The sequence below is a fragment of the Falco cherrug genome, chromosome 13 (assembly GCF_023634085.1).
Source record: "Falco cherrug isolate bFalChe1 chromosome 13, bFalChe1.pri, whole genome shotgun sequence".
Taxonomy (NCBI): domain Eukaryota; kingdom Metazoa; phylum Chordata; class Aves; order Falconiformes; family Falconidae; genus Falco; species Falco cherrug.
The window spans coordinates 712,347-784,054 of NC_073709.1; the positions used below are offsets into that span (position 1 = coordinate 712,347).

At 46.6% G+C, this 71,708-nt stretch overlaps 1 protein-coding gene and 1 non-coding gene across 2 annotated transcripts; one reads left to right on the top strand and one right to left on the bottom strand.

The window, feature by feature from the left end:
* Positions 1-5,781: 5,781 nt before the first annotated feature.
* On the bottom strand, positions 5,782-33,879 carry LOC129737279 (heat shock factor protein 5-like). Its single transcript, XM_055725976.1, has 8 exons — positions 33,672-33,879; positions 32,489-33,166; positions 29,378-29,752; positions 26,038-26,135; positions 20,521-21,038; positions 15,655-15,814; positions 9,571-11,393; positions 5,782-8,817 (listed from the first exon to the last, which is right to left on the bottom strand). Exons 1-5 carry the CDS (start codon positions 33,877-33,879, stop codon positions 20,763-20,765), a joined length of 1,635 nt encoding a protein of 544 aa, XP_055581951.1. The 3' UTR covers positions 5,782-8,817; positions 9,571-11,393; positions 15,655-15,814; positions 20,521-20,762.
* Positions 33,880-65,729: 31,850 nt separating this feature from the next.
* LOC129737323 (small nucleolar RNA SNORD45) lies at positions 65,730-65,814 on the top strand. Its single transcript, XR_008735049.1, has one exon. It is a non-coding gene; the product is annotated as a small nucleolar RNA SNORD45 (small nucleolar RNA).
* The last annotated feature ends 5,894 nt before the right edge of the window (positions 65,815-71,708 follow it).

Sequence of the window (71,708 nt, forward strand, 5' to 3'; positions counted from 1 at the left end):
AATTACCAGGCTTGCTAAAAATGGAGAATTACCAGGCTTGCTAATAAGGGAAGAGAGATAAGGTTATGCTGACCTTGTAAATAACTTTGAGGAATTCACATAGATAAGAGAGAAAAAAAAATATATGTAGTTAGCTATCCGCAGAAACCGCAAATAGGAGGATGTATGAAAATGTAATCCTTTAGAGCTTAGCCAATCAGCAGATGATTTGGAGGCATAATTAACTGGAACTGTATATAAGACATAATCGCGCCATAATAAATTGAAGCTTGCTCTATCACTCACATTGAGTCGGCCACATGCTTCCCCTCGCTCGTCGCACTCTTTGCCAAGTGTGGACTAATTCTACTAACGGTGCTAAACCAGAGGAAGCTGTAAATTCCACCGACAGCGCGACTCTTCTCAAGACACTGTCAGCGATGGCGATTCCGTCCACACCTCCTCTGCCCCCAAAGCTTCTGTCACTGATTGCAGCGACCCTCACAACACAGGACCAAGCACGGGAACAGGACAACTCGGACAATGATTTTATTGACCCTGAGAAACCTTTTGATCCAGGTCCTGTAGATATGGAAAAGGAGCTAGACCTTTCCCCCACCCCCTTGTCTCTCCTGATGCATTGATTGTATTTTTGGGGAGGGTGAAAGGGAGTCTGAGGGATTGGTGGCAGGAATGCAAGTGGGAAACACTTCAGTGATGGGTTTTGGGAGTCGCTAGGGCATGTTCAGTATTTTGTCAGACAAATCAACCTGCAGAGTGGCAGCCTGTGCAATACGAGGCTGTTAAAGAGTTAAGCAAAGCAGTGCGGGAAGGGAGGATTCATAATACATTTGCTATGTCCCTTCTTGAAGCGATGGCAGAGCCTTATACACTCACACTGCATGATTGGAAGTCATTGCTTTGTATGGTACTAACTGATACAGTATATGATGTGGTTATCTGATTTTTGTGAGCTATGTGTAGTGGCCTTGACTGAAAACCTTAATCGGGGAATTGCTGTTAACTATGAGCAGTTGGCTGGAGCAATTAACTGTGCTGATTCTGTGAGTCAGGCAAGGTATCCCAGGGACAGCTGTTTGCAAATGAAGGAATGGCTATTAAGGCAGTCAGGATGCGGGAGTCTTGCCACAGTCTTGCAGGGTCCTAGAGAGTCACTAACTTTAATACTAACTTGATTGATTGGCTTCAGAATATTTTGCAACAAGTCGAACATCAGGAAGCTCAAGGGTTGCTTTTAAAACAGCTAGCTGTGATAATGTCAATGAAAATTGTAAACGGGCAACTTTCACAATCGCAACCCCAACATGTGTCAAATGATTGTAACGCAGAACTCACAGCGGACTGTAATTCTCAGGCTGAGTTCTGGAACGCAGCATAACACATTTTTGCTTCTCTAATCTCTTCTGTAAGAATAGTACACGCTCTTAACTTGCTTAGTAAATTAGGCTGCTAGCTTGCTAAACAAAGTAATACTACAAATACTATTTTTTTTCCTGGCTTATTAACAGATGTTGATTCTGTCCATCATATGTTGCTACAGAACCGAGTTGCTATTGATTTTTATTATTAGCACAGGGACACAAGTGTGAAGACTTTGATAGGATGTGTTACCTGAATCTGAGTGACCACTGTGAATTAATTCACAAAAGTATACAAAACTCAAAAGCCTTAAAACAAAGATCTGCAGCAGAGCCAGGGGCTGGAGGCCTTTGGTCTCTTCTCACGGCTGGGAAACTTTGGGCCCTGACTCAAAAGTATTACAGGATTAATTATAATTATCTTTAACCACCTTATTGATGTTTGCCTTATGTCTCCCATGCTTTTTTCTTCTGTATTCAGTGTTTAGTTGATTGTAACTTAAAGCAGGTCGTGGTCACCCAGCTACACACACCCTTTGCCTTGTCACAATTAACAAGCAAAAAAGAGGAGGATAGAGAATGTCTGAAGAGAGATGTAGGAGAGGAAGCTGGAGAATATTTGACCTAACAAGAGATGAGAGAACAGCTGGGTATTGTGAAGGAGACTAGGAAAGATAAACATGGTTATCTAGTGTCTAATAGGTGTCTGCATACTTGTAGAGATACATAGCTATGTAACTACATGAACGATTTCTGCCCGGAGCCTGGTGGAGCATACAGCTGCGGTTTGTGTCCGGGCTCAGAGATGTAAATAGGGGCTTCTCTATTATGGTAAAAGTGTCTCTCTTTGCATAAAAAAAGAGAAGGAATGAAGGGAATGACCCCGAGGTATGTTCAGAGAAGGCATGCGATGTTTCGAACTTTTTGACTGAACCAGTTCTTGTTTGGTGTGCCCTTCCACCTATGTATAATGTTAATCCAAAAGAAGCTGATATTGTTTACACTTTGAATGTCGATAATTGTCTTTCTGTAGATGCTAATGTAGTAGGAGGCTATGATGGGAACGTGTCGCAGCGGTTCTTCTCTTATCCAGAGTAACAGCAGGGAAAGCATTAAAGAGTTAAATCACCTTGTTTGGTAGGCAGTTAAGAATGTGAGTCAAAATTGCCACTGCTTTTTGTTGTTGGTTCAAGGACATGGCTGTGAGGATTTTGATGGTATGTGCTGCGTGGATTTTAGGCGCCCCATTGCAGCAACATTTTATCAAAATCTGAGAAAATTTCAGCCTTTTTTGGCATCCATTCACTCAATTGGCAGTATTGTTTGTTTGCTATTACCTTGGTTGCTGTCATGTTTGCAAGGGCCCTGCAGAACATGGCAAACCTGGTACTAGCTGTTCAAAAACAAAAAGGGGAAATTGTAAAATTGTACGGAACAAAGACAGTGGGTTATTTTGACATTGATAATATGTCTTAGTTGTTTTTTTATTTGTTCTACTACTTGTGCCTTGTTTTTGTTCGATTTCAGGGGTTCTTTTTGTGCAACAGGAAGGGGGAGATGTAGGACAAGGCCTCAAGGACAAGAGTCCAAGTACTGATAGCCTGATGAACAGAGACTTGTTAGAACTTGTAGGGCACAAGCCCTGGGAGCAAAGGAACAAGCTAACTGCAGACCCCTGAGCCGCTACAGTTGAGGAGGCAACCAGACGGACAGAGAAACGAGTAGCCAGATAAGGGAACGGATGGCGCCAATATGTAATCAAGAAAGCCGCGTAGAAAGAAACTCCCCAACTTTGGAATAGAAATTATTGCTATGTCAAGATAAACTAGTAAGTACCTATTGTTCTAACGGTGTGAAGTGCGGAATTAGACTCTATAACTCGAAAGTTATAAAGTAGGTATGTTTATTGCGCGCAGATGCACGGGGGATCGCTCCTCCACAAGCGTGCATACCCGAAGTGACGAACCATCTCACATTTATACAATGAACAAATGAATATTCAATTAACGCCTATACATATTTGTTACCTAAACCCCGCTTCGTATGTTAATTAGCTTATCAGTCCATTTCCTGGAATGTGGTGGTCCTGCAGGTTTGTAGGTGATTCATGTTCTTGTGACCATCCGATCTTCTTCAGGTGATTCATGTTCTTGTGACCATCCGATCTTCTTCAGGTGATTCATGTCCTTGTGACCACCCAATCTTCTTCAGGTGATTGTGACCACCCAATCTTTTCCAGCAAGGAGACTTAGCACTCCCTCCCTCTAGATAGCATTTGAATGTCTCTCATCTTTTCTTATTCTCTTTTAAATAGCCCCTTTGTTAGAGGAAGAAGGGCAGGCGTCTCCCCTTTGTTAGAGGAAGAAGGGCAGGCGTCTCCCCTTTGTTAGAGGAAGAGGGGCAGGCGTCTCCCCGTCTCCCCTTTGTTAGAGGAAGAGGGGCAGGCGTCTCCTCAAAACTGTGGTTGTCACCGCACCCATGACTAGTCACCATACCCACATTCCTTAAGCAGACACATACAATCACAATCCATGTCCATTATCCCCATTTCGCACTATTTCTCCATATCAGGTGTGCCTTAAATATTAACCAATCAGTGTTTTTTACGCTTAAGATTGGTTAAATCAGTGTGTAATATGTAGAAGGTAGAAACATATATAATTGTAAGAAAATCACTAATAAATGGACACTTGCTTGCATCAAGCGGCGTCCCGTCTCTTCATTCGCCACACCCGGGACCAAGACCCTTGCGGCTCGGGACCGGGACAGGGACAGTTATCCCCGCGGCTCAGACCGGGACTGGGGCCAAGACCCCGGGACCGGGACCCCCGCAGCTGGGGACCGAGACCGGGACCCGGACCCCCGGGACTGGGACCCCCACGGTTCGGACAGGGACCGGGACCGGGACTGGGACCGGGATTCTCGCAGCTCAGGACTGGGACTTGGACAACTGGGACCCGTGACCCTGGCGGCTGAGGACTGAACCGGGTCCCGGACCCCCGTGGCTCGGGACCGGGACCCCGGGGACACGGACCCTAGCGGTTCAAGACTGGGACCGGCACCCCCGGGACCTTGACCCCCGCGGCTAGAGACCGGCACCGGGACCCTCGGGACCGGGACCCCCGCAGCTCGGACCGGGACCAGGTCTAAGATCTCCGGGGCCAGGACCCCCGCAGCTTGGGACCAGGACCGGGATCCCTGGGCCAGGACCCCCACGGCTTGGATCAGGGACCAGGACTGGGACCCCCGCGGCTCGAACGGGGACCAGGACTGGGACGGCCGGAACAGGGACCCCCGCGGCTTGGATCAGGGACCAGGACTGGGACCCCCTGCGGCTCAGGACCCTCTGCGTCTCGCAGCGAGACCAAGACCTGGAGCCCTGGGACCGTGACCCCTGCGGCTGACGGCTCGAACCGGGACCGAAACCCCCGTGGCCGGGACCCCTGTGGCTTGTGACCTGGACCGGGACCCCCGGAACCGTGACCCATGCGGCTCGGGACCGGGTCCGGGACCGGCACCCCCGCGGCTCAGGCTGGTTCCGAAACCAGGACCACCGGGACCCCTGCGGCTCGGATCGGGACGGGGACCGGGACAGCCGGGTCTGGCGCCCCCGCGGCTCGGGACCTGGACCGAGATGTCTGGGCCCGGGACCCCCGCGGCTCGGACCGGGACAGGGACCGGGACAGCCAGGACAGGTGCCCCCGTAGCTCAGGCCGGGCCTGAAACCAGGACCGCCGGGACCGGGATGACCGGGACCAGGACCCCCGCAGCTTGGGACAGGGACTGGAACCCCCGCGGCTGGGGACCGGGACAGGGACCGGGATCGCCGGGACCGGCGCCCCCACGGCTCGGGACCGCGACCGGGACGAGGCTCTGAGGTCGGGACCAGGACCGGGACCCCCGCAGCTTGGGACTGGAACTGGGACTGGGACACCCATGGCTCGGGATTTGGACGACCGGGACCGGGACCCCCGCGGCTTGGACCAGGACCGCGACCCCCAGGACCGGGACCCCTGTGGCTCGGGACCGGGAGCGGGGCAAGGACCCCCGGGCTCGGACCGGGACTCACCGGACTAGGGCTCGAGACCTAGACTGGGACCGGGAACCCCGGGATGGTGACCCTTGCGGCTCGGACCGGGCCGGGAACCACGGGGCTCGGACCGGGACCGGGACCCCCGCGGCTTTGATAAATGAATTGTAAAGGCAAACCAGCTCGTTTTGTCATGACTTGTGGAAATGCATCTGTATCCTGTGCTGACGTGCTGTTTTGTTTTGCTGCAAACCACACAAGTCTGCATCTAGAGAGGACAACGTATTAGTCATCACCAGTGCCCTTACACAGCCTCTTTACAGCCTCACTGCCTGGACTGCAGGCGTGCTCTTGCCTTTTCCAGGCATCCGAGTGATGGGTTTTGCCTCAATATTGCCTCCACAATATTTTATTTTTCCTCAGTATTTTCAGATGACTCCTAATACAGTTTCACATATGAAGCACTTTACTCACTTGCGTAGATCATTCGAAACAAAAAAACCCCACCCACCCACCATGAATAGTGTATCTACGTATTTTGCCACAATGCAGGTATGGTTTTCAATTATAATTTCCAATTCAGTACCAGGGTTAGTTTAAATAATTTAATTCTTCTTCTAAATGCTTTACCAAAACACGTAACAAATTCTCCCTCTATGAATGCTCTGCCAGCGCATGCTATAAGCTTGGCAACTTGATCGCTTGCTCAAAGTGATGATATATTGAGCTGCTTTTGCTTCACAAAAGTATTTTGCTGAGTTGTCAACCCATGTTTCAGTCTTAATATTTTAACTTTTCTCACTTGTCCGACCAAAGAATCATATTTATCTTTATGTTGAGTTTCGTAGTGTTGACGCAAATTGTATTCCTTGAACGCAGACACTGAATTCTGGCATATCAGACAAACAGCTCGCTCTTTGTACTCCCTGAAAAAATAATCAGAAGTCCACTTTTCTTGGAACACCCCGCACTCGGAGTCCATTTTTCTTTTTTTTTGACATGATGGTGCGCGCGCTTCCCACTGGTGCTGGCTTGCTCGTCCTGCCCGGGAGCTGGAGGGAGGGAGAGATGGGGGAGCCGCCCCCCTCCTCAGCCCGGCCGCGCAGTCCGGACAGGGTGGCCAGAAGGGACTGAAGGGACTTTGCCGCGCCGGGGCTCTGGCGACTCGCCCGAGTTGGCTGGGCCTCGCAGTGCAGAGGCTGCCGGCTGAGCTTGCCCGGCAGAGGAGATGCCCGCGCCTCTCGCCCGCCGCGCACCGCAGAGGAGGAGGAGGGGGAGGAGGAGGAGGAGGGGGAAAGGAAAAAGCTCCTTTCTTGAAAGTGGAATGGCAGAAGGTGCCATCGTGTTTTAACATATGTGGACAAAATTATTCTTTAGAGAGCCTCAGTTTACTTTTAAGTAAAGAACTTACTCAAGAACCCAAAGCCAGAGTATGCGGTGCATTTGTAGTTTATCAGTTGAGTTTTTACTCCCAGATTCGTTTGGAGCACAAGGCTAAAGTGCATCTGATACCATCAGTACATGCCATTTAGCCCACAGCAATCATCCAGAAAGCATCAAGTAACCTCTCTGTTATTTTCTGGCTGTAAAAGTGCTCATCCACAACGCAAAGCCAAACAGCTTAGCTTGAAACAAGAAAAAGCCGAGAGAGGGTTTACACAGCTGTCACCTAAAGGTTCCCAGCTGAGAGGCACGTCTACAGGTGCTTTCGTTTCTCAAGTCTCAACTAAACTCCTGGCTCACTCTGGCGTGATCTGAAGAGCCCGAGACTGAGCGCTCAGCCATGGTGCTGGAGCAACGCCCGCTGGTTTCCCGCTGCTGCCCCGACAGCCACTGCAGCATGAACAAGGCAAGGTGATGCTGAGCGTCTGTGAGGAGCTCTCTCGCTAACATAGTCCCAAGGTCTTCTCAAGGTGGCTGTGCAGACAGAGAGTAATAACGAGGAGCGGCTGGCATACAGTGCCCGTCTGCCTCTGCAGTCAGCTGAATAGTTAATTGCATCCTTGGCGTTGTTTTACACAATTCACTGTTGTGCCTGGAGGCTCCTGCATCTCTGCTGTACATCTCCACTGAGGACCCAGAGATGGAGACCTGAACTTCTGCTTTGCCTAACAGCTAAATTACACTTTGTATAGAAAACTGATCACGTGGTACCTTTGGTGGCAAGTTGTATAGATCTGTGACCCAATGAATTCAGAGTTGCTCTCCCAAAGCTCTGAAGTCTACCAGCCTTACGGTTACAGAGTCCCTACAGGGATGCACACACTCCAGCTGGGTTCTGCGCTCTCTCCTGAACTATGAGCAAGGAGGAGGAGGAACTGAGCGTAGGGCTTCTCATCTCTTCCCCTTTCATGCAGCACAAGGCACTCCAGAAGCAGCCACGGCCTCACCGAGCCTCCTGGCCAAAAGACTTCGATCTTGAGGGCAAAGGCTGAAGAGTGCATGAAAGTGAGACACACACAGGGGCAAGCACTCGTCCCACCTTGCAACATCACTTGTTGGCATCTTCTCATCTGATCCCAGGCTGCAAAGGGTCGCAGCTCCACTTGTGAATTACTGGGTACCCTTACAGCGGTATTATCAAGTAAGGAACAACGTTAGAGTAGCAAAAAGACACGGCTCTGCCCTCGGCTGGGGAGGCACACTGGGACAGCCTCCAGCGCCAGACCATTTTTAGCAAAAGCAATCACAAATACAGTTAACTTCTTAGCTGACTTGTCTACAAAGAGGGAAAGGCTCCATACGATAAGCAGCACCCATTATTACTCTGCTGCAGAATTTAGTTCTTCCAGAAGTAATACACTCTGTTTTGCCAGCATCTAACAGCAAACCATATAACACGAAGATGCAGAGTTAAGGTACCTGTAAATGCACTGGTTTTGTTTCCCGGCTTTTGTGCTTCCCAGGGCTGTCCTTTGTTGTGCAGCTCTGATATTTTCCAATTTTTTTATATTTGGATATAGTAATTGCTAACACAGAGTCTAAGGCTAGCAATCATAACATCTATTTACAACACGCACACTGGCTGTGTGCACCTATTCCACCAGCCTCCCGTTTGCTTCAAACATGTCAGTCTCCCTGAGGACACGTTCAATGAGAAACCACCCCCCACCCTGCAAAGCCCTGCTTTACTTGCTGCCGAGCCTCCTGCATCCCCCTGGGCAGATTACTTTTGGAAGGCTGACCAGGGAATATTTACCAGCTATGGAATCAACAAAGTTCAGCCACATGCCAACATTTCATGCTGTTACCTAAACGGTGTCAGAACTCTCAGAACTCCATCAAAACAGAACTGGTTTGCACTTTGGTATTAAAAGTTATGTCCAGGCCTGAACACCTCGTTGAGGGCTGGGCCACACAGCAGGCTCCTCTGGGCAAAGATTTCTTTTCTAAGCAGCCATTACGCAAGTACCAATCTGTGAAAAAAATCTGAAACTCAAAGAGAAAGAACCTTGATTTGACATAGTGCTCTTGCTGCATGTCCCGTAGAAGGGAGGTCACCCACATCTTTAGATCTAATGGAAAGTAGGAAAGAAGCACCAAGTGCAAGGTTCTGCATGTGGGCTGGGGCAACACCAGGCTGGGCAGAGAACGGATGGAGAGCAGCCCTGAGGAGAAGGACTGTGGGGTGTTGGTGGATGAGAAGCTCAACTTGGCCCAGCAACGTGTGCTTGCAGCCCGGGAAGCCCAGGGCCGGGGCGGGTGGAAACTGGGCTGTAAATCCTGGGCCAGAGTTATTTCCTGCAGCTTAAGAAAACTGCGTGGGTCTGGTGATGTCTGGTCGCTGTTTTTAAACCCACACCCCCCCCCAGTCGGTATTTCTAATAACAAAGGGTTAAAAGCCAGCAGGCAGTCCCCGCGGTGGCGCGCAGGCAGCAGGCAGGCAGGTGCCAGCGGAGCCCAGAGCCCCCAGCAGCATCAAGGGCAGCACCCACCGCCGCAGGCAGCGCGGCCGAGCAGAGCGGAGTGTCCGCAGCAGCGCGAGCCCCGCGCACCGCCCCCCCGCGGGGCGCCCCCCCTCGCTGCCGCAGCCGCCCCGCAGGAACTGGGACGGGGTGCAAAGGAAGAGCGGCCGCCGGCCTGGGAACTGCTCCGCCGGGCAGCGGCCGCTGGGTGATACACGTGTCAGCGAGAACCGCTGGAACAGGAAGCAGCTGTTTCTTCCAGCTGTGACACACTCACCCCTGGTCATCGAGAACACGGAGAGAACACCGATGCGACACCCGTTGCCGTGCCAAAGCTCCATTTCTTGCAACATCGCTACACGTCTGACAAGGGAAGCCAGCTGGCAGCTGCTGCACATCTGTCACCGCCAGAAAGCACCCCCGCTTCCAAGGGGCGTCCACCAGCAGACGGAGATCTAGGAAGAAAAGGGAACGCTGAGTACACAGCAGGGCTCGGGTATGTTTCCCTCGGCAGCGTACAGAGCAACCGCATTTCTGTCGGGCACTACAAAATACGCTTCCAACGGCAGACTAGAACCTGATCACCTGAGGCCGACCCTGCCTGGGCAGGGGTACAACAGGGCACACACGGGAAACCACATCCCACCCTGCTCCCGGTAACAAGACTATCGGTAAAAACATCTTTATTACAGAAGGTGCTACTTATTTAAAATACCTTATTACAAAACATCTTATTACAAAAGTTATTTTTAAAAAAGTAGTATCTTGTTACAAACCATCTTATTACAGAAGTTACTACTGGTTAAGAAAGATCTTATTACAGAAGCTGTAAGGAAAGGTTTCGCCTCAGTTCATCTTACTGCCCGGTGCTCCCTTAGCACATCCCGGCCACAGCTGGGAGCTACACAAGCCGAGGCGGTCCTGACAGCTTCTCTGCTCCCTTCTCGTGCGTTTTGCTCAGGGCTGGCTTGTATGAACACGCATGAAGCCATTACATGGATGGTTTAGGTGCTCTTCCACATGGATCTCCTGAACACCACAAGTAGAGGATGTGCCCCCTTTATCCTTCAAACAGTATTTTAACATGAACACAAATGTATAGCTATTAAAAACTTAAGATCTGCTATCAACATAAGTACAATCTTCCTCTAAAAGTTTAAAAAATATTTTCAAGACATAATTAGAACAGAGTACTAGAATAATAAATAACTTATCATTACAGATACCATTAGCATCAAAAGGAAATTATTAAACCAGAAGAATTCCCCAGGAACGTAAAAGATCAGCAGCTGTGACATACATACACTTGCTGGTGAAACAGAGAGCTGGTTCAGGAAGGAAGAAGGTTTCCTGGTTAATCACTTAGAAAATTAGCTCATCTTTCCTTTAGCTGCTCTCCTGAAATCTCAGACCCATTCAGACCCAGAATCTTGCGACTTTCCAATGCTTTTGTTTCATACACGATCCCCAGTAAAGGGCCACGGTACGACTGCAAGCAAAGACAGCGAGAGCACCAACCACCACCTATGCCGAGCATACTGTAGCTCCCAACAACGTTAAATAGATAAATAAATAAGTGAAACAGATTCCTAACAGAGCACTAAAACCCATCTGCTTCCCAGTAAGGATGTCTCAAGAAAGTGTTTAAGGGTTCCTGTAAAGTTCAGACTTTCCAAATCTAAAGAATACAAACAGCTAAGGAATTACTTCATATTAATTACTCTGACCACTCGGTGCTTTATAACTTGACAGGTAGAAAATGTAATGAAAGAGGCCTACTGAACAATACCCTACCAAGTTAAAAAGAAAGCAAAAAATAGAGTGGTGTGGGGCTGGTTTTTTTGCTGGTTTTTTGTTGTTTTGTTTGGGGCTTTTTTGTGTGTGGTCTTTGGTGTTTTGTTGGGGTTTGTTGTTTTTTTTTTTAAACACAGCTGAAATGATCCAAAGTGGCTGTTGTGGGCAAAGCTCCACGGCTGCTGGAGTCTGACAGGGGAATCCAGCTGGCAGCTGCTGCACATTTGTCACCCACTTCTCACTCTCTTATTTCATCCTCCAGAAAGCACCCCCGCTTCCGAGGTACATCCACCGGTAGACGGAGATCTAGGAAGAAAAGGGAACACTGAGTACGTATCAGTGCTTGGATATGTTTCCCTTGGCAGCATACAGAGCAATTGCATTTCTATCAGGTACTATAAAATATGCTTTCAATGTCAGACTATAACCTGATCACCTGAGGCCTACTGTTTAAAGAAACAGGAATTCTTCCAATTTTTCAAAAATTTAAATATAAAACCCCAAAGCAGATTATAAGAAAAGTGCTCCCCTTCTTCAGTATGTATTATTTAGAAATGCCTTTGCCACCATGGATACCAAAAGCCAAACATTAATTACTATAAGCCCCTGGCAGTATCTACAGAAAGGCCTGACCTGCTTGTGCCATATCCCTTTGTTTACCCAGAAAAGGCACAACTGCCTCAAAGCACACCACAGCCAGCACCAGGATCCCAGAAAAAAACTCGTGGCGTCACAGAGAGGACAGACAAGAGGCTCCTTTTTTGACAGTTACCTCGATCCACAGCAACACAGAGATACTTCCCACGTATGGCCAGATCTTGCAGGTCAAGAAAGTGAACAAGTACCCCGATAAAGTCACAACAGCGCTACCACTGCAAACATCACCCACAAGAAATTTAACCTCTAAACAAACACATTCACATCTTCCAGCCTCTGTTCGTTCTCTGTACTACAAAGTTCCTGCCCAATAGGCACCACTTTTGCACTTTCTGACACCTGTCTCCTGCCAAAGCAGACTCTGTTGGGAACACATCTTGAAAACGCATAGGGATGGAGAAATGAGGGGGCTTGTAACAATGCACCTCTAAATTATGGCAAGTTAAGACACAGGGTATGACACCCACTCATCCCAAAGAGCAGACTGCCAGGACAGGCAATTTGAAATGCCTTCAATGAATATATAATGACGTCAAGGTAATGGCAACTGAGCTGGAGCAAGCAGCTGCCGCTCGGACTCCCGAGAGCAACTTCGCTTTGGGCTTCACACAGATGTTCAAGAGCTCAGGGCCAGGCCTGTCCCCACATTAACTCTTAACACCTTTGTAGGAAGAGATCTCACTGTGACCGGATAGGAAAACTAAATGAACATTAACAGTATTTTTGGCTGGAAGGTGCAGGAAACAGTTCAAGGGAACAGATGACAGCATGGGAGACCTTGCCTGAATGAAGATTTGCCCTTAGCAATTGCACCTAGAAATCTATTTACCTTGGAGGGAATGAGAGAGAACACACAGTGACACAACTGCAGCGGCATGGGAGTGGGTGGTAAATGTCTAGGGCACCTTGCAGCATAAAAAAGAAAAAAAGTCAGAGAAAGTCATCAGATTATTTGCAGGACTAGACGACTCACAGAAAATATATGGTCAGCCATCGAGAAAGAAAGATTTTTTCTTAATGTCTCAGCATCAGCTTAAATGCTTCAATCCACAAGTAACAAATGCCCCCTGCTCCATTCTGAGATGCCTATTTCCAGAAAGACGGGCTGCAAACAAAAATTCCTCCCATCAGAATCTGGTCCTTCTCCCGTGCTCTTTTAGAAGAGGAAGCACAAGCCACAGATATTAGGTCCAGTATAGCTGTGCTCACTAGCTGAGTGTGCCTGTGGAGCACAATGCAGAGGAGATGGGGAAGGAGACTCAAAGTATTTACAGAGTTCCTCTTAATCCTTTGTGAAGTCCAAAAGGACTCCTGTTACAAGTGTGTATGCTGCCAACAAAAGCGGACAGATTTATTTCAAAACTCCCATTTTAACAGACAAGCTCAGCTAGAAAGTAGTGGGAAAAGCAGACGCATCATCAGCACCTTCAAATCTATGTCCTAAGAGTGAGCTTGGGGCTGAAAAAAAGCAGTCCCTGAAAGGTGACCTATTCCTTGCACCTCCGTGTGATAAACACGGCAGGAGCTAGAGCACCATACCCATCGCCTCTCAAGAAAAAGAGTGGGAAGGGAACAGATGACACAGCCCGTAATCATTTGCAATGATGTATCTTAGCGCCGAGTTAAGTTCTGCACCCTTTGTAGCAGACTCTGGCTCCCGGGAGGACTCAGAAGTAGTTGAAGAGGAGGGTTCTTCACCCGCTGTGTAGTTAATCTGCATTAATGACATTAACTTACAAAAACCACAGTGGATGCTAAATGTTTGCACAGCTTCAAAAAGGGACTCTAAAAATCAACTGAAGGTTACTGAGGCCTTTTCTGCTTAATGGTACAGAAATGCCGAAGACACTGTTGGAGACAGGACAATGAACTAGAGACACCTTTCATCTAGATTCTGCTGGGCAGAATGTTCTTAAAACTGGTAAACTAGAATTTAGCTGAGAAGGCTGGTTAAATACATTGGTTTTCCATTTGAAGGAAGCAGATAACCCATCTCAGTGATTTATGGTGCTGCAGAGATGGGCTGGCAGCTACGGAGGGAAACCCTGGGGACGGTGTTTTAGGGAAAGGACGCTTGTCTTTTCTTGCTGCAGAACAGCTGTGAAATGCAAAGAAGTCCAGTCCACTCTTTGGAGGGAAGCAATGCCTTCTCCACAAAGGCGGGTTTGATTCTTGGTGCGTTTTTACAGATTAACAGCTCGGGTTGGGCTCAGAGCTGCTCCCAGTCACTGAAATGTACCACATTATATTGGCTCTCGCTGTGTGGTATCTAGAACTTGGTGTCACCACGTAACAAAGAAAAGTGATGTTAAAGAAAAGTGACATTAACATAGAAAAAAACAGCCTACTGAAATAGATGGAAGAAGAGCCTTTTTCACAGCAGGGTGCATGTATCAAACTGCAGGCTCAGAAAACTTGCAAAGGAGTGCCCAAAGGAAAACAGGAAAACAGAGAGGACTCCATCACACTCAGAGGGCAAGTTGCCAAGAAACACCTGGAAATCATCGTGATGCATTTTAGCACAGAGAGATTAAAAAAGAAGTTGTTTCCAGAGTCTCACAGAGGACAGGAGGTGCTGACAGACAAAGGTGTAGTCAGAGCAGCAGAAGTCAGCTTGCACTTGAGCCTGCCTGCTTCAGGCTTACAGCTGACATGCAGCCGACAGGCTATGCCAGCTTGGAGGCTTCTATCATGCACCCAACTGACTTTGGGCTAGCTTGAGCCTGATCACGTTTGGCTCAGGTGTGCTGTCTATCTCTACCCTTAACACGCACACCAAGCCCCAAAGGTACAACAGTGGAAATGCAGACCTGGATGACCGTCACATTTCCCAGAGAGTAGACTATGCCAATCGTTGCTAATAAGCGTTAGCATAACAGTGTTTCATCCCTGTGGAACAATCCCATGGGAATGCTTTCCAACATGTTCCTGTACATAACTTTACAACTGGCACGTTAAGCAAATGTTTTGCTTCAGATATGAAAGCTGAGAAGTTTGCTAGTTATCTGTGATACCAGGAAGTAATTGAACAAGAACTCTTGATTATGTGTTTTAAACAAAAGCTTGTCTTTTTTCAAGGTGGCATCCCACCTTTTTTCTCAGCTTCCTGACAGAAAGACTTTATTCCTTACTTAAATGTTTGAAACTGATGGGCATTATGAGCTGAACTATTAACTAGCATCATGATCTGGAATCTAGAAACCACCCTTTGAAGTGAGCAACAGCTCTTCAAACCCCACCATCGGCTCTTTGATGAACAGCTGTGAGGGAAACAGCTTCTTAGAGACTTGCAGGCTGAACCAAATTCCCCTCTAGAATGGATCCCAAGTACTTTTTGTGTCCTCTTACGTCTCTCTAATCTGTGGACATTTAGGTTTTCCCTTCAGTTACTAGATTTGTGAAGTTTTTAGCCTCAGATACTCTGGGGCTTGTTTTTCTCATGTGCTTCAGGACACTACCAGACTGGTACAATGTGTTCAGTGATCTGAGACAAAGAGTTCAGACTTCTACACTAGCTTCATCAGTTTGGTGGGTTTTGCCCCTGGAACTTCCATAGTTACCTCATTACTCAGTGTTTCCTTCACAGCACTGTCGCCCTCCAGCAAACACGTCTATGGACTTAATCTCAATATTGTGACATCCAGGTTTCTGGCACAACTCCCAGAACTTCAAGTTTTATTTACTTACATAATTTATACCCTTTCCCACATCAGAGTAATTAGCATACATGTCTCTATTGAAGTGTGTTGATAAGTACACTAAGAGGTTGTACAAGTTTAGTATTTTAACTGAAGGAACAATGAGGTATTTACACGGCAGACAACAATTCTTCTACTCTCCCCTTTCTGTAATAGTTAGTTTCAGAGTAGCTGTCACCGTAATCTCTGAGAAAACGTAGAATCTTTCTTACCGAGAGAGTTGCCTGTGTCTGAACTGCGTCTTTTCCAGGAGAAAGATTTTACAGATGAATCTGTCTGTTCTACAGATTCGTTCACAGGCTCAGCTCCTGAAGTGAATTGTCTCTCTTCTGTCTCCGATGTCCTGGATTCACTTTTAACACTAGTATTCTCCTTAAAAAAACACAACACAACACCAAAAGAAATAAAACCAAAGATCACTCAATGTTATCTTATAATAAAACTAATATAAAACCAATAAAACAAAATAAAAGCTATTCTTCTCCACTCCAAAAGGGCATCTAACAGGTGGTGAACACTGCCTAGACAGTTGACATAGTAAGTGTTTTTAACTCAGAATTAAGGTTGCTAAATTGAAACAACCTCTTACAAAACATCGTATTAAGCAAAATATGAGATCAGAAAACTAGAATACACAAAGTTAGGGTACATGTCCCCACAGTCTGAACTTTTCCCTCAGTTATTAAAATAGCTAGAAGAAATAAGCTAGAAGAAATATAGGTGCACTCATTCTTACCAGCACGTGTAATAATAACGACAGATCTAGCTCAACTTGACAGAGCTGTGTGATGCAGAACCACACGTGAACCACACATTTCTGGTTGGGAATCTCACCCCACCCCATCCAGTCGTTAAGACGTTAAGTTACAACGTGTTGCTTGCTTTTTAGAGCCCTCTGCTGCTGCTCTACATGTATTTTGCAGGCAACCATTTGGCAAACTGGTACATTTCCATGATCATGTGGCAAAAACCTGTAGCTTAAAAAAAAAAAAAAAAAAAAGACCCGGACAACCAAGTTCTGTTTCATTTTCACTGAGGCAGTACAGGCCCAAAGTTAAGCACCTGGAATCTACCTTTAGACAGAAAAATTTTCACCGTATCACCTGTTCTAGAATAGTCATCTCTTCTGCAAATATCTTATACATCAATAACCTAAAGATGAATGACTGCTCAGAGCCTGCAATGTTTCCTTCTATTAAGGGGAAAAAAAGCTTTTGAAAACCATTATGTGTGAGTTTACAGAAGACAAGAGGTCACACCTGGTAATAAGATAGTCTTTCCAAAAATCATGCTCACCACCTTGAGTCTGTCATTACTCAATGTTGAGTATATAACAGGCTATGTGTATACGTATCAATAGAAACACACATACATTGCTTGACAAAGTTGTATAATAACATTCAAAAAGGCCTGTGCAAATACAGTAATGGAGTACTCCAGGGAGAACTAGTTCCCTCCCACACACCTCCTGCACTTGCTGGATACCCATTTGACTCGGTTTTTCCTCTTTGAAATGTGCTGTCTGGATGTATTGCTTTAGTACTGTTAACAAGGCCACGTGAAAAACACGTGGCTAGCAGTGCCTTTTGTCTGATGTCTGAACCACAACTCCTTCCCAGGCACAAAAACAAAGAAGGCAGGCAGGCTGTAGGTCACTACCTTCACCAGCTAGAATCCAAGTCTCACGAGTGATGATGACTTCTCTATTCCTGGTGACATTTCCATAATAGCAAGTTCTAGAAAAATCAGTGAGCAGCCTTCATCAAGTAGTGAGAGAAGGGAAGATTTCTCAGGTAAGCATTCTAAACCGGATATTCCACCGGACAACTGCTCTAGAAACAATTCTGCAAACTGCATTATTTAAAAAGAAGAGACTAATGAAAAGCAATACCAGGCAGGGGATGTAGATACCAAATTGCAGTGTTTGATAAAGAAAAAACAAGTAACATGCATATTGGGATAACCATTATCAAGAAACTGTTACTAGCATACGTGGTGAAAGTAGTCTAGACACTCTAACTAGCAGTTCTGCAAAGGACCTGGGGATGCTGCAGTGCCCAGTAAGGCTAACGACACCTTGGGCTACACCGGGACGAGCGTGGCCAGCAAACTGAGGAAATTTCATTCCCCCTCACTGGTGAACCTGTACTTCCAATGCTGTGTCCAATTTTAACCCTTACAGCTGCGTGTGTGGAAACTGAAGAGCAGTCATACTGCACAGCACCCCTTTCAGATTTCTTTTTATCACTGTGTTTATAGAATCTTACACACCAACTCTTCAGTAATCTAATGTAATAGGTAATAATACCATTTTCATCCTAACAGCATCAGCCTAGCCCACACAAGTCTGGTTCCCAAGCTATCCCTTTTTTTTATTGTTCGGTCTTTTAAGCGAACATGTTTCTGACCATGGATTCACCGCACCTGTGGACAGACCCTCCACTCAGGTCTAATACTTCTGCAACTTCAGAGTCCAAAACATTGTTTGGCAGAGAATCAAGCAAAGCTACCAAAGCTGACAGACGTGAAAGTTTTGCCTTTTCACTTCAGTTACTGAAAAACGCCAAAACTGCTGCATCTCACTACTTACACGACTTACGAGACACTGACTGGACTATACCTATACCCAGCTGGAACCATGATGGGAAGCTGAGGTACTAAAATTAGCAACTCGCATGAACGGGGTTTGCTGGATTCACCTTCCCCAAAGAAAGCAAGCGTTTCAGCCTTCACATAGGTATGCTGCCAAGGAGACTGAACGAAATCAGAGGCAAATTCCTCTTGATCAAGCATTACAGAAATGTTCTATTTCCACTTTAAGAAGAAAATAAAACATTTCTTAGGAGTAGGAGTGGAATAAGAGGTGCCCATTGAAGGCCAAAGCCTCTAAAAGTCTAGGACAGAAATTCACTGAGGCTGAGAGGACAACGCTGGATCTGAACTGTTGAATGTACTAACTCTTTTCATGTAAAGAGCTGCTCTTTAATTTGCTGTCTTTTAGGAAATCGGGAAAACAGAATAAAGCAGGTTTCTACTAAACTGTTACTTCTACAAGGAAGACAGTTCAAGGCTCAGTGCTGGTCACAAGAGTAATTAAATGCTGGGAAATACTGTGAACGAAACAGAAAACAAAACAGTACCAGCTTGGTCAAAAGGTCCCGTATGCTAAAACCGACAGTTTCAAGGGCTGACTTCAGTCCACAGAGCAGAAACCCAAGATGAAGTACACAGTATCATCGCAAGTCTTCCGGCTGAAAGTAGCTGGAATGTGTAAGCAGGAATGCCCTGCTCTGTTTGCGCTCCTTGTTCTTGCTCTTCCCTACACATCAGGTTACAGTTGTTGTTTTGAGACTTGACGCTGGACAAGACAAACCTTTGATCTGACCCAGCAGAGCTGTTCTGATGCTCTTGTATGAACAGTGGAGGAATTTGCTCCCCCTCTGCTTGTGTAGAGAGGAATAGAGCGGTCTTCTGTGCACGCCCACTATTCTGTCATAAGCTTGCTCTAAAACACATGGTACCAACAGCCACTGAAAGCCTGAGTGCTTCCAGATTCAGGGATGAGGAAGAAAACTGTGCTGGAGCCTGATGTGAGGAGTACAGGCACCGAAGCCTCCTCTGGAGAGTTCTGCACCTGCCATGACCCCAGGCTCTGGACAAGTAGGGTGTTAAAGTTAACCTTCCCTCTCCCGACTTTGGGAGGAGGAGACTAGTTGAAGAGTAGTTCTAACAGAAAGAGGGAATCTGTCAAACAAAACGCTGAACAGTCCCTGAATTGCTTTTCAATTGCTCAAAAAATGAGGCCAGTTATTTAACCCGTTACAGTCCAGGACCAACATCAGGATTCTCACAAATATACAAAACCTCCCTCCCAAACAACTACGTGGTTCGTGTGCTTAATTCCCCCAGTTCTTGACAAGGAAGTTCGGGTCACGGACTCCAAAGGCCTTCAACAAGGGACAACCTATCATTCTAAAAATGCAGTTCCAAAATTCTAAAACTGACAACATTTAAAGTGCGGTCAACACTTAATATAATGAGTGGGCACCAATTAAGGAGTGCTGCCAACTCTATGCACTAGCACAGGGATGTGCTCTTCCCTACACGGTACTGAGCAGAACGGTCTAGTCTAGGCTTGAGCTATGCAGAGGCTTGATCAGGATACACACCCCTTTCTAGAAAGATACCCAAGAGGAAGATACTAATCATTATAACGCTGAAAGCAACAACGGGAGGTTTGCGCCAGCTGATGATTTCCGATCTAGAAACTTCAGTGAAGGCGTCAAGCTACCGACAGAACAATAAGACAGTAGCTTCAATGCACACACAAAAATGAGATTGAGTGCCTACATGCAAAGTAGGTCTCATGCAGCAGAAACAGATGCAGTCAATCTCCTGAGCTTACCTTGTTTTCAAAACAAAACAAAACAAAAAGCAGAGCACGCATTTGCTGCCTTAACAGAGTAACATCTAGAATGCCCCTCACCCCTCATGAGACTTACAATTTTACATACCGGGAAGACCAGGTACAGGTAGACCGAAGTACAATTACAACTTGTTGTACACCACAAAGTATAAACCAATGAAGATGCTTTATACCAGTCAAATGTCAATAAACTATACTTTCCACAGAAAACAGAACTTACAACTATTTATCAGAAACAATCTAACCGTTTATCTAAATTTAAGCAAAAATCTGCCTCCAGCAGCAATTCTCAAAATACTCTTCTTTGTTGGAGATTAAAGATGGTATGTTACAACCTAAAAAAGCATCCACTTCATCACCACGAACACACCTGCACTACGCATGTTTCCCATGCAAATGAGCACCCTAACTTGGCCAACAGGCTGACACATGTCATGCTCATTAACATGGGAAACATGGGATACTTTTTCATTCCGTCTTCTTTTTTATATCTTGTTTTACCAAGCAAACCCTTCACTGTACATTAAAAGCTTAATTAAAGAAGCCTTCAGTTCTTAAGCAGGCAAGAATATTGAAAAGCTACCGGTCCAGACCCTAGCATTACTATCAAATATAGTTAGCTCAAGAAAGATGTTGGTTTACCTCCCCTTACCTGCTCTGGACTGAACAATTCTTCCTGAAAAAACATGAGGGAGAACTCAGCTGGGCGGTGATCTGGTTCTTTGCTCCGTTTTTCATCTGCTTCCTGTGTGGTCAGAAGTTCTTGTAGTATTTTAGCAGCAGCAGCAGTTTCTATAGACAGAGTGGGATCGGCAGCACAAAGAATGTCAGAAGGCTGTAATGGAGACAAATTCAGTGCTCCATCTGCTTCCACCAGAAATGATGTGTCTGAAGTTACAGAGTGAGACATTCCAGCTGGCCTTCCTCAGTTGAAGGTGGTGCGTAACTATTAACAGGCGGTGCCTGATTTCCATTAAACTCCAGGATCGAATACTGGCTCTCTACAGGTGCCACTCCCACCTTTTCAGCTTTGCATGATGAATGCACCTCAGCGGCAACCTGAAACGTGGCTTCAAGACTGACTTCTGCCTTCTTGTTTTCTTCAGATATATTACATAGCCAGTCAGACGGCATCAGTTCAGCTTCATAAGATGACTGTATTGGAGGATTCTGGAAAAAACAAAATACAGTGAACTTGTGTATCAAAAAATTACCATGACAGGATGTGTATTGATTCTGTTTATCCATTTATCCAAAAGCTTGAAAGATTGTCCGTTATTCTCAGTTTAATAGCAAGTTTAACCAGAAGAAAAAAGAAAAAAGCTACTGCTTTGTCTTGGTTTTCATTAACCACCTTACTCTTGGCACGCTTCCTTTCTTCTATTCATGGTCTATCCTGGAGAGAAGGTTACTTACTAGGAGCTGGTGTATGCCTGCAGATGCATTGTCTGCACACCCTTTGCACCGCAGGTGTTAAATATACCCAAGCATTCAAATCAGAGACTTCTGGTCTTAGTAGGACCTGTGGGGGTACACTAGAACCACCCTCTTCACGTGCCACATACGTAATAGAAAATGAGAGAGAAAATCCACCCGCCTTCAGTTCCTTCTAAAACTCAAGCATTCTTGTTGTTGTAGTATAAAAAAATCAGTATAAACCACATCATTTTTAAGCAAAAGAAAAAGGTCCACATGCTGTAAATGTGCATATGGACAACACAACTTGAGGAACTCACCGCTTCTTAACCAATAATACCATTTTCCTCCTCAAGTGATTGTCCATAGGCACATCTACACAAGGGGTGCCCCCCAGGAACGCCCCAGTCCCAGGATGAGTGGGAGTTCAAATACCGGTGAAAGCAAATACTGCAAAACTGCCCTGCCTGTCACAGCCTCACATCTGGACTCTCCGGTCATGACAATGTCCCACAGAGGCACAACCCAAAGTCTGCATCGATCTGCATAAAAACCCGACAGAATTTCAGGTCAGAAACACTTCTTGTAGAACCTACAGAGACTGCCTTTGCCATCACAGATCACGTCTGAACACTACTAAAATTTTTCACTGTAATGACATCACAGGACGACAGGACACAATCAGCAATCCAGTGATGATTTTTTTAGTAGCATTCCTATATATCGAATAACCTTTAAAACAGAATGAAGACAATGAAAGAGTTTTTCCAAAGCAGCAAGTCCTACCCAAGTGAAATGATAGATGACATTTTAACAGCCAGTGTCTGTACTGCTACTTCTTCTGGAGGTGACTCAGTCAAAGGACACTAGAAGGGTCATTTCTTCTGACAAATACAAGTCATACAATGATGTTGAACAGAAACTCAGGTCTATTTAAAATACAGCCTTCTTTTGGAAGAGATCCAGTATGAAGGAGTAGTCCTTAGTGCCTGACTATCCTTAGACCTTTTAGCTGAGGTCATGGTTAATGAAAAGCTACTTCCAGAGACGAGTAAATTAGAGAACAGGAAGCTACAGGATCACCTACTAGGAAAGCCGTATCAGATCAAATGCCAGTGAAGGACTTGGTCTCTCCCTGATGGAGATACCACAAAGAGATGAGATCCTGTCTCCTGGGTGTGTGAAGGCAAGTCCTAGTGTGGATTCGTGTTCATGTGCCAGTTTGCAGATAGCCACAAACTGTGGAGGGTGGGGGGAAACGGAGGGGGAAATAAAACCTGGAATTTGAGAAATTTAGGTTTAGTTAAACAAAATCTTTTCATTAAAGGCTAAGCCACCTTTATGTTTTTATGAGATAGGTTCAAACATTATTCCTCTCATTTGATTTTTTTTTCAGTTCTATTTTTTTAAAATGTTAATAAGGTGTTTCATTTCTGTTGCATTGCTTGTTTAGTGTCATAAGTAGTCAGGATTCTAAGTAAGATCTGGATTACCAAACCATCCAGGAATAAGATCATCCCTGCCAAAAACCAACCAACCAACCCACCCATACTGAAGCTTTTTCTGCCTCTTCTTAGGGGACCTCAGCTTGAAGCTGTTATAGCACATATTGTCCTCTTGGATGCACTACAGGATCTCGTGTGTATTTCCAACAGGAGAAAGGGGCCACACAAAGCTACAATTTAAATCCTTTTAGTTCACCTGGAGAAGGATGGGGGGAGGCAGCAATGAAACAAGGAAAACCGATAAAAGATTGAGAAGTCAGGGCCTGAAAGACTAATAGCTTGCTGGTCATTCAAGCTCAAGAGGAAAAATGGTCTAACTTAGCAGAAGTGGTGAAAGAGAAGACGGGCATTTCACTTACAAGATTAGCGTAGCGTGTGCAGGAATTAAAGCACAACCACACCTTTTCAGGGACCGCTAGGACTACACAAATCTGGCTTGAGTGCTTGGGCAATCGGAATTAGTTCAGACTTGATTTCTTTTTGAAATAACATGGCTGATTATCATTCCTTATTACAAATAAAAGCAAACTACTTAGGACTGCTTTTAAGGTCAGAAAGTTGTTCTTTTTTCTTGCACGTTTATTTCTTCCATTTCCCGTTACCTCTTGCTTCAGTTCCACAAGGAAATACCGACAGCTTAATAACCATGGTAATAGCAATAATCAAACGGCAGGGCTGCTATTAAAAAAAAAACAAAACGAGGTGGGGGCAGGGGGAAAAAAAAAAAAAAAAAAAATCGCTGAAATCCCGTATGTAGCCTCAGTTCACATCTATGATAAAGCAGCGGGGAAGTATTGAGCTAATGGTTGTGAGCTGCCAGCACTGCTGTTGCAGAAGATAGCAGGAGGTCTCTCAAAAGACTCATTCCTACCCAAGGATACTGATTCATCACACTAATCCAAACCCCACTTAAGAGAACCCAAATGAAAAAATGGGTAAGAAGTTGTACCTGAGCTCCCTGTTTTGTAACCAACCGTGATGAGAGTGTAATACAAACCTCTGAAACCCCGATTTCAGAAACCTGGTGAGATACACCATCATCAGCCACCATGTCTGGGTACAACCACCTATGTCCCCTTGCCATTCCATGCAGTAATTCTCTGTAGCTTTTCCTGGAGAGCAAACTGCAGCCAACCAACCAGTTAGTTACCGGCCTGGTCTGCCCATGTTCCAGTCAGGGTCACCTAACACTTTCAGCAGCTCAGGTGCGTACTGTACAAGCCCAGCAGCTGGCCCCCAAGACCCAGAAACTCCACCTGTCTTAAATCTCTCCTAAACTTAAAAGTGATGCTCTCTGCAAGACCCAGTAAGAACAGCACAAGGTTAGGCTTCCTTGTCCAAGAGTGCCCGCTTTTCCTTCTGAGACCACAAAGCACCGTCTGGATCCAACAGAAACGGGGCTGGTAACCAGCTTGCTGACTACTAGTGTGCCGATACGGTTCGCTGTCTTCGGGACTGGTCCAGCAGTTTCGTATAGGCTTTGCCACTCCTACCTAGCAGCACACAGCGTGACCAAACAGCCTAAAACGCCCCGCAAACCACACTTCAACAGCATCGCACTGAATTCCTGCAACTGGTAGAAGGTATCGAGTGGAACGATAGGAAATATACCATGCAATAGTTCTATTTTTTGTGAAGAACAATAAAAATGCTTAGTCAGCCAGGGCTGATAAATTTTACCGCTTTTGAGGATTTGTGCAAGTGGTTACTGATGGATGATCAGTACACCAGCCGGGCAGGATGCTCAGTACTGCAGCTTGCCACGTCCCCCAGCAGAAGTTTGGGGAAGTATATGCCCCAGAACACACAAAAGGCAAACTGATTATTCCCCACAGCTCAGCAAGAACCGCAGGCAAACTGCTGTCTTCTGTACCACCTGCACAGCCTGTCACCACGTTCCAGGAGAAATGACCTAGGCTATGCTAAGACTCGGAAATCTCAAGAAGTCCCGTTGATCCACGCGGTACGATAGCTGTGTTACCCTGCTCAGAGACAGCCGGTTACTGACCTGGTGGAACTGATACAGGGCACTGCTTGCCTTTGGCCTTCTGTCTGCCCAGATGCTCGGCAGCTTTTTGCTGGGGGTTTCCAGGAAACAAAGCAACCACTAGCAAGTGGCCGAAAGCTCTTCTGACTCCACATGCCGCCCATGGACTTGCTTCTCCAAACAACTGATTTTTACTAGACCCTTTGGACACTGTATATTATCCTTCAATCTAGCCACAACACCACCTCTGACAACTCCTTTGGAATGATTTACTATCCCATGGATCTCGGCCTTCCGAGATAAGCTATTTAATTGTGACTGCCCATCGCTCAGATGGATCCTCATGTCCTGGATGAAAAAAGCAGCTCACAATGAAAGTGAGAGGACAAAGATGCACTGTGCGAAAAATAAATACTACAATATCGAGGGCATGACTGGCTGTTGGCTATTTATAGCCTTACACTAACGTGTTACCCTGGCCATAACCTGCCCATCTTGGATAAGCTTATTTTTTAAAAGAAGTCACGAATAAAAGAGAAAGGTTGATATTTGCAAGACAGGAAACTGGATGATCAAGCTTGGGTAGGTCAACCCTTTTTCAACACGCATAAGCATAACTTGCTTCGCTTGTCCTCTGTGAGGGGGAAAAAAGTATATGCGTTATGCTGTAATAGAAAAGGAAGCTCTTGCATTTTTACTTCAGATCTTCTGATATCTGATAAGCCAGGCCCTCCAAATAAGGCGCAGTTTCCACTAAAATTACATAAAGCATTTACAAGAAGTACTGGAGTTATCTTTAATAAGAGATCTCCGAGGTGGGGCCCATTCCACAAAGTCACGTTAGTTTTCCTCGTTCATCAAATCAAACTCAGGACTGCAGGAAGCTGTCCGGGACAAAGAAGTGGAGCTGCTTCTCAGTATTTTCATAATATTAAAGAATCTCTTTTTGTCCAGGCAAGAACATTCTTCAAATACAAATGCAGGCTCATTAACTAAAAGCGATTCTGGTGAAGTCAAGCAAAAACACTCCACTGATGAGGACACCCACTATGCTGCTACCCTGAAACCTAACCTGAATTACAAAACTACCCGTTTAACATTCAGTGGTTCTTTGAAATAGGTATTTGTAAACCACATCACTTTCACTTCATCAAGCAGATCAGTTTTCAAATTTATATCCTTAATTTCACAAGTGTATAAACCTGCAGTTCATTCATACAGTCTCCTTCTCTTTCACCTCCTTTCAGTAGGCTACGCTCACCTGGAGAAAGCTGTCGTGGGTGCACGCTGAAGCAGTAGGACCAGCACAGCCAGCCAGAGGATCTGTGTGGGCTGCTGCTGAACAACTCTGCGGTGTGGCTGCAAGAATTCAAACACAGCTATCAGACTGCCGGAACTTGTGTCTGGTGTGCAGTTCTATTGCTTACTTTGATTAAACATTTCAATAATCACACAGTAAACGACATTCCAGAAATTTATTGTTACCTCCCAAGTCATTTTAAGACCAATTTCTTAACCTTAAAAATATTTAAGATATGTATAGATGTATTAAAAATATATATTGTAAAATTGGTAACACACACACATACATGCAGAAACCTCATAATCAGAGTCTTTTGTGTCTTAGTATCACCTCTCTGATTTGGCTGCTTGAGTTTCTTGTCACAATACACCACAGAAAGCGTATTCACATAGCTGAGCCTAGGTGTTCATACACACTTGTGACCATGTGAATTTTAAGACTTACAAAGAAAATGAATTATCTTAACCAAGAGTGTATCATTCCGAAGAATATCATGACTACTCCTAAACTACCACTCACCAGAAAGGTCTTCATAGGTAAATGAACCCTACAGCCACAGATGCATTCAAAAGGCGCGACTGGACTTGCACTGTCAGGTGGCACCAATAACTAATATTTCTCACATGGTCTCCATGACTGATTTTTCATTATTAGACACTCTCGGATAATAAAGCTTCAACGCATTTCTTTGACGCGATTCTACTACTGTCAAAGGTTTTGCAGATAGTTGAAAGTAAACAGAACTAAATCCTTAAACTAATTATGGTCTAAGGCTAGTGGGGAAAAAAAGACTTAGATGAGCGTATTTTATGTTACTGACTTTTCAATAAGAATCATAATGAAAAACCAGGGAAATCTTTTTGTCACGGAAGTTAACAAACAAGTTTGAATACACACAAAAAGAAATCTTTTGACAAAGTTCTACTTTGATTTCATTTAATGGGACTTCAAAAGTGAAATGAAGAGAGTCAAGAATAAGATTGAACATACATTCTTTAGTTCTCTCACTTACTAAATACATATCTTAAGGTTAACTATCACTTTCCAAACAAACTAATCTTGCTGCTGTGCTTTCATGATGAAGGAAACCAGACTTTTTCATGTGGACATTTGAAGAAACACGCTTTCAGCATTCTGTATGTTATAATATATAGAAGAAAGGACAGCGGAGAGATTAAGAGATACACAGGCACAGAAGTAAAACCGCTGAGACAGTCCTAGAGTGACAGTGAAAATTAAAAGATTTATCATACTCCAGTGAAATGTCACTTACACTCTCAGAAACGCTAATTAATTCACTGGAGGTTTCAAACGCCTCAGATTCCCTAAGTTTCTGTATTTTAGTTTTGATTACACCTTGCAAAATTTGGTATGTTTTCACTGCGTTCTCACACCCACCTCCCACCCCAGAAGGTTCTACCTGAGCAACATAGCCAAGTTATCCTTTAAACTTAAAGCAACGAGCGTCATCCAGTGAGAGAGATCTCCATATTCATGTCTAAATCTACGCTGGTCTCCCTCAGCTCCCCTACAGGCAGTACTTCAAAACAGGCACTTCCAGGACACCAGTAATCTTACCCCAAGACAAACTCTAAACCGAGCTACGTGAAATCGCACCCGAGACGCCCCTTTCCTTCCCTTGACTACGGGAGAGGGCTGGGGCCTTAGCTGAGACAGAGACAACTACAATTCATCATGATGAGTTTCAGCCTATGCTCTGTAACCAATAGAAACGCAAAGCGGGGACCACCTCCCACCTCCCACCTTAATTAAGCAAGTATTCTGGATGAGGCTTGGAGCTACCTGGTCTAATAGAAGGTGTCCCTGCCCATGGCAGGGGGGTGGGAACTTGCTGATCTTTAAGGTCCCTTCCAACCCAAACCATTCTATGACTCTCAGGACACCTGCTCCTGGGAGAAGACTTGATAGTTAGCAGCTGGTAAGGCAGGCTCCACACTCTGGCCACCACAGAAATCTTTGCATAAGGAGCACAAGGCAAGGAGCACGTGGCAGAAGTTGCCTGTCTCTTAAACATTTAAGTGTGTCTACAAGAAATGCCCAGCTCCTCAGAACCCTTCCTTGACAAAAATGACGTTACAGAAACTGTTGATTATTGTCCGAAATGTTCTCAGCAGAGGTCTCAGAAGACATGCACAAAAGATGTAATGATTTCACTGTGTAGGATTTCTAAACAGGGATAGATAGCTGTCTTTGTGAAGGTGCGGCTGCCAAAGGAGGAGCAGGCAGAAGGAAAGAATAACAACTGAGCTTTAGTTTGTTCAAGGAAAGAGTCACTGTTCTGAATTTCAGAAGTTTTAGGGAAACTAAAAAAAAACACCACAAACCCACAACAAATACACCACCACTCCCCAGAAAATACCCTATCATGTGATTTTTCCCATTCAAGGTAAGGGCAAGGAAAAGAACAGTAATTTGCTTCAACTCCTCTTCTGAAGAATAAAAACACTTCAGTGAGACTGATTTACTTTGCAATTGAGTGATTAAGTGAGACTGACAATTGTGGCAGAAATAATTTAGAAAAAAGAAAGGAGCCAAGACTTTTGTACTTTCTAGTTTTCAGTGCATAAAAAAATACAACATAAAGAAGCTAAGCAAGAAAAAAAATGTAGATACAAAAATAGTATGAGCAGAATGAAATATTCTACACCAGGAGTCCTCAAACTACGGCCCACGGGCCGGATATGGCCCCCCAGGGTCCTCAATCCAGCCCCCCCTATTTACAGAACACCCACACCACCCCCACCCGCGCCGGGGGTTGGAGGGGGAAACCAAGCAGACGCAGATGACTTCCTGCCATCTAATCCGCGCGCCGGCCCCCTGTTTATAAAGTTTGAGGACCCCTGTTCTGCACAATACTTTTGACTGATCTTTGAGTTTAAAACCTTAACCTGGAAAAACATGAGACCAAGGCCTAGGATACTACTTCTTAACAAGGTCTCAGTGCTTTAATATCATTGTCCAAGTTTTGCTTAATTAAAAAAACAAAAATGAAAGTTAGCCTCACACCGACTAGTATTGGACAAATATTCTTCTCCTCGCCCTTTCACCTCAACAGAAAGGCTATCCAGAAAATCACCAGGGGACACACAAAATCTGGAGGAAGGGCACGAATACCAAACAGAAACTCCTTTTGCTTTAGGTCCATCTTCCTTTTAGACTTGACACTTTCTAATTCTCACTTGAGATATACACATGGCGGAGTATTGTAGAAAAATATTGGAAAGTCTCACTTTAAAATCTATTTTTGAAAAGCAAATGCAGAAATTTTTTTTCATACCTGTTGGATAGCAGGCTTGTGAGTACGGCACTGAAGATGCAGAGCTGCTGCAATTTGCAATGGATGCGGCAACGCTTTGAGTCCCTTGCTGAAGTGGCGGAAGAGAAGCCACAGGCTGGAGGGTGTACGTGGCTCCTGTTGGAAGTGTCTGGAGTACAGGAAAGGCAGCCCCTTTATCTGGAAAAGCTGGGGAAGCCCCTTGCCCTGGCAGCAACCCAAGTGGTCCCTGCTGGATCCAAGTGGAAGGGACTGGAGTCGGATCTAATCTTTGTGCTGGTAAAGTGCTGGGGGCTTGGCACGAGGTTGCCATGTAGGAGTAAGGAGGGAAAACACCTTGACCGTAAAGTTGATGAAACTGTCCTACAGTCAGCAGTCCTGCAGTGGGTACAAAATAAAGCGAAACAAGTGTTAAGGAAAGGAGTTTTCACAGGCAAAGAAAGGCAATATGAGGAGCCAAGGCTCTACAACATGATTTGGGAAGACTACCTTTGCTCCAGCGTACTTAATCCAGAAAGGAGACTGTACTCTTAGACCCGAGCATGCACTAACTGCTGTGTGGCACACGAGTGAAGCGCCAACCCAGAGGTGTCTGCGTAGCATTCAATCTCCTTAAACTGGCAGTAACGAGTTACCCATATTTAGAAATGTGCTATAAATCAAAATGTGTAGTAACTTACTAAACCAAACAAAAGCAATTTTGAAAGTACGGTGTGTTAAATCAGACAATACATTCTAAAAAAGGGACATCATAAAGCAAGATTTGACCAAACTCCACTACTGACAGCTCACAAACGGCTAAGGGAAGGGCAACGTCAAAATCCTCCAATGGACTTTGCAAGTACTTTATGACAAGTCATTTATTTGGTCAAGAAAAAAATTTCAAAGCCAATTTTTTCTCAGCTCAACTAGTTCAGTGCAGACTAAAATATCCCAGTCTTTGCCATTTTGTTATTTCTTAGACAGTCCTTTTATTCTTCTCTATTATTTTATAGTTTCCTCTCTCAGACAGTTACTGTTTCATGAAATGGTATTTGCTTTTATACCATGACAGCTCAATTTCTGTTTTGGTGACTTTGTGGAAACACTGACAGTAACACCGCAAACGCCTGTGCTCATTGATTTCTGCAAGAACTACTGCATTTGTGACTCCCCTGCAGGATTGCATTTAGCCATGAGAATTACAAGTTTCAGGATGGTTCACGTCAATAGGGTTTATCTAGAAGCCAGGCTTTCTCAGACCTGTAGTTTCCAATTCTCACCCAAAAGGACTTTTTTTAAAAATAGCCTCACATTTACCTCTTGCACTCCTCTGATGAAATCAGTAACATACAGTCATTATTCTGCAAGTTCACATTTAACCATTAAGAATCACTAAACAAATACCAGCTGACCCTGAAGATTTGCTAAGACTTAATGTATAGGACCGTTTATTTCCTGTTCAGTACTTTCACCATTTATAAACAGAGAAGGAACAGGGGTATGAAAATTCTTTTGTTTATATTTTACCTTTGGATAGGGACATGAAGATTATCTAGTTCTAACACGTAAACAAGACACCACGGGATGCCAAGTTACCAACCTCCAGTTGCTGTCCAGGAATTGTTCCTGAATGTTTAACAGAGCGTTACACCCTGCAAGACACTGGGAACAGACGTGCCCCTAAACAGTCAGTACAGAGCGCACAGTGCATTGTCAGCCTGTCAGAACTTGACTGCATAGAAACCCCAATGTTTTCCTTGTTCTGTCTTTCTAGAAAATGAGACTCCTAGAGCAAAAACTCTGAAACTGCAGCCATCAAAACAGAGGACAAAAAATGAAAGTCATCTCTTTCTCATAATTTCCTTTACCAATGGTCTGCATTACATCAGACAAACCATGTCACTGAAGTCTGCAATGACTCATCTTAGCCTTAACAAGGTTAACATCAAATCATTAGTTTAAATGTTTCCTAGCCTCCCTACTGAAATAAGTTCCATCCCTTCTCAGATGCTTCATTTTGTCTTCTTGGTATTGCACGTGCAGTTCCACACACATCACGGAAAACACCACTTGAATTAGATGACAGTTCCTACCCTGACACAGTAACCAAGAGTATGGGGATACCCTACTCTGCTCTAAAGGCCAGCCGGTGCTGCAGACAGCAGTACCGTCAACTGCTTCTCCCCTTCTCCTGGTCGCACAGTCCTGCCGCTCCTCCTACACCGCGCCTTACAGCTCTGCACCCATGGGGTGCATCACTCGGGTCCAAGAGCCAGCCAGGCTATTAAAGTCTTCTCCGATCACTGCGCTGAACCAACACGTTGCTGTATCAGCTGCAAGGAAGATGACAGTTAACACGCCACCAAGGGAATGGGAAGCCGGAGTGCTCTTCTGGCAGCAGCCCAAGAGCACTGCAAAGCAAGATATTCACATCTTCCTTACACAGCACCAACTACAAAGCTTTAGGGCCGATACAAAATTTGTGGAATAATCCTGAGGGCTCACACTTGTCTTGGGAAAACTCAGATCCTCTCAAAGAGGGTTAGAAAGAAAGAAAACACGTTCTAGGGCTTTTCAGCAGTATTATTTTCTAATTAGCTCTCACCTACTCATTCAATCAGTTTTAAAAACTACGTAGCTTGTGAATTCTTTTTCAGGAGACAACTGACAAAAATCTTACTACCAGGTCTCGTCTCCTTTGCACAAAACTAACAGGATGCTCTAGTTATCACTTCACACGACTCACTGCTTCACACACATGTAATGACAGCATATTAAGCATCCCTACTGATGGGCATCCTTACTGACGGGCAAGAAGCAGCAACGTTCATCTGGTAGAGCTGTGCCAGCTCCACAGAGATCGAGCAAGGGTGTTCTTAGTGTAGCACGCAATGGAGACTGTACTGTAGTCTACAGGCAGCCTGAAATACATGTGAACCATGCTACTCATGCTTACTGGCAGCAGATCTACCTGCATAAACAACAACAGCTTCCCTACACCAGCTGAACTGAGATGCCACCGGCAAGGACAGGTAACCCTTCTCCCTCAGGAGAGCGTTGATTTTCAAATCCCATGCCACCCAGCGCTTCTCAAAAACCCACCAAGGCCCCACATGGCCCACTCTGACTCACCAGGCCTGCTGAGCGTCGAGGGCGGAGGCAGCGGCTGCCCGTTCAGTGGCGTGCCAGGCAAGCGCTGGAAGCGGTTGGGTGGGCGGCTGGTCACATCCAGGCCCGCTGCCATCTTCGCCTTGTTGCCCTTCGTCAGGCGCTTCAGGTGGACGAGGAGGTCGGGGCGGTCGCGGCGAAAGTGGGGGCTGCGGAAGCGATGCAGGGGCCCGGTGCAGTTGCCACCGTTGCCTTGTCCACCCTCTGGGCCCGGCCCAGGCCCGGGCCCCACCACACTGCTCCCCGGCAACATCCCCACCTTGCGGAAGCCATAGAGACTGAGCTGCCGGATGAAGCTGCTGAAGTTCTTGGTCTTGAAGAAACCGGCGGCTGCCGCTGCCCCACGGCCACCCGGCTGCGCGGCGACGGCCGGCCCGGCGCCCAGCAGCTCGCACTCACAGAGCGGCTGGTTGATGACCAGCCCCTGGCCGGAGGCACCCCAGCGAACGGAGCGGCAGCGCGGGCTGTTGACCAGCCGCCACAGCCTGGCGGGGAAGGTGTCGGCACTGACGGGGACGGGCTGCTGCGACGCGTCCGTGTCGGTAGGTGGCACCAACCGCCGCGCGCTCAACCGCCGCCCGCGCGGCCTCCGCTTCCGTGCCCCGCCTGCGAGGCGCTGCCCGCCGCGCGCGGCCCCCGGCCCTCAGCCCCGCCGCGGCGCTGGTCCGCGCAGCGCCCCGGTCCCTCGGCACGGCACGGCCGCAGCCCGGCCCCCCCTCAGCCCCGCCATCCCCTCAGCTCCCCCTCAGCCCCGCCATCCCCCTCAGCTCCCCCTCAGCCCCGCCATCCCCCCCAGCTCCCCCTCAGCCCCGCCATCCCCCCGAGCTCCCCCTCAGCCCCGCCATCCCCCTCAGCCCCCCCTCAGCCCCGCCCCCCCCAGCTCCCCCTCAGCCCCGCCATCCCCCTCAGCTCCCCCTCAGCCCCGCCCCCCCCCAGCTCCCCCTCAGCCCCGCCATCCCCCTCAAGCTCCCCCTCAGCCCCGCCATCCCCCTCAGCTCCCCCCGTCCATTCAGCTCCCCATGTCCCCTCAGCCGGGCCATGTCCCTCAGCCCCGCCATCCCCCTCCGCCCCGCCGGTCCCCTCGGCCACCCCCTCCGCCCCGCCGGTCCCCTCACCCCGCCGGCCCCTCAGCTCCGCTGCCACCAGCATCTGCCGTAGCTTCCGTGAGCGACCGGGCGGCTGAGGCCCGGGGCCGAAAGCTGCCGCTCGGGGCGGCCCCGCTGCCAGCCCACAGCCGTCCCGGGGGCAGCCTGGACGTCCTTGAACCACGGCGCGGGTGGGCGCCGGGCCGTGGAAAGCGGCTGCAGGCGGGGCAGAGCGGGGAACACGCGCTCCGCGACCCCGCACCCCGCCATGGCTGCCCGGCGCCCCGGGACCGCGCGCGGGAAAGGGGGCGGGGCCGCAGGGCCACGTGACACAACATCGAATCCCAGGGAGGGGAGGGGCGGGGCGGGGCCGGGTTCTGCTGAGCAGCCGGACCTGCCCGGGCGCCGCGGCTGCCGCGGGGTGCGGGCGGCGGGGACGGAGAGGGGCGCGGGCGGCGGGGGCTCGGGAGCTGCTCCATGTGCCGGGGGCACCCCGGGCTGGTGCGTACCCCTCCGGGAGGAATGCAGCCGGCAGAGCAAAAGTGTCGGCTTAAAAACCACTGGCAGTTCACAAAAGGAAAAGCGAATTTATAAGGAGTGCAGAGGAACACGGAACAAATCGGGAATTGTGTCACATTTGCCCCAAAACCCCCCAGACCTGTGCAGTTCTGATCCCCACGCCAGAACAGATCAAGTGGAGTTAAAATGGGGCAGAGAAAATCAGCAGCGAGGGTAAGAACTAGCTTCAGCGGAAGGAAATACTGAAGAAGGAATCTTCAGAGGGGCAGTTATATAAAAATATAGGTAGTAAAGTTGTAGTTAGTGTAAAGGAGGCAAGCACGACTCATGGAGGATTTCAAACAGGAGAAATCAAATCAGGTACTTAATCACAGGGAAACCGGGGAACTAATTGCCACAGGATGTTTTGGGTACCACAATGTTACTTGGCTAAGGGAGGGTGTGGGGGGGTGCGTGTGTGTGAAGAAAAGAGAGAGGAAAAAAGAACAAGATTAGCTACATTCACAAAGACTAGAACTCTTAAAGCGGCACCTTTGTCACTGCGAGTGCTTGCACTGTGCGCTGGCACAGCTCTGAGGCGGTGCCTGAGCTGCACTGGTGCAGATCTGCCCTCTTCTCAGCCTTGTGCTGTCAGCTGTGACTGCAGGCAGACTGCAGGAACCAGCAGAACCATCCTTACCGCTGCAGAACAGGAATCTGCTATGAACCAACAGGCAAAGAAGAGCAGGGAGCCAGGGAAGGAAGAGCGCGGTGATCTCTCTCTCTGCTTGCATCTTGCCCACAGGTCACCAGCAGTGGCAGAAGAAAACGACATTCCTCTGTCTTGGCTGCCCTCAAAGCAAGACAGTAGTGAGAAGACTGAGCACCTGTGTGTTTTGTAACCTCAAAATACATTATCTTGGAGTTGTCGTAAGATTTCTTAGCAAGAAGGTACAAAACCAAACCTCTTCTTTAACTAAAGTCGTCCTTATTGCTTTGGTTTACAGCACAGCCCCTAACCACCAAGGCAAGTAAAAGCGCAGTAAGTTCCAGAAAGGGAACAAAATTGAATAAACTGATGGGAAACTGTTCCTATTTTTAAACTGAAAGCAAAATCCCTCTGCTCTTCTGCATAGCTGAAGTGAGGAAAATGATGTTTGGGTGGGGTTGCTTAACAGAGTTTCACACTTCAAATTAAACCAGAAGCAGAAATTTTGTCAATGTTGTCATCAAAGCTGAAATCCAGCACCACAGAAGGATGCTGCTTTACCCAAGGAATTAATGGCCTACGATTCTAGTAAGCTCATGCTGTCATCTTCCCAAGACGCTTTGCAATTTTTTTCCCCTCGGTAATAACTTATTAAGAATTATGTTGCTCAGTGTAAACAGCTAAAACTTAAGTAAAGCAAATCTGAAAAATCCAGAAAAATGTCCATTTCACAATAAATTCTTCTTGGCATTCCTGAGGTTGTCTTTTGCATTACTTCAGTGAAATGAATTTGGGTTTCTCTCTCCTTGTGCAGCAAGAGTGCCAGAAGACCATGACTACCTGATGGTGGGACAGGTGAGGTTTTTAGTGTATCATCCGTAACTCAGGGCAGAGCCAGCAATACGTAGTCCATAACTGAAATGCAGAGCATGATTCCCTAAAACTAACACAAAGAAACAGCGGTCCCTTTCGTACCACTGGCCATTCTTGACTTCAGCCACAAGAGTGGATTCATTTGCCACTTCTTGGTCAGTGGGTTAAATTTGGTCCTGAGGACTTTAAATTGTTACTTAAATCGTCAAAGATTGTTATTAGCCAAAGGTGATGGGAGCTGCAAGAACAAATAGCTTATTACTAATTTGTATCATTGACATATGAACCCAGTGCTTTCCTTCTTTTTCACCCATGTGAACTCAAATTGCTTTTAGCCCGCACGCCCCTATTTGCCATGTACCATGGCAGTTACTCTCTGGTGTCTGCCTCTCTCACAGCTGTGCCTTTCTCTGCAGCTAGCTTTCTTTCTCCTTCCCTGCTGCGGGACACCAGAGATCTGTCCATTGTACAGACGAGAAGGTGGGCCTTTGCCAGAAATTCATAATCCTCTTCTGCCAGTACTTAACCTCCATTCCAACCTTTTGTAATAACCTCCTAGTTTTCTACATTTCTCTTGCTTATACATATATATAGTACAAAAAAACCCTACCAACTTAACGATGTAAATTATACATTTTGCAAACTGATTCGGCAGAGCTGAACAAAAATGTTATTGTTAGCTTGTCTGCTGTATGTCAGGGCAAGGACTCTATGTCAGTGGGAAGAAAAATCCTTTGTGACCAAAATGTAAACCAAAGACCTATCTTCCACAAAGTTCAGAACTCTGTGGCTATCCAACTGCACAGCAGTTCTGTCATCAGAGCAGCTTACCTAAACTCACCACCTGTTAAAGGGGGATGATGAACTTCTTGCTTCCTTTAATTGCACCCTCTATAAAACCGGTTTCATTTCACTCCCTGCTGTTCCCTGGTGTGGGGTCAGCAGGATGCAGACAGCACCCTTCTGTGCTGTGAATTGGGGTCTGATGGGTGAGCAGTCTGCGGGGGTGGGGGTGGGGACAGGAAGGGTACTGAGGTGACACCCCCCAAGCCCAGGGCACACTCGCTCCAAGGACAGGCAGCCCCCCTAATTCAGCATTTGAGAACCAGAAGATGCTGGTGAGGGCTCCCAGCATAGGGCTCTACTCCATTGTCTGTGGAGGAAAGAGGGTTGATGACTTTGATGTTTATCAAGACGAGTGCTCTATAAATTCATGCTCCCAAAAATTCATGCACTACTACCATGATTTTGGGGTGCAGAGCGCAGGAATTTAGTTGGTGGTCCTAATCCACCAAGCTAATGCAGCTTCATAAAGAGACTATCTGTCAGCTGAGCTACGGTAGCAACGGGTGTGCTCTGGTCAGCCTGAGTTGCAAAGCAGTTTGGCTAGATAAGCATCTTCTGATACAAAAAGTTTTAAGGGTAGGACAAGCCTTACATGGCTGTCTCTTGTAATTATCCATTCACACAGATCATCTTTTTTGAAATAATTTGGAAAAATTTTGAAGTGTTCCCAAGATGTAGGACAAGTGGCTGGATCGTAAGAGCATAGATATTTCAGATCCAGGTGGGTAAGTATCTGAACTACCTCAGGCAAGATAAACCCAAAGTTTTGTTCCTCACAAATCAATCACAGAAATGAAAAATTACCGTTATTGTAATATGACTATATGTAAAATGGCAAACAAAATATGACAATAGGGAAGTCAGTGGCTTTGTTACATGCTCATATAATCTGGTCCTTAAAAGCTATCTCCTGGCTACATCATTGTTGCAGTGAAATTCATTGCTCTCTTTACACATCTTTGAAACTCTCATGTATCAATGGCTATGAGATCAGAGTATGATCATCTTCAAGGAAGAGTTGGTAGCTCACTCTTCGCCAAGGTTGTAGAATGACCAAATCAGGACTTCTACATACATATTGTCAGGAATTTTGTCTGATTTTGTATTTCGGGGGCTGGGGGGTCGTGGTTGGTTTGGTGGTTGGTTTTTTTAAAGAGGTCATCCCTAGAGGATTCTTAGCTCTTCCTAAAGTTAATTTCCTCTGAAATCAATCCAAGTTAAGGCGTTCACCATCACGCAGAATGTGTTCTTAATTTCCTGTATTCAGTTAATGCTGTGATCATGCTCAGGAAGGTCCTCCACTGAAGTCAGGGCAGGTACAACAAAATGAGAATTCTGGATTTGGCTTCATTGTCCAAATTCACAGTGTCTGGGAGATGAATAAGCCAGGCTGATACTTACAATGATGCATAGCCATTCTCAGACAGTTTAGCATGATACGTTATTCCAAAAATCTTTTAAACATGCCAGCATTTGGACATTCATAAGGTTTTTAACGAAGAACTCTCCCAATGCATTTAAAACCATTTTAAGCCTTGTATCACTAACAAGACCGGAAGAATTAAGTTGCTGTGACTTTGCATTAGTGGCCATGACAGCATACATTCAGTTCTGACATTTACTGTTATTCCCATGACACCCATAAATATTGCAGACAGCTAGCTGGCTGATCACACATTGCTTGGCTTAGCTGCTTCTATAATTTAGGGGGGATTAAGTTAGCATTTGAAAAATAGAAATTTTTTTACATTTCATATTTATTACTTTGCAATTTTCAAAAGGAAAATCACCCCACACACACCATGTTCTGATCCATCCAGTGAAAAGTTCCTCAAGGACCAATAATTCCTATTGTTGTTAGTCAGTTCTCTAATATTACAGATTAATGTGGAATATCTTTTTCTGACTCCTGTTTGTGGCCTTGCCCATGTGATTTCCTTCACAATATTTTGGGATGTGTCATTTAATCATTCAAGGTCATCACAGATATTTTGCCTCCTGCAGCGGTGAATCCCACAGTTTACTTACACATGTTAAATATATTTCCCAATAACTGTAAAACACGCTGCATCTTTCCTTTTCTTTCTCTCCATTGACACTGCTAAATATTACAGTAAAAGGACCTCTAAAGCTTATTTTTCCTGCTACCATTTCAGCTAGTCCCTTTGTCTTAAAATCTTTGCTTTAGCAAATAATTTCAAATACAACAGTAGCATTGAAGAATATAAAGATGTCATATGTTTGATTTTCCTCTGCTCATTTAAAAAATACGTTATCTGTATTGTTAACTTCTGGTGGAGGCTGGGCAGAAATCGATATTGCTATTTATGTTTGCTCCTATGGAGAGGTTCTGCCTACTTAGAGCACAGTAATTGTGCTCAGTAATTGAAGTATGGGATTATTTTAGGCTAATGTGTGTTTACTTACTCCAAGTTAAATTTCATCACTGCTACTTCTATTTCCCTCTGAAATATTTCTTAATCCTCCGTAATTTTTCACCATCTCTGCTGAAGCACTCTTCTCCAACAGTATTACTGACTGCCCTGTTTCTGTCTTCTTCCTTCCGCACATCAAATGTCTGGGACTTTTTGGTTTTGTATTAGAAATTTAATTTGTATCTAATGCAGATTTGGACCATTATATAGATACTGAGCCAGACTCGTGTGGCTTTTGTGATGAGCAGTCTTGTTTCGCCAACCTGCAGGTTCTAGGAGTTGACAAGCATATTAATAGGGGCTTGACTGCTGGTTTTCCAGAAGGCTTTTGGCAAGGTCCTTCACCAAAGGCTCTTAAGGAAATTCAGACATTATAAGGAGGAAGGCAGTTGCATGGTTAAATAACTGGGTAAAAGACAGGGAACAGAAGATAAGGGTAAACGTTCAGTAAATGGTCAGAAGGCTGTTTTTCGCCTTCACGAGCAACTTAGGAGTAGGTATCAATGACAGATGAGGTATCGATCTTTACAAATAATATGAAGTTATTCAGGATGGAGCAACTGTCAAGGACTGCAGAAGCTGCTAACAAAACTGAGAAACTGTTTAGATGTATTTTGCACCCAGTTATTAAATGTGTTGCTTTATTTGCCTCATCTCATAAAGACAGAGTGGGAAAAAGCTCATAGGAGAACAGCAAAGATCAGGGGTATGGAGTATCTTCCATGTGAAGGAAGACTGTGCAGACCAGGACTCTTCAGCCCAGAAAAGCTCCAATATGTGACAGAGGCATATAAAAGCATAAATAGCCAGAGAAGTTTATTGTTTATTTTCTTTCCCTGTGGGACAATTAGGGTTCAGCCAATGAAGCTCGCAGGAGGCAAGTTCACACTGAACAAAACCGGGTGAATCTTTATCCAATATGCAGTTAAACTGGTGGAAAGCCTTGCTGTAGGATGCTATGAATGATGGCCATTTACACGATCTCAAGAGGACACTGTGTAAAAGCCTGGACAGGAAATTCTGTTGAGCTAATAAATGCAAAGATTTTCCTGAATCCCTCTGGAGAGGTCCATAAGCTGCACATTCTTGGCAAGAGTGCATACCAGGAGGTGTCACTGGAGGCTTTGCATCCCCAGGCACCTGCTGGTGGCCACGACTGGCAACAGGACACAGGGTTAGACACCGTGCAGCCATTTCTTATGGTCTGCTCCCCTCAGGACACTTGGAACAGCTTCTCTTCTTAAGCGACAGCAGATGTTGTGCCTAACTGATGATATCCCAGTCAGCAAAGTTACAAAAAGACCCGTCAGCTGTATATTGAGGCCAAGAAAGTTCAGGCTGAGACACAGGTTTTAAACACGTAAGGTCATTTCTGTTTGGAAGCCTTAGTCCAGCCGCAGCACGCTCCTGCTCACTGAAAGCTTTGGAAGCAACTAAGATTTCCCTGTGGCTGCTGAGCTCAGCAGAACGGGAATGGTTTGCTCCTGCGGACTGTCCTTTCTTTTGCTAGCTGCATGCTTCCCAAATCCCTCCCTGCTAATGAGGGCCACAGAGAGGCCACCAGGACCCTTCTAGTTGTGAAGGAGAAGTTGAGTAATTGCTAGCTGCATGTGCCCCTCTCTCCGTACCCTTCCCAGCAGGTGCACTGGCTCTTCCCTTGCTACGCAGCCCCTCCTCGCTTCCCCAGTTGCTGCATTGCTGCCCCTACCAGATCTTGGGAGCTCTCCTGATGTTGTAAACTGAAGGAGGGTGGCTATCCTCATTTCCCACTCTTACTATTAATCCTACTCCTCTGTCCTTGTCGAGATACTATTTCCACCTTCGCCCTGCTGATCTCCCACCTTCCAGGGCCGATGTCGCCCATGCAGCCGCCCCTGCCAGGCACCACTGCCTGCACCTGCCTGTGGCTCCTGCTGCTCTCCGCAGACCTCACCTTGCCCCCTGCGGAACAGTGGGGCTTGCTGGGCTTCTTTGCCTCTGCTCTGTTTTCTTCTGCCTGAGCTCTAACCGTGGAATTGTTCCTTGCTTTCTGCTTAAGGTTAAGAAGCTGAACTAGTTCCCCAGGTGTTCCTTATTGAAAATGTCCCAAACCCAAAAGTAGTTAAGTATTTATATGCCCCTTGTTACTCCTGAAAGCGAAAGGAAAACACACTTTCCCTACCATTGTCCCTGTTTGACATTTGCCATAGCAAAATTTACAGAGGAGTTTGGTGTATGGCCCATTTGTGCATCATATTTTTAATTTGGAAACACAAGAAACCCAAAGCCTCATTGCCATGAAAAAGTAATGCTCAAATCTGTAAGAATATAAACTATACTTTATAAAACAAGCTCTGCTTTTCTCTCACAGCTCCCATCTCAGGTTGCTTTCACTTGGTCCTTAGTGATAAAATGGCACCATAAACTTGTTTTATGTCCTGCTCTGTAGTAAAGCACAGTGTAGTAGGTGGCAGACACAAGAAATTTATATTCTTAGTCACTTCACTGTGAAAGGTATTGATCACAAATGAGCGGTAGCCTCAACATGTCAAATTTATAAACAGCAGAGAAAATGGAGACGGACCAAAGTAAAGGTATGAAGAAAAGTTCAGTCTTTACCAGCCCCTGATGACTGATGGTGTGATTTGCCTCTGAGTGGTGGAAGGGAGTCAGAGAGGGTCTTAGACTTTCTCTTGTGCTATCCTCCTGCAGATGGCTGGGCTCGGGGCTGGTGGGTGTGCACGTGTTCTTCGCAGAACTCTGCAAGGGAATGCTGAGATGTGGTGCTAGAAGACATGAAGCTCGGTGCACGGCAAATGCTGTGTCTGCAGCTCACTGCTTGCAAGTCCCGATGCAGACGGAAGTGGAAGGGTGAATGATGCACCTGATACTGCAACTGTGACTAGCTGTGGCTTTGGAAAGAGCAGAAAACTAGTCATGCAGTAAGTGTGCCTGAAGCTTTGATCTCCCTATAAAATTATCACTTTTCTCCACTATTGAAATAGACGTACCACATATGCATTAAGCCAAACGGAAGAGAGCATTAGTTTTTGGACTGTCACTGTCTTTAAGCACCAGCAAGAAAAGAGGAGTTTGTTTTCCTGCTTCAGATACTACAGATTCTGTGGGACGTTGACATTTTCTTACAAGCCGTCTGTGAACTTACTCAAGAGAAGGGCAAGCTAATGAGGCAAACATTGTTTGCCTTAAGTGTCTGTTTCTCCTGTGTGTCCGGGGGCTGTGACACAGTCCTGCAGACTAAAATGCAACCCCCAACAAACACTAACGATAAAAAAGGAAAGCAAACAGAAAAATACCTTACCGTCTCAGAGATTTGCTTTTCCTTGCTCTTTCTTCTTACTTCCTTGGTGTTTTCCACATGAAATCCCGTGGCTTGACTGTCACATCACGGGCAAACAAGCAGGGCCGGTCTTTCGCATTCCTGCACTCAGCATGGTCCCCAAAGCTATTTTGATGAGAGTTGTGGGTGGGCGAGAGGGGTGGGCTGAGCTTGGGTGGCCGCTCTGGCTTCCAGATGAAGCTGGATCTCCCTGGTACAAGAGGCAGTCGGCGGCTGCAGAGCCTGGACAACTGACAGACCACCCTAAGCCCCTAACCAGAGAGCTCCAGCCATGGGAGGGATAATAACAGACACCCAGTTGCCTCCCTCTGGAAAACTAAAGGAAGAGGAAAGGCTAGCGCAAAGTTTCTGGAGGTCATAATCCAAGAGCTCTGGGGCATTCTGCGGTCAGTGGGAAGAATTAGTGGCTGCAGAAAAAAAGGATCAATGCAGAGGTCAAGAGTAATGTGGAGAGCTACACACACGGAGGGGAGAGGAGGGAGGGCAGACAGCCTGGAACGTGCCTGGGTCGCAGATGAGCATGAACCAGGTTTTGGTTCGGCCTTGTGGACATCAAGAAAATGATGTGTCCCTGTTGTATCCTGCACAGCGTGTTGTCGGTTTTGTGCGTTGCCTGTGCTGCACCTCTCTGGCCCTGGCTGAGTTAGTGCACAGGCAGAGACCCCCTCTCCTGTCTGGCACGCCACATCCAGCACAGCCCGGACACAGCCTGCCTGCTTCTGGTTCTGCAGAAGCTCGTCTCTTGCCTGTGTGAGACCCTCTTGGGAAAGCTGGCCACCAGAAAAGGCCGTTTCCTAACCTGGAGAAGAAGCTGATAGAGCAGGGCCCTGCAGGTAACTTCAGTCAGCTTTGCATAGTCCTACTCAGCTTCTCCTCCAGCCCAGGATGAGGATGCACAGCAAGGTAAAGAGAGAGAACACAGAGCTCAGAACAGATAGGATGGGCTACCTATGTAGCTGTTTGTGCCTTAATGGCATTTGCCACCGTGCAGGTGGCTGGAGAACCCAGATAGTGTGTAAGGCACCTTCTGACCTTCTTTAGTGCTGTGCGTGTCAGCTCAGCCACATGCACACAGTCATGCTTGCAGAAGGGGCAGGTTGATATCCAACACAGAAGTACTGTGTAGTATCATTCTGTGCAAAGCCCAGGGTGTGCATGGATGAAATACTGGTATTTTGCCATTCTGGTATGTATCTTAGTGACATAGTTCTGCACAGTTGCAAACAGAATTATAAAACGGGTTTCTTTCTACCTTTTCCTTTTTTTTTTTTTTTTTTTTCCCCTAAAGGTGTGAAGAAAGAAGTACAAAAAGGTCAGGATGCTAACAGGCCTGTTGTCTCATCCCCTAAGAGATCAGCGGTAACAACCACCAGGCTCCGTTCACCAGGTAATTATGAACCAAAACCCACTGCTCAGGGAAGATTTAAACTTGTTGACTTTGCATCTCTTGTCAACACACTAAACGGAGACCTGCTATTAAGTGAGGACTGATTGTGTCCAAGGTTCATTAAGCTGGCTCTGAGTACAGCAGGCTTTATCATACCAACGCATGAGCTGAACAGACTTTTGTTTTCTTTGTTACAACCGCGAAGTCATCTCTCCGTCAAAACAAAGAGTTGTTGCTATTACATCTTTAAGGTCACAGGAACATTTATGTTTATCATTACAATTTTCTTATCTAACAAGAGAACAGATAGGTATAGTGAAATAAAAGACACCTCAGATACCTGGAATGAGAGTATACTGTATATTGCCTGGGATCTACTCTTACTGTTTGCAGAGGCGCTGAATTTCCTGGGCTGTTTCTGTGCATGACTGGAAAAGGGGTTATCTATAGAAATAACCTTCGGAGTGCTATTGGGACATTGTCAGCTTAGCCCTCAACATTGCGTACAAACACATGGTTTTAGCATTTCTGAAGAATACCTTTGCTTATTTACTAAAATGAAGGGATTTTCTTTCTATTTTTGTTTCCTAAGTGTACATCACCAGATGTATAAGGTACCTAAAGGCTTTTCTAAGGCTGGCCTTTGGCTGATAACGCTTCTGAAATGCGTGGGCATGGTCCCAATGATTTCTTTGTGCTTGCAGTTTATCTCCTGTTCTGTTGCCTCATTTTTTAGACTCTACTTAAATACTTCAAATGTCATCTCTACAGCTATATGACGCTTGAGTTGTTATTATTATGGGGGGCAGAACCCCATGTTTCTTCATTTGATGGTAAAGTAAAAAAAATGTAGAACAGCTCTTTGGCTTCTAGAACATTCATCAAGAGTCTCTTCATGTTTACTAAACTCAAACTCTTCTTCCTCCTTCACACCCAAGAAAATCCAGAAAATGGGAGGTTAAATTTAATCTTCCCAGGCACCGATAGGATTCAGAATTCTCCTCACGAAGCTACTAGGGTAAAAACATGAACTTACTGCTGTCTTCTGAATCATACAATTTTTAGGCTGTTTTGCAACTGGTGAGATCACCAAGAGAGATCCAAAGAAAAATTTGTTGTGCAGAGTGCCTGACCAGCAGCTCACCAGCATTTATAACGGTGGGACTCCAGTTTAAGCACCAGAACTGATTGTGGTGGTAGCAGCATGTTACAGAACAGCTGATTTGCTTCCACTAGAACTGGAAAGCAAAATGAAACATAGGCATGTTTGTACTGCGTATTTCTGTTGTCCTAAGGAGGCCTGCATTTCCACAGGTCACTTAATGGTTTTCAAGGCTGAAATTTTTGGCATATCCAATTCGTAAGTCCTCAAATGTTGCTTCATTGTCATGACAGGTTGAGTAAGTGCCCTCTCTCCCACTGCACAGACTGATTTAGGATTTCTTAAGCTTGGTTGTCTGAGATTATGGCAACCTAAAATTGTTTATCACTGTAAGGATCAAATAGGAAGGTAAACCTCATCTTTATTTTTGAGAGTAGCCTTTAGCATTCTATGAAATGACAACAGCAATAACAGAAATAACAAGCAGACAATGTTTTCACCTATTTAACAATTCCAAAAAACAATCAAAGCAGCCATTAAACAGGACAAGGCGTGAGTGTAGCTGGGGCTAAGGGGCAGCCCTTACTCATGGACTGTGTTAATTGTGAGTATATACTTGTCATGTCCCCTAGTTCAAACAAAAGTAGATAAAAAAGACCTGGGAGTTTTGAAGTGGATCAAAGGGGTTCGGTGATTATTTCAGCATACACGAGGTCTCCCCCCTGGTCCCACCATCAGCAAAAAGGACATTCAGGATCAGGGCCAGCATCATTAATACATACCCTGTTTTGTGCAGAGCAACAGAAGGGAGACACGAAAGGCAGAGTAAGCTTAGTAAGCTGCTTTTCAGACCCAAATGAACTGAGAAGTTCAGATTCATCCCTGAGGAGAATAGCACAATTTCATTTGCAAGGACAGCTTATAACACTGACGAGGACAACACAGAGATGTGTCCTTCAAGTGTTCCAGTGAACAGGAAAGCTAGAAAGATATAAGACAAAGCAACCTGATGGGTTTCTGTTTTCATTAAAACTGGACTGATTTCAAGAGCTTCCCTTTACACTTCTGCCTATGCCTTTTGTTGTAACATCACCATGCTGCCTCAACAACCCAAGATTTTTACACTAGAAAGACAGATATTTGTGGCCGTTGCTCCTATGAATCTCTTATTTTGTGATAATACCTACTGCCTACTGCCCAGCTAAGAGCCCCTTTACATGAATGGAAGAATCTGTAAGTAAATAGCATTCCTGAACAAAAAGGCATACAGGCTTTAACTGACATGAAAATGGATAGAGGGCAATAGCTGTGCTGGTTGAACTCTCTTAATGACAGAAAGTCCTCTCTCTCTCATCCCGTATTGTAGTATTTAGGACTTGCAACATCGTAAAGTTAGTTTTGACATGTTGGGAAACCTGGTATTCCTCCTTACAAATGCCAGTCATGGGCACAAATTGTGTCAAAGGCTGTTTTGCACTCGTGGCTCTCTGCGGTTGCAGCACGAGATACTTGGGGTCATGAGGGATCATCTCTGGAGCTAGTTCCCTGTAAACTTCGCCTGGAGCCAGGACACAGTCCAGCAAATTGGAAGACATGCTCCCAGTGGCTCCACGCAAGTCAGGGATCTAAAAAAGTAGGAATATGCTCCTGGTGTATTGTTCTGGAAAAGCTATGCTGCTTCCCTGCCTGATGTAGTAAAATTGCCCTAAGGGTCTGTTTGCACACCCAGGCCACAGTCTTAAAAATCTAAAATATCTCAAGCACATCTAACAAAATTACCTCTGGAGCAATGCTCGGCTTCGTAAATTGGTTCTAACTCATACCATTAGATGCATCTCTGTGGAAAGATTCTTCTGGGTTTTGGGAAAGGGGTAGGTAGTATCCACAGTGGAAGACTGTCCCCTGTTACCTTCATTGCTGACAACTAGTTGGAGACATTGTTCCTGTGTTGTTTTGCAGGAACTGCGTGCTACAAGACTGTAAGACCACAAGATACTCTTTTTTTTTTTCCTTTTCTTTTTTCCCAGATTCTTCCGTACCCAACCCTTGCTGCCAGCACAGCAGTGTTCGTTTTTCATCTATCCAGACCAATGTCCTCCATTTCTAGTAACGCATGGGAACAAGGTGTCTGGCTGTTTTCTGCCTCTTTCTTACTGACTCCAGCTCCTCGGCTAAAAGCTTGATACTAGTGGGAGGAGCTCAAGAAGTGAACCAGGAATTCCTGGCCAGTATTCAGGAATGAGCTAGAAAGCAACAACTGAGGAGACACAAGGGTAGCAACAAGAATCATTAAATCAAAGGTGTTGCCCCAGCCTGATGTTTGCAGAGAGTTCTCAGGAAGCTGAGAAGATAAAGACAAAACAGATGGTCCAAGCAGTGGCTTGAGCAACCTGGCACTACCAGAACACTGCCCTTTCTTGCTTCATCCTCCCGAGTATCTCCAGAGAAAGGAGTAGCTGACCCAGGCAGGATATGACCTTAAATTAGGATAAAGGCCTCACTTCCCCAAAGTGGCTTATCATGAGCGAGCTTTAGTTCCTGAGCCATTCACGTGAATATGACACCGTGTTTGAGCCGATATCCTGAACACAAGCTACTCCCGTGGTTCCACATCTTTATACAGGATCAGACTTGCTTCAAGCCAACCTGGAGCACGTCAGAGGAGCCAGAGTCGGTCGGGGCCCATTTCTGCGGGCAAACCGTACAGCGCTGCTGCTGTGACCGACGGTGCAGAGAGAGCAGCCATGCAGGGTCAGTGGTGTAACGGTCAGCACCGTGTGGCACCTGGTGGCATTTCTGTACAGATCTGTTTTGTGCTGCAACTTTAGAAGTGTTACAAAGGGCAGAGCAAGGGGGACTGGCAAGGTAGACTGCAGTATTGCTGAGAAAAAGAAGTCGCGAATCCCAATAGCAAGCAACCCATGCTGTGTTTGCATTCAGGGAAGGACAACTCCAGTCCCACATTGTCCTATTTGGAGGCAAAAGGAAATCTACAAAGGCCATCTGGGACCTCTGTCAAGTCACCAGACTTGGGGTTGAGGTGGCCAAAGAAATCATGTGTAGAGTGTAGACATCATCCTACTGTTTCCCACATCCACAACAGGATAAGCTGAATCTCAGTCTGGACGTGCCCGTTTCTCTCACTGTTATCCAAGGGAGTCCAGCATCATGCATCAAGATGCAGACCTCTGTTGTTGTCGATGTCTAACATAGGTGAGAGGGAACCTTCCTCTAACAACCTCAGTTCTCAGTAAGACGTTCTTAGGAGAGCTCTCCTCGGCTCATAGCAGACCTTCAGGCTCAGAGCCTGCGGTGAGATGACTGTTACGAAGGTTTGAGCTTTGGCCCCTACAGAAACATATTGCGCTGTGCTCTTGCTTTTTTTGAAAGTCATTACAGATCTGTGTGAATGCTACAGACCTTTTTTTCTTTTATAGGGCTGAGTCCCAAGGGCCTTAAAAACACAGGAAGGTCATATCCATACATATAAAGGGACCCTGATGGTCTTTTCTTCTCTCCTTTGTAGGACATCCCAAGCAAAGGCCAACCACCCCAAAGAGGGGATTCTCCCCCAAACCGGGAGAGAGTCGAGATGCTGAAAAGCAGTTCATTCAGAGACTGAAGGAAGAGTGTGATGAGCAGTCCCAGCAATTAAGCAATATTCAAGGTGACCTTAAAAGGGCCAGCTGTGGCTTTGATGCCTTTGCTATAACAACACAGCACTTTTTCAGGCAGGTAGGTGCGATGAGTATTTTCTACCATTGGAAAGATACTTTGCCTTTACACCAGCCACTTGCCCAGATTTATTCCACAGTTGTTGAAACTTTGCTCTTGGGAGAAAAGCATGTAATTTCTTTGCAACAGTTATTATGATGAGGGAATCGTAATTTGATGCCATGTATTTGAAAATCAAGGTTCAGGAACTTGGAAGAGGAAGAATTGTGACTGAAGTATTTCTCATGGAGGGGTTTCAGGATGTTTTTAGGAGTAAAGCAGATGCACAAACTTAGAAGTACAAGTCCCTGACTGCTACAGCTGGAATGGAAAGTATAGCTGAGATCTTGATACTTGTGACCAAATGCAAAAACAATCCATGCATTTAGTCAACCAAAGGTGTTGGATGAAGGAAGAGATTTGCTTTCTCACAGTGCTTACCTACTCCTGCTGTTCACCACAGATCAGTCAGTGTCCCTGTTACAGAGGTGCCAGTTCCTGAAGACGTTAGAATAACATTATCTCAGCATTTAGATTACATTCAGCAGGTATAGAGAACATTAAAGGAAATGTTGCCACTAATTAGAGAAGCTTATTTATTCACTAAACCTGAGACAAAATGAGCAAATTTTAAGACAACCCTGAAGGACTTGTAGGTAGTGCTTGTTTCAAAAGCCATTTACTGATCTGGGAAATCTGGCTGGGCTCTGAGGTCCAGACCTGGTTCACCTGATGCCCATGTATTTTGTACCGTCCTGGGTTAACCTGGTGTTCCAAGTACTTTGTAAAACAGGCAGACAGTCACCAGCAGTAGGACCCAAGGTCTGGAGAATATCCCCGATTGCCTGTTTGGCTACTTCTGGAAGAGGTAAGAGTAAACTTTCAGTGTTAACTAGGATGAAAGAAACCAACAAAACCCAAAGCACAGATTCAAACAGTCTTTACAACTTCTGAAATACTTGGTTCAGTTATTCTTTTTTATATTAGTGGGAAAAGTTACCTTTGAACAAATAACCACAGTTCACACTTTTCCCTAAGCAGGAGCTGATCTTGCTAGGGGGAGCTTCAGTGAACTTAAAAAAAGGGAAATTTTTAATACGTACTGAGTATTTTAAATACCTTCTCAAGGGGTTTTCCCCATCCATTTTTCTATAGTCTTGACACTTTTGGGCTTGATGGGCATTTGTAAAGGGCTTTTTTTTTTTTCCTTTTTTTTTTTTTTTTTTCATTCGAGCTGACTGCGGAGTGTCCTTGATTAAAGCAGAGGGAAACAAAAAAGGGAAGGGCAGTGTATGCTGAGCTTTGTCTGTGTGTTGTCCACTGGGGAGAGATTTTTCATCTCATGCCTCATTCACAACTTGCTGAAGGAATTCTGGAAGCTTGGGCATACCTCCTGTGTCTCCTCTGGATACGTTTTCAGTGAGAACGGCTGCTGCAGCTGAGCTTTCAGATGACTCTCATCCAGTTGGCGCATGTTAGATCTGTCCTGAGAATGCCTACTGAACTGAACACCTCAGGGGACTTTATTTAACAGAGTCCTCTCCAAGTCCTGCCGGGCGTAGCTGTGCCTCGTGTTTCCAGCTCCCCTGCACCATCAGCCGGCTGGGGGTTTGCAGTGATACTCCTCTGAATGCCCGGGGCTCTTGCAGGTGAAAAAGAATATACTTCTGGAATTTAAGCACCTTCAGGCTTGGGCAGGATTAGGTGTAGATTTTTTCCAGATCCACTGCTGGGCTCATTTACCTGTGTTCAGCCTGAGCGTCAGTTTCTTCTGGGCTTGCCTGGTCGCCCTGGAGATATATATATATGTGCACATCATCATTCAGTGCAGTGCCAGACACCTGTATCTTGCCGCTCGCTGCTGGGAGCCATGTAACACGGACCCCTCCCAGGCAAAGAGACCCCCGGCTTCCCCGGGTGGTGAGCTGCACAGTCAGCGTGAGCCCAGCAGTTACCCATTAGTCACTTAGGTGTGGTACCTACATTAGGAGTATGGTTGCTTTAGGCTCCATCTTTAGGGAATGGAGGCAGGTGAGCACTTCCAGGAGACCGTTTTCAGCACCAAAGATCTGAATTTCTGCTTGAGGTACTTGCCTGTACTGTGGCCTCCAGGGATGCCTAAAGCTGCTGCACTTTTAAATTCAATGCTGAAGTTGAGAGCCTACATGTGATGGGATGATCTGGGAGTATTCAAGCAATCGTGTAACTGGGCAGTCTGTTCTCCTGCAACGTAGACACAGGCTTCCAAGTTTTGGAGTCATTCAAAAATACAATCTGTAGACATTTTCTGGGATGGCATTATTGTTTGAAAGCTTGAGCAAAATTGCATTGGCTGGCTTTGAGTTAGGGCAGCATGAAAAAAGAAACTTTCCCCATTATAAAAGTAATACTTATGTTTGTTCCCGAGAAGCCTGCAGGCAGAATGTTGAGGTCTGAGTAGAACTGCAGTTTGGCAAGGGAATAATACTCATTCAGGAAAAAGGTGGGGCCTTATTCCAGAGAAGTTTGAGCTTGAGTTGTCCAACTGGCAGTTCTGCTCTGCTTAGCAGAGGACCCAACCCTACTTTGGTGCTAGGGAGCCTCCTTGGGCTGATAACCAGCCATAGCCTAATTTTACTCTGTGTGTCTCTCTCTCCTTACACCACATCAAAATAATGCCCAAAACATAGGCTTTTATCTGAACTGGAGTTGAATTCTGTTAGAAAATGTGCTCCAGGCAGTGAGGACTGGGCTGAGTCTTAAAAGCAACCCAAGGGCCAGTGTTTTGCACACAGGTGGGAGCCTCCCTGTGCCCGTGGCTCTCTTGTCTTGCTCACACTGTTTCTGTTCTCTCTCCAAAGCTGGGGAAAGCACCAATGCAAGTGGTCCAACAGACGTGTTTAGCTGAAGAAAGAGCGTGTCAATACGTAGTAAACAGTGTTGGCCCACACTCAGGGTTTCTTTGAGTGCTTTCTAATTGTAAGCACCTGCTGTAGCAACCTTAAGGCGGCATGACCATTTTCTTTGGGTTTCGTTGGATTTGTTCAATTGCTGCTCCAGACCACTGCTGAACGTCATCATGAAATCATCTCTTTTTCTCCGTTGTAATAGGCAAGAGTCATTAAATAGGCATCAAGGAGTTCACAGCATGTAGTGGTACTTAGCACAGACCCATTAAATGCAGCTAAACCAATTTTCTGCCTTGGTGAAGAGCCTAGGCAGTCAAAGCAAGCGATGGCTGAGGCAGCGGACAAAAAAAAAATTGAAGCAGTGGTTCTGACTTACACGTTTAGCTAATTATGAAAAGTAATGATTGCAGTGCATGTGGACAGCATGGCTTTTAATTATTATTTAATTAGCAGATGGATTAGTGAAGACCCTCAGATATGCACACATGACTCCTATTGACTTTGGGAACCACTTTAAACTTCTCCTGAAGGGGAGCAGATGGAGGTTGCCCCTAACGTCGGATGTTCATCGTGTCGATACAACCCTTGTGCTGTGAGGCACCAAACTGCACCAAGGCCCTGGAAACTGGACTGATGCCTTTCTGCCAGTCCAGCATGCCCAGACAGCTGGACTGTTGGAGCCCCGCTCATAAGTTCTGCCCCTGAAATTTCAAATGAGGACTCCAGAGCTGCAGGGCACGTGAGGGGAAGGGATCGTTTCTGAGCTGCAGACCCCAAGGGTGGGAGGAGGTAAGGGAAGGCGCTGTGCTGTGGTAGTCTGTCCCGTACTCTGCTGGGGCACGGAGGGGTTTCCAGACTTGCGGCACAGCCTTGTGCTGCACTTTCCATCACAGGGGAAAAACTGCTCTGGACAGGTCCTGGCATGTGGGCGCGAGCAGATCAGCTGGGAATGGGGGAACCACACAGATGTGCTGGACAAGAGCAGGTGCAGGAGGGGGCCTGGGAAGCAGGACCACAAATAACAATCAGTTAGTTGAAAGGAATGTGCTCGAGCTTGTGGGTCACAAGCCCTGGTGAAAGGGACATGAGAAATTTCTGAAGGGTATAGAAACAGGGACTAATCATCAAGTTGAGACTATACAAGGAATAAGGCAGTCAGTTTGTCAGCTTGCTCAAAGACGTGGTGCAAGAGCTGCAGACATTGTTGTCTTTATTGCTGAATTGCTAAATAGCTAGTGTGAGATCCTCGCAGGAGTTGCCACATAATTATTGAATAAGCAAGTTTTTGAACCGATCAGAATTAGATGTAACAATTGCTTGTGTGTATATAATCATGATATTCGGCTAGTTAAAGTGACGTCTGCTTGCATCAAGCTGCATCCCGTCTCTCAGCTGTGGCAAGCAGGGACAGCACTGCAGTACCTGACAGCATCCCAACAGTTTGTGTCTACCAACACTGGGAAAGACCTGTCACCAGTAACCCGTGTGTGTGTTTGTCTCCACACCGGAGTGTGAGTTACTTTTGGGTGGGTATACAAGGCACATCTTCCAGACAAGTAAACAACATAGCGGTGTCCTGGAAAATCTGGGATGGACAAGAGAAACCTTTTCCCCCATTCAAATAACTGAGATATGTGTGTGCTTTTGTGTATTCTTCAAAGCAAGGTTTCTGCCTGTGAAGTGTCATGTCACCACCTTGTTCAAATGCTAATGACCTCTTGTGTAAGAGGCAGAACTGGTTGCACTAGTTCCAAGTCACTTGGGCTTCCCACCATTGCCTCCAAAACAGTAATTTGGGATAACATTTCAAGTGCTCTTCTCAGGCTGGGCTGACAATGGTTTATTTCCACAGCTGCCTCTGAAAGTTAGTTTAGGAGAAATATATGTATTGTTTGTGCCTGGTGGTGGCACAGTGGTAAGAAGCCAGCACTCATCAGAAAGACTGACCTTCTGGCTTTCAGGGGTACTACTTTCCCAGCATTTGCAAAATATATTAGAATTTAGACCAAGAATAGCTGTTAGGAAAGTGCCGCTCCACTTCTCCCTCATCATTATTACCATCAATGGGCCCGATTTCCCGTATGGAGCAAGTTCGGTCTTTTCTTTGCTCCTCCTGGAGACCAGAGCAGTGAGAACAACTCAACCTTTTCATTCTGTATCCTGGAAGAAATCCATGTTGGATTCACCAAGCCCTGACAGTTTTGGGATATGAATCAAAAACATTTTATTGCAAGACAAACAAAACACTTGGTTTACTTGGGAGCAAAAAATTAGAAAGAAACTTTGTCATCATTTAGGGCTTTCTAAACTGCATTTCAAGTAGAAACGCACAAGATTTGGTGCTGGGGACAACTAGTTATGGTAAAACAGTGCAGTAAGAATTGAGAGGTGCTCCTTTCCTTGCAAGCATTGCAGTGAAGGCTCTATAATGCAGCTGCTCTGGGACTCAGGGACACTCATTCATGCTCGATCTGCCCAAGGAGTGGGTCAGGGTTTGTAAACTGAAGGAAGGTGCCTTCTGCGGGTGCCCTGCTTATTTGCTGTGGGTGCTAGATGACAGGCAGTGAGAAGATAAGGTGCTGTAGAATAGAAACCTTAAAGCAGCTGAATATCTTTCCCCTCCTCATGCTCTTGAATGATGAATGATGTACTGCTTATCTATAGGATGATGTACCTATGTTTATCTAAAAGCTGGGAAACATGCAAGGACCCTTATTGCTAACATGAGGGATGTACTAAAAATGACTGAAAAATCCCCTCGGTGTGGGTGACTTTGGTGGAGGGATCCCCCATGCACCCAGCGCTGGCAAATAAAGATAACCTCCTCCGCTCACTCGAATATTGGTGGCTGATTCTTTAAATCAATTTGGCGACCCAGGTGGGACCTCCTCTGCTCGGCTGCGGGACCCATTGAGAGCGAGCGGGGACTCCCTAGGGTACCCCCGGGGATTTTCCCGGAGGGGCTCCTCGTCTCATCTGGATCACCGCAGGAGCAGACAAGGACTCCATCTTGCGGAGCAAAGGTACTATCTTTATTCAAATATTATATTAATTGTAAATATTATATTAATATTATATTTTGAACAGTACTGTTTTGGATATTTCTGTTCTGGGACTGGTCCATCTGTAAAGCTGTCCGTAAGACATAAGATCATTGCATGCTTATGCAGGATGGCGTATGCCGGGTAGCTAGCACCGCAGGTATACATCTGATTCTGTTCTGGTATTTGTTCCGGTATTAAGGTAATATTGGAACTCTGATTCTGTTTTGGTTGGAAGACTGACACGTTTGATGATTTGAAGTCAATCTGTGTATATAGGATTAATAATTATAGGGTTACTAATAATATTTGTTATACTCATTTTATGCTGGAAATGTGAGAACATTTCTGTATTAGGTATATTATGAATGTTGACATGTGGTTATTGTCTTGAACATCCGAGGGGTGAGTGTAAACCTCTATATGTTTTAAAGCGCATATAGTGTAAAGAATTAGTGAGTATATGGTGGGAGTTGCTGCTTAAAGACAAAATTTGTCTCTGAGCAGTTACTCTGTGCTGTTTTGGCATCGATTTGGCGAGCCAGCCAGGAGAACTCTCCACCAGTGCTGGAATCCAGGGGCCTGGGGACCCTCAGGGCCCCCGACTGCATCTTCTGTCGGCAAGACTCCCCTGCCTCTCGGCTTCTCACACAGGTGGACGAGGACTTCTGCACAACATAAAAGGTATTTATATTTATTCTTTGTTTTGAATATTTGATTGTCTTAAGATTTGTTTTTACCCCATAAGACAAAAGACAGGGCGCCATCTTGCAGGGTTGAGAAGAAGGGACGCCTTCTGAAAAGGGTAATAGCCCTATTTGATTATCTTAAGCTTTGGGAAGCTAAAAACTTCCTTTAGGTTGTCTTAAGATTTGAGGAATTCCTAGAATATAACAACTGAAATAGCGCTCTGTGTCTTGTTTGTTCTATGTATTGTCTTGTTACATGTTCAAAATTGGAGTTATGAAATGTATGTTGAAAAAAAAAAAATTCTGGTAATTCTAGGCAAATAGCTGAAAACTTAACACTCTGCTTAAGGCCAGAAAAAAATGAGAATCTGTTTTTTGGCAATTGTTCATTGAAATGCATACTTTGTGTGATAATGTGAACTGTCAGCATTCCTAGAGTTGTATGTAAGTGCACGGTACCGTGTAGCATACTGCCTGTGTGACTGAGGGCTGCCCAGAGAGTGTGACGTGTGTGAGAGATGCGGTGTCACTGCAAAGCGAGTGGGGAGTCCCAATCTGTGTGTCTGTGTTCCCCGCGAGGGGCCGGCCAGAGACGGACGGAGCGATTGCAAAATCAGTTTATGAAGTGTTGGAATGCATAACTAGACATTATAGCGGGAGACTGTGGACAAAACATTAGAACTAACATCATTGGAAAAAGCACGAACTAGCCTCTGCCCTTAGTGTCGTAGGTGCTGTCTGTATACTCGAGCAAAAGGTTGCAAGTGTCTAAGATATATTATCTCCTCGCAAAAAACCCCCAATAATAATAATAATAAGAAAAATAATGAGACCAAGAAATAAGGCTAAATAGAGGTCTGGAACTGTGGTGTGTGTTCTGAGATAAGTATGGTACCTCCAGTAATAACTAACACATTGTAGAAAAATGCCAGACTTATTAGGACGATGGGGGGCAGACCGAGCCAAGAAATAAATACCAAAACACCCCTGGGATGTATTTTGAAGCATTGGAAAGAATTTGGCAGAATTCCCAGTGGAAATTTGAACAAAAAGACATATTTAAAATATTGTCAGAATTGGTGGCCTTTGTATACATTAGGTGATGGTGAAAGATGGCCACTCGAAGGAAGTCTTATATTACAACACAATTTTACACCTTATGCTGTTTCTTCATAGAGAACAAAAGTGGAATTAACACCACCTGATCTTTGATTATGGCTCTAGAAAAGGATAAGGGAAAAACTGAGACCTAAACTAGAAAGATATTCTTGTTGAATTTTTTTTTTTTGGGGGGTGGGGGGGGTGGGAAGAGAGAGAAGAGCTGAGGTTGTGGTTCCTTCTGTGGAGCAACCAGAATGAAGCACGTTGTAAGATAAAAACTTGCACTAACGTATGTAAGACCTAAAGCGGGGTGTGGAGAGTCAAAGACCCTGTGAAAGTGTTAAAGTATTGGGGTGAGTTTGTACAAACCCCCATACCCCCTCGAAGGTGCATGCTGGACGCATGGCAGGGTGTTTGCTGTTTGCCTGCGAAGGCGTGATATGTAAGAACACAGAGCAACAAGTAGCAGATTTGCATTCAGGGTAAGAAAGAGTTAAAACAGAAGTGCTGTTGCAGAGGCAGGCCTGTGTAACCTGCAGAGCAGGAAGAGCATCTCCTGCCCTGAATCCTTCTGATGGTGAGGAGGAGGGGGTTGCTGTTGCTGACGATTGAGCAGAAGGACCTGACAATGTCACTCCAATTGCTGCAGCATTTGCAGTACAACGGGACCGGTAACGGCCCCTCTAGGGCAGGCGGTGGGTCTGAGGAGAATAAAGGTGAGTCTTTGATGGGGAAATTTAGATGTTTGAAAGTTGGTTGTGAAAGACTTATCAGGATGATCTAATAGGACTAGATAAAGGTTCGAGTTGATTGTTATTAGGTAATTGTGATGTAGAAAAGTTGATAGAAGGAACAGGGAACCTGTACAGAAGGTAAGAGAAGAGCTGGGTCGTGCTGAACTGGTAGAGGAGACGAGGCAGAGACAGGAGGAATGTCAGGCAGAAGTGAAAAGTGAATCCCTCTCCTATGGGATCGGATCACTGTGCATATTGTAGGGAAAGTGGACACTGGAAGCGAGATTGCCCTAAGCTAAAGAACCAACAAGGGGTTCTGGTGAACTAGGGACTAGGAAAAATGAGGTGGAATTTTTAGTGAATACAAAACCAACTTACCTGGTGTTAAACTTCAGTGAACAGAATTTGTTACAGTTGTGGGAGCTGCTGGCCACCAGGAAAACATCCTGAAACCTTTAAAGTACAAATTAAGAAAACAAATAAGAATGCCAAATTCACCAAAATCTTTGTTGGGATGAGATTTATTAGAACATCTAGATGTTTAAAGAAGGAGAAATGAACCCAAAATTTAAAAATAATCAATTAATTGAAATCTTGAGCTTATCTTTAATTCAACAGAAAAGTGGAAAAGAGGATATCCCTGAAGTAAAAGAAATCTTTAACCAGGTATATCTGGGAGTAAATTCCAGGTAAGGCAAAAAATGCTTTACCTGTTACAGTAAAAATGATAAGCAGGAGGCCTGCCTAGTTCAGGTAAAACAATATCCCTTGGTCAGCAGGGCTGTGGGGGATATTGGCATAAAACCTGAAATAAAACGCACTGTGTAGTAGTTCTACAACCAATGTAAATCTGTGTGTTTTACCACGACACAGACTTGTTACGGGATGCGCAGATGAAACTGCATTGACAATGAAGTGCTGAATGATGAATGATGCACCACTTATCTATAGGATGATGTACTTATGTTTATCTAAAAGCTGGGAAACATGCAAGGACCCTTATTGCTAACATGACGGATGTACTAATTGCGAAGTCCTTGGATTTGTCATCTTTAAAAAGGCTATCTGGTCCTAAGTTCCTGTTGTTTATAAAAGGTGGCAAAGACAAGGACTTAAATCATGGTCACTAGTTTAGTGAGATATATGTAAATGAGTTCCTGGCATTGTAATGAATATGTAAACGATTTCCTGGAAAGTTAATGAATAGGTCTGAGTTGCTTGTATAAAGAGGGGACTGAAAAATCCCCTCGGTGTGCATGACTTTAGTGGAGCGATCCCCCATGCACCCAGCGCTGGTGAATAAAGATAACCTCCTCCGCTCACTCGAATATTGGTGACTGACTCTTTAAATCACTCTGGGTAATGTTATTGGCGGAGGCTACACAGGGCCTACAGGAAGATCATTTCATCCAGTCTCTCCACCGCCGTGCCAGGGTGCGTCCCTCATTTTCCACTGGCACAGCACCTCTTGGTGCTCAGCGCTCCGCTGCTGTGGCTGCAGAGCCAGATACTCACTGCACTGTGCACTTCGGGTCTGCCAGCAAAACCCACGGCTCACCTGGCCCAGGATCTAAGGAATGTTTGTAATTGCCCTGTGCCTCAGTGCCTAGCTGTTAGACAGGGATGCCAGGGAACTGCCCTCACATTAAGAGGCCACAGAGGAAAAAAATTGTTACTTCTGATGCACTCTGATGTCAGGGGTGAGATGAGAAAACAACAGCCTGCGAGGAAGATCAGCACTGCTGTCAGTGCAGAGGATAGCATGGGTGATAAATAAGGCCTTGGGCTACAGAATGCATTAAAAAGATCAGCAAATTCAGAAATGAGTACTGACATGCCTGTTCACCGGGCACAGTGGGAGTGCTGTGCTCTACCTCGTGCTGTAGCTGTGTGACGGATCTGCCCCACGGAGGGGGCATCCACCCACCTGGGTACTGCACCGCTTCACTGTGCTGCTGCTGGGCTGCGGATGCAATTGCACACCCATCGAAGGGGCATGGGGGTGTGAACTGGCTGGAGTGGAGGTGATGATGGGGATACTGGGTATTGCGAGAAAACAGGGGAATTCCCCACTGAGGGCTCCTGAGGCGGGCACTGTGTGAGGTGGGAGTAGGACCAGGCAGTGCAGTATCCCACTCTCCGTACATTTTAGCTGTGTGCTCCTGGGTAGCCCAGGTCCTGTGGCAGGATTTTGCTCTGTGATGTGGACTCACTTGCACAAGCTATTTCCTCACTGCAAACGGGGCAATTAGAGCCCCTCTGCCTCTGAGATGCACCCCTTCCCCCAGGCCTGGCTGGGTACCCCTGCTCCAGGCTGGTGCCTCGTGGCCATACGGCTGAGGTGGGAAGCAGGATCAGGAAAGCAATACACAGAGGAGGGAGAGACTTGCCGGGCCGACCCTGTCTGTAATGCGGTGGATGTCTCTGTCCTGCAGGGCAATGGGTGGGAGTGAGCCATCACCACCACCCCCCCACCGCCCCCATCCCCCCCGGGCAGCAGGCTGTGAGCAGCAGGAGCAAAGGCATCTGGAGGGGCAGGAGAGGAGCGGCAGCAAACTGCTCTCCCTGCCTGAAATCCTGAGGCTGCAGAGCAGGCACAGAGGCTCTGCAGGAGAGTTTTACTGCAGGTCGATGTTTGAGCGCATTCAGGTGAGAGAGTGGCTGGGGAAATGGTAGGTGAAGAACCAACTGCTTAGTAAAAAGGCTGCTTATTCCGTCTGACGTGCAGAATTAAACTCCGTAACCCAGGGTAAGTTATAAAGCGGGTGTGTTTATTGCGGTGCCGGGTGCAAGGGGGGTCGCTCCTCCTGACTTGCACACGTAGTTTTATTCAATATACATATTTACACAGTGAAGTTGGTTAGTTCTGCCCAAAGTCTACACCTAGGAGCTAATTATTGGTTAGTTGCATTCTTGCTTCAATTTAAAGGTAGAGTTCATTTTAAATTTACTCCCCGTGCTCCCCGAGCGGGGGGACTCACTCTCTTCAGGGGGCCCATTTGAGTAGGTCGGGATCTCCCCCTACCACAGTGATTGTACCCTGGTGTCCTTGAGCCTTACCCCTTCAGCAGCCTGTTTTCTTTCAGCAGCTCGCAGGCCCTTGCCAGCAGGCTCCGTATCTACACGCCGGTGGGGCTCAGCTCCCCCTGCCCTGGCTGCCCCCCGAGGCGCTGAGCGGGCCGAGCCCCAGCCCTTCTCTGCAGGCAGGGAGGCTCCTGCCCGCCTGCCACGGCTGCTGGCCCCGGGGCGGCTCCTGCCTGCAGCCCGGCTTTCGGGGGGCACCGCACTGTCTCGCATCAAGTCCCCCCCTTTTCTTTTCCCTTAGGAAATTCTTTTGCTTAAACAATACCATTCTTAGTATGGATACTGGTAAAATATTTCCCATCTTCTAGCCTTTGTCTTAGCCCTTGTTTCTTCCATTCTTCATAACTGCTATTGTTATTTTTTTTTCACATGCACAGAAAGCATCGTAACGTAATACAAATCAATAATTCTAATACAGTAATTATGATAACTACAACAAAGGGCTGCTTCAGCCACATAAAATGAGGTAGGCAAGAAGTAAACTTTTCCCAGAGGTCAGAAAATCCAAAGGAAGTGTCATCTAGGGATACTTGATGTAGTATTTTGGGGGTTATCCAAATTTGTTGCAAATCCGTTTCAATACGTTTCTCTTGGTTAACATAGACACAGCAAGTTTGATTAATAACAATACACAATCCTCTTTCTTTTGCTAAAAGTCTCTTCAGACCCATTCAGTTTTGAAGTACTACATTTCTTAATGAAGAAACTTTGTTGGACTCCCTGTACAGCGCCTATGGTGAGTTTTTCCATTTGTTCTATTGTGGCATAAATATTTATTATTGCTTTTTCTAACTCACCCCTAATGAAGGAAGATGCCATCTCGCAAAACTATGGAATACTGAGGGGCTTTTGGGTCATCAGGGGGTTATTAGTTCCTCATTTAACCAGTTTCCATGGGGATCTCAAAACACCCGGTGGAGGATGCGAATGATTAAATATCCTGCCTTGGGGAACTGGTATCCTACCCCAGATTCACCTTGCCGTCAGTTAGGTAGTCTTTTCCTGGCCCTGCCATCTCCACATAACCACCATAATACTTGATGTAAGCAACTATAGGTCTGATTAGCGAGCATATCTAGATGTACTTTCCCACATTTCGGGGTAATACTATATTTTCCTTTTGTATTAGTTGGTGTTAGAATTGGCGGGCCACATACACTCCAATTCAGAGCAGTATAGTTTAAACTGAGCCATCCTGTCAGTGGAGCATTCATTCCCATCATTCCCTCTAATTATTGTAGAATTTCCTGATTTCTGTACTTCATATCAGGGTCCTGCTGTACTATCTGGAGATTTGTAACAACCAAATCCTTTATGATTAAATGGCCAGCTCCAATTTGCCTGTGATACCATTTCACCATATAATGGAAATTCTGTACTACCTCTGGAAAATGCTGAACATACCCAGCAATCTGCCAGATTCAAAGCATTCGTTACATTATGGGTTAATTGTACAAACAGATTCTGGTCCCATGAATGAGTTCCTACTGTACAGAACATTGTTAATATACAAACAATCAATGGTCTTTTTGTTGGATCCAAAGCCGCAGAGGTCTGGTAGGTGTTGATTTCCATTGTGACTTAGGGGCTGCCTTCGCTCTGGTGTGGCGGATCCAGGATGCTTGTTCCTTAACTCTGACTGCGGTATGGGATGTAAGCAGTATTTGGAAAGGACCTTCCCACTTCTGTTCCAGAGGTGAACCTGAAAGAGGTCTGACACATACATCTCCTGGCTCCATGTTATGCACAGGTCCATCAAGACCTGGAGCTCCAGTTCCTAAAACTACGTCTCGAAGCTGTTTCTGCATGCTTCTTCCATAATCAGTAAGTACTTCATTCTCAACTTGGGCTGACGCTCTGCTCCTGTTTGTATACTATAAGGTCTCCTATACAATATCTCAAAAGAACTTAGCCCTTCTTTAGCTCTGGGCTTGGTTCTAATTCTCAGGTGCATCAGAGGCAATGACTGAGGCCAAGATAAACCAGCCTCCTGTCCAGGTTTTACAATTTGCGGCTTAATTAGGTGGTTCATTTTCCACTTGACCACTTGCTTGTGGATTATATGGGGTGTGTAACTGCCAGTCTATTCCTAAAAATTTAATAATTTGCAGAATGACTTTTTCAATGAAGTGTGGCCCCCAATCGGATGAGATTACTGCTGGAACCCCAAATCTCTGTACTCTTTCTTGTAATAGTACTTTGGTTACTTCTTTAGCTTTGTTGGCTCGGCAAGGGCATGCTTCGGGCCACCCTGAAAAGGCATCCTCAATACCTCCTGCATGACCAGCAGGTATTAGGACCCCCCTTTTGGGGTCGGTGAGCCTGGATTGCGATGACGGTGCCACCTTGTCCCGCGGCCCCACGGGGATTTCAGGAGTTCATCTGGCTCCCGGTTCCCCCTTCAGCTCAGCTGCCCCCTGCCCCGCACCCGCCCCAGCGCCTCCACGCCCCGCTGGGGTCCCCTTCACGTGCCCACATGCCGGGGGGGGGCGGGTCTGGGGCCGGGGGCGTCCGTGCCCTGGGGAGCCCGTCCCGGCGCGGGCACGGAGGGGAGCGTCGCAGAGCCCCCCGGAACGGCGAGCGCGGCTCAGGGAACGCCGGCCGAGGCGTCCCGGGGCAGGGGGGGCGCGGGGGCCCCCAGCCCCGCAGCGGGCTCGCTCCCGGGGCTCGCTCCCCGTGCCCCGAGTAACCCCCCGCCGCCCCCCCCGGCGCCGGGCGAGGGGCTGCGAGGAGCCCGGGGGAGGGGTCGGGCCAGGGCCCCTTTCCCCGCGGGGCTCCGGCTGAGGGCCGGGGCGGGGGGACCCCGGGGCGGGCAGCGGGGCCGGCGGCGGCGGCCCCTCCCTGTAGCGGGGCGGCTGCCGGCGGCGGGGCCGGGGCGGGGAGCGGAGCGGCCGCTGAGCGCCGCCGGGCCGCGGCCGCGCCGGGGCAGGTGAGCGGGGGCCGGGGCGGCGAGCGGCGGGCGCGGGGGAGAGCGCCGGGGGGGCGGCGGGGCCCGGGCCGGGGCGGGGAGCGGGGCCGGAGCCGCGCTGGGGGGCGCGGGGCTGCGCGGGGGGCCGGGGGCTGCGCTGCCGGGGGGGCGGCCGCGCTGTGCCGGGAGCGCCGGGCGGTGCCGGCTGCCGGCACTGGGCTGCGGCCGCGCTGCCCGGGCCGTGCCGGGGGCTGGCGGCGCTGCGGGCCAGAGCGGCGGGGCCCGGGCTGCCGGCGCGGCGCGGGGGGCGCTTTGCTGCGGGGGGGGAGCCCGGCGGGGGGTGCGGGGGCGCAGGGGAGGCGAGCGGAACCTGCGGGGGGCGTGGGGGTGTCTCCTGCCCGCCGGCCGCCTCGGGGGGCGGCACGGGGGACTCCAGCCGACCGCGAGCCGGGTGCGGGAGCCCCGGAGGGTCCGGGGGCTGAGGGGGGGAGGCGGGGAAGCAGGAGGCCGCCCCCCGGGCGCCGGCGCCTCCCCAGCTCGCCAGACCCCCGAGCCTGCCGCGGCCCCGCTCGCCCCGCGCCGCTGCCCCCGCTGCAGCATCTCCCCCGCAGCCGGGCCCCAGCCCCAGGTGCCCCCGGCGCTGCCGTGGCGGCGGCCAGCCGGCCCCCCGCTGCCGCTCGGGAAGGGCCTGCGGCAGGAGCGGCTCCGGGCGGGGCCGAGCGGCGCCGGTCACGGCCCCCTGCGCTTCTGTCCCTCTGCCGGGGGCCGCGCCGCCTCGGGCTGGCGGGGGTTGTCCCTGCCCGGCCTCGCCCCCCGCGGCGCGGGTGCGGGAGGGCAGCGGGCGCACGGCCCGGTGTGGGCAGGAGCCGGGCCGGCCGGGGCGAGGCGAAGGAGAAGGAACCCGAGGGCAGGCGGGCAGCAGCTGCCTCCTGCTGCGGGCACAGAGGGCCTGGCCCTGCGGTGGGGGGGGACCAGCCCCGCAGCAGCCGGGTGCCAGCGTGCACAGCGGGGTCCGTGTGTCACCCGCGGGGTCCGTGTGTCACCCACAGCCTGGGGCGGCCCCCGGTGCGCGAGGGAGCGACGCGCCGTGTCCGGGAGGCCGCGTCTTGCGAGGAAGAGCTGTGAGACACCCGGGGGTTACCGGGGGTGGGGGAGCCGAGCGGCCGGCGTTCTGCGGGAGGGAGGGAGGGAGGGGAGAGGGGGAAAGGCGCGTCTGAACTGGCACATTTTCGCAGCGGTACCAAAGCGAGAGCTGTGGTGAGTCCTGGTCCGTGGGACCCTGTCTCCCCTCTTGTGTGCCCCAGGCGCCCCCTGCCCCTCCTCTGCCCCCCCTCCCCTTCCCTGTGCCGCTGTGATTTTGTGTGGGGGTGACCCGGGCTGGACCGAAGCTGCTCTTACCGCTCCCCCTCCTCCGCTGGACAGGGGGGACAGAATATAACAAAAAGCTCACGAGTGGGCACAAGGATGGGGAGGTCACTCCGCCATTACCTCCGTGGGCGAAACAGACTGAACATGGGGAAATCAGCGCGATTGATTAGCAGTCAAGTCAGAGCAGGAGAACGTGCAGGAAAAGCAAATCTTCAGAACACCTTCCCTCCAGCCCCCATTTCTACGGGGCTTAACTTTACTGCCGATTTCCCTGTCTCCTCCCCGCAGGGGGATGGGGAACGGCAGCTGCGGTCAGTTGATCACACAGTTGTTTCTTCTTCTTTCTCCTCCTTTTCCTCCTCCTCCCCAAACCTTGCCATACAAACCCATCGTGTTTTGATTCCCTGTAGCTCTCCATCCTATTCTTCTGTCCTGCTCCCTCTTCCCTTCTGTCTTTCTCATTCTGCTGCTCCCTTCTCTTTTACTCTCTCTGCTTGTGTCCCACTCCCTCTCATTCTCCCCTTTTCTTCATCCTCCGCCTCTGTCCTGCAGCCCAGGGCTGGTTTTCCCTTTAGACCTCTGTCCTCATCTGTATCCCCGTCTCTTTTTAGGTTTTCTTCTTCTCTTCCCCCGCCCCCCCCCCCCCCCCCCCCCCCCCCCCGCCTTTCCCTAACGCCTCTGGTCTGTTCCCTGACGTTCTTTTCCTCCTTGCACCTGTACGTGCCACTCGGGGTCCAGGGAGTTGTCTGGAGGTGGGGAGCACCTCAGGAAAGTCTGTGTCCAAAGAGGCACTTACTACTGTGGAATTCCTGACTCCCCCCAGGCATGGGAATCTCCCAAGCCAACACCACAACTGACCTTTTCTTGGTGTTTTTTAAAGGTGATGCCATGAAAGGATGGGGTAAGAAAACCTGATGCCCTAAGCGTGTCATTTCCAGAGAAACATGTTGCTTATATGCCTTCATCTGGGAGGAGGACAGGTGAGTACATTGTGTTGACTTGTTTCAGCACAGCTGTGCTTTTATTAAGAGGAATGACCTTCTTTTTCTTGTTAAGAGTTAGGGGTTGCTTTTTCTGAGAATTCTGCCCGTCTGTTCAACAATCGCTGATGTGTTGCGTGCTTTTCCCTCGAGGAAAAGGACCCTGTCTCAGTCTTATTTATTCACCATTGCTCGCTCTGTTGTAGAAAAAATTTCTCACCATAAGGCTCCAGTGCTTCCAAACGGCAGGTTGGTGGTCTGCATAATGTATCTGTAGTCCCGTCTCAAGGAATGTGTTAACGGTGTTACGAATTATAAATTTGTAAAAAATTAAAAAGTAAAAAATTAAAAGCTTCCTGCCGTAGGAAGACAGTGTGTTGGGTTTGAAACCTTTGGGTAGGACAGAAGGAGGTTGCCACCCTGGGTCAGTGGTGAGTGCTGGCATGTATCGTCTGATCTAGAGCTGATGTCTGTCACCACTTTAGCTCTAGAATTACTCTGAGACGCAGGGAACTCCAGTTCCCTTCAGCTGCAGCCTTGGAGCTTTTCCAAGCAGTGGGATGAAATTCCTGTCACAAGCTGTAACCCAGCTTAAGGAGAAGGGGGCACAGTTTGAGTTTTCTTCCACGTAGGCATCTGGGAGGTACAGTTCTGAGCTTGATACTGCTACTAGGAGATGCTTTCAAGTGAACTGAGTGTGGCTCTGGCGACCCAAAGCTGGACAGGGTTGGCAAATGGTGATGTAGAGTTTTGGTGGTAAACTTGACCAGCCTGTCTTAATGAGCAGGCATGTTCTTTGTTTGCAAGCACTGTTTAGTCCCGCCTAGGCATCCCGCAAGTTTGAAGGGCCGTGGTCACATCATCCCTTGGTCACACACAATGAACAGTTGCCTGTGCTTTTTAAGGAGCATGCTTGGTTATATTTTCTCTGTTTGGCTTTGCATTTGGGAAATAATGTAACAGTTACAGCTCAACTGAAGGAGCACGATACCTGACGTGGCAGAGAAGGAGGTGTGTTTTACTAATTTTTTGGTGTGCATCAGTTTGACCCCAAAATGACATTGTGTCAAAGCTTGTGGCCAGGTTCCGCTGTAGATGTTGACTTGGGGTATGAGTGGCTCCAGGTGTGCTTTAGGAGAGCTCTGTTGGTGTAGATGTGCTGAGCAATTGCTCTGCTGTGTGTGCAGCTGTTCTGGTTTGGCTTGCAGGTGTGAGCATGCAAAAGAAAACTCGCAAGTGTGGTCAGCCTTGCTGTAAAGTCAGAACGGTTTCTACTGCTGAGAGCCTCCTGAACATTTCAGGCTGGCCAAGCGTTGTGCCCCGGTGTTTCTGAAAGTCCACAGCTCTGCAGTTCTCTAGGAGGGTGATGCCAAAACGGCACAGAGTAACTGCTCAGAGATGAATTTTGTCTTTAAGCAGCAAAGGTATTTATTTCGTGCAATGCTGGGGAGCTAGCCAGTTCGCACCAGACAAACTAGCCCCAAAGTTTTCAGTGAAAAGTCAGGTAATTTATACAGTTTTCACGAGAGGTTACAACATCTTTACATACATATTCATTTGATTTTGACATCTAATCATCATATTCATAATAGATGGGGTTTAGGCGGAGCTTGAAGTGGAGTCTTCTAGAATTGTCTTTTGGGGAGACTTTTGGGTGGTCGTTCCGTTCTTTGGCTGGAGCTTGCAAAGCCTCCTGACTCATGGCCTTCTCATCTCCTTCAAATGCCCACCTTATCTTTATTTATGACTGCTAGATTGCTCAGAGTACATTTCTCCTGTCTCTTACTTCAGTAGCATCAGCAGAACAGAACAGGCCGTGCCGTCTCTGTTATATCTCAACATAAACAGAGCATCCCCCAGAGCATGGTACCAAACTCATCCCGAATAATCTTTCAAGACCTTGCTCTGTTTCATTCCCCCTTTTTCTTAGGACTTGGGAAGTCTTTTGTCAAGTTCTGAAGACAAAGGGTTTTGGTAGACATGCATCATTGATCACATTATTTGTGTTCTTCTGACTATGATACTTAGTTTATACCACAGACAGACGTTTAAGAGAGATAACAGGATCATTCCTTCCAACATGACTTAACATGGGATGTATTAAATAGTAGAATACTTGTGTTGCTTTGGGGGAATGGCCTGCAAAGGTGTCCCACCAGTGATGTTCTCCAACTTGTTCTGCATCGGCTAAAGATGGATTTTATATTTTCAGAGTCACATTTCTCCTGTCGAAGCATGTGTTGGGCCGTTCTGTTTATTTCTTGGACCAGTCTTTCTATGTTGGGGTGTCTAAGCATTGCTTTGAAGAGGCTAATGTTCATGCCTATTTTTAATTTAGGTATATCATGATACAGGGTATAATCAGTTCCAATTAACTGTCTGGTAGTTACAGGAACAACATAACCAAAGTCACAGCCTACAATTCTAGTAAAATTATACATACAAAATTTAGTACCATTTGCCATTTCATGACAATTATCAATACTCTTGTTACCAGAAGAAGTTGTAACACATGTGCATCCATTTCCTACATAAAATATTTGTGGCTGGGCTTTAATATGTGGAAACATTTCAAAAGCACGCATAGCCTTTTTGATATCTAAACACAGATCTTCATTCTCTTATTACTGCGTTTTCACAGATGTATCCCAGTTGTTCCCTGGGGAACATGTTCATTCCATGTTCATTGACTGCCACTTGCCTTTGGTCTGACCATAACTTGCCCAAACATTATGGCCTAGGGGTCTGACAGTGACTTTCTGGTGTATGGCTCCTAGTGTCGCAACGGGAAAGATTGCCTGTTCTTTTGCTGCACTAATTGGGAGCACATATGCTTCAGTTTGCTCCTGTTGTGGGTTGTAGGTGAAGTTTACTAGTTGTCACCAAGCCTGGTGATGTTTTTCAAACTGAGTGGTGAGGCTGGTTTTGCCTATTATTTCCCTTATTTCTTGAGATAGTATTCCTGATGTTCCTTCCTGTTGCGACGGAGGGAAGACACAGTCACTCAATATGAGTGATCAGCAGACTTCGTTTATTGTCCCTTACAGTCACCTTTTATGCCTTGTTATAATTAGCTCATACATATTACAAAAGTTAAGCTCATTATTGGTTAGTTGCCTAAATACCAAGCCCGCCCCTTGTTTCTCTTCTGTAGTTTTCTGTTCCCACCTGCAACATTCTTTTCCCACCAAAATCTTCCTGTTACTGTGTAACAAGGACAGCCAAAGACAGTGTATTTTGCTTTACTTCAGATAAGCTGAGAGCGATGCGCACTTTTGTTCAGCCAGCTGGACTATGTCTATGTGACCCTTTTCAGCTAGCCAGTTATCCACAATTCCCCCGTTTTTATTTTGGGCGACATAGGCTTGGTTGACCATTTTCAATAACAGCATTTTAACACAGGAAAATACACAGCCAACTTATAAAATCTCAGTTCAGAAGTATAATTCCTGAAATACTTGAAAAATAAAGTTAGCTTGAAGCTTTAATTTAGATGCTCTTTCTGTTCCAGTGATATAAAAAGTTTAAAAAATTCAAAGGTAATTTTAAAGTTCTGAACATGGACTAATGCAAGCTCAAAACCCAAAAAGAAACCAAACTGATGTTTGACTAGGAATATTTGCAAATATTTTAGTGGAAAATCCCTGACCATTAACAATTTTCTGTCCAAATAACAACTGCCCTTATGCAACCAACCAATCCATACATTTTCTGAAGAATTCCTCATTGATATCAAAGAATTAACAAAGGGAAAAAATTAGTTCTAAGCTATATACATTCATAAGGGGATTTTTCAATAGTTGCGTACAGATTTACACACTAAGCCATAATGGCTTGTAGGTGATACACACAAGAAGAGTACGTTGCTTATCTGTCTGAATGTCTATGCTAAATTTGACAACTGTGCCACAAGCCAAGCCTACATGGGTTCTGTGTTATGCACGTTCCTTAACAAACAGAAGTATAATAGGTAAATTCCCAAGATCTAGTCCCCAACCTAATTATATTATTTTGTAGCCAATTAAGGAAAATAACACAAATGTGCGTAACTACATGTGCACACACCTTTTAGTTCAGAACCAATCTGTGATATAAGGCCTTAGCCTTATGGCATCATTGAATCTTAATGAGTACAGTAATTAAAAATGCAGTCTTACTGTAAGTGTGATTTATGCTGACATTCCCTCAAATGCTACACGTGAGTATTTCTTACTCAACTGCCTCAAGTTAAAATAGTAGTATTTGTTAATATGTATTAAAAAATCATTAATTATCTACAATAGCAGTTGACTTCCATAACACTATGTAAGCAAAAGAGGCTTAAGATGGGTTTTTTGAATACTGACAATTTATTTTAGACTGTCTAAACTCAGGTCTTGAAAGATTTCACTCTGCCAGACATAGAAACACTGTTGCACTCCAGTTGTGATATCCCTTTTCCCAAGTTGTCACATGCACATCTTGCTCAAGCAACATTATTGTCAAAGTTTCTCTCTGCTACATAAAAGCATATTGCACTTGTGGATATAAAAGACAGCACCCTTACTTAGATTATTACCTTACTACCTCATAACTCTTAGTATCTCTGATTTCATCACTTCAAAAATTCACCAGAAGCAGATAAAACCACAGCATCAGACTAAACTACACCTTAACTGCTGATTCAAATAAAGGCATTCTCTTCAGATATGCCTAATGCTTACAAATAATTTTGGCTGGTTTTGATCAAAAAACTATTATTACAATAATGATCAAAAATAATAATCCTGTTTGCAAAATGCCTTTAAGCCAGCCTCCTAGTCCCAGCCAATTTCCACATTCAGAATACAGCATAAATACAGAATACAGAATAAATTATCTCCATCAAGGCAAAAAGGCTTCTCTTTAAGCACAGAGATGTTTGCTAGTTCAAGGCAGAAACCCATTTCTTGTAGGGGACACCTTCCCTTAACATTCCTGTGGCTACAGATTGTATCCACTGCTGAGTATTGGATAGCAAGTGCAACCTTTTTTGCTAATGCCCCCAGTCTGATGAGATTACTGCTGGAACCCCAAATCACGGTACTATTTCTTATAATAGTGCTTTGGTTAGTGCTTTGGCTTTATTGGTTCAGCAAGGGTGTGTTTCTGGCCACCCTAAAAAGGCATCCGTCATGACCAGCAGGTATCAAGACCCCCCTTTTCTTGGGAGTTCTGAGAAATCAGTTTGTCACGGTTGCCCTGGATATTTTTCTTCTCCAATTGTCCCCATTTGATTCATGTTCTCCCTACAATTTTGTCAGTCTAAATATTTATACTATGAGTCAGTGCCCCAATGGGTCTTGTGACGTTCTTCCTTCCTGGGTGACCCTCTTACAACAGCGGGGGCCATTCCTCACATCAAGGTCTGGCATGGCACATGTTCCCACCACTCGGCACCTACTGGCTTGCAGCCAACAGCAGAATTCAAGATTCTTCTTGGTGGCAAACACAGAGGCCAACCCAGTCTTGCCCTTGACTACGGTAGGAGGCACTTGACCAACCTTATTCCTTGTACTTTGTTGTCAATGCAGTTTCATCTGCGCATCCCGTAACAAGTCTGTGTCGTGGTAAAACACACAGATTTACATTGGTAGTAGAACCACTACACAGTGCGTTTTATTTCAGTTTTTGTGCCAATATCCCCCACAGCCCTGCTGACCAAGGGATACTGTTTTACCCGAACTGGGCAGGCCCCCCTTTTCATTTCTGCTGTAACAGGTAAAGCATTTTTCGCCTTGCCTGGAGTTTACTCCCGGATATACCTGGTTAAAGATTTTGGTGAAATGGCATTCTGATTTTTTTTTCTTAATTTGTACTTCAGAGGTTTCACAATGCTTTTTCCTGGCGGCCAGTAGCTCCCACAACTGTAATAAATTCTTTTCTCGCTGAAGTTTAACACCAAATAAGTTGGTTTTGTATTCACTAAAAATCCCACCTCCTTTTTCTCTAGTCCCCAGCTTTAATTTAACCAGTGGATCCGCTAGGGCGGATTCCCCAGGCCTCTCAGTCTGGTTCTGATGCAGTCACCGGAACCCCCTGATGGTTCTTCAGCTTTGGGCAATCTGGCTGCCCGTGCCCACTTCCCTACGATGTGCCCACTGATCTGGGCCCGCAGGGCAGGGTTCGCTCTTTCACCTCTGCCAGGCATCCCTCCTCTGCCTCTGCCTCGTCTTCTCACCTTAGTCCCTCTGCCAGTTTTCACTTTTCCCGAAGCCGCCGCCGTAGCTGTGACTACAGCACGACTCAGCTTTTCTTCTCTGACCTGCTGTGCTTGTGCCGTGCTGCTTCTGTCAGCTTCTCTACATGGCGATTACCCAGTAATAGTCAACCCTTTTTCTACTCCTGTTGGGTCATCCTGATAGTCTTTCACAACCGACTTCC

Bases quoted from the DNA above. Each gene is read 5' to 3' on its own strand.
- LOC129737279 (XM_055725976.1), bottom strand. From the start codon at position 33,879: ATGGCGGGGTGCGGGGTCGCGGAGCGCGTGTTCCCCGCTCTGCCCCGC. The intron at 26,136-29,377 runs GTATGAAAAAAA...GAATTCTTGCAG, and splicing joins ACAAGCCTGCTATCCAACAG to CCACACCGCAGAGTTGTTCA. The intron at 21,039-26,037 runs GTGAGCGTAGCC...TGTTTTTTCCAG, and splicing joins CCCACGACAGCTTTCTCCAG to AATCCTCCAATACAGTCATC.